The 52,282-nt window shown below is 37.1% G+C and overlaps 1 protein-coding gene across 1 annotated transcript; it reads left to right on the top strand.

Moving 5' to 3' along the window:
- The first annotated feature begins 3,218 nt into the window (after nt 1-3,218).
- Nucleotides 3,219-52,007, top strand: LOC111514199 (brefeldin A-inhibited guanine nucleotide-exchange protein 3). The gene is made up of 18 exons (XM_074174476.1): nt 3,219-3,490; nt 3,541-3,674; nt 9,048-9,348; nt 16,607-16,763; nt 23,062-23,268; nt 26,992-27,216; nt 29,485-29,715; nt 29,976-30,195; nt 31,962-32,081; nt 32,133-32,306; nt 32,463-32,646; nt 32,739-33,031; nt 33,087-33,228; nt 37,284-37,506; nt 37,780-38,047; nt 40,007-40,375; nt 46,300-48,849; nt 51,757-52,007. The coding sequence occupies exons 1-18, from the start codon at nt 3,406-3,408 to the stop codon at nt 51,970-51,972; spliced, it is 6,099 nt and encodes a 2,032-aa protein (XP_074030577.1). The 5' UTR covers nt 3,219-3,405; the 3' UTR covers nt 51,973-52,007.
- The last annotated feature ends 275 nt before the right edge of the window (nt 52,008-52,282 follow it).

Genomic DNA, 52,282 nt, shown 5'->3' with positions numbered 1-52,282 from the left:
CTCACTTTAGACCTAACCTAACATAACCTCTTAGTTTTATTTATTCTTCAATAAACTATATTAAAAGCATCAAATACTATATTAATTTAAAGAAATACAACACTTATCCATCAATACTTAATGAGAAAATTTTCGAAACGAAAATTCATCCAAAAACAACAAAAAATAATAAACCAGATTTTCAGAATATCTTATTCAAAACATGTTTCTGAATGGTTGAATACGAGTCGAGCAATTAGTTATAACGTGGCTTTGAGTGACAACATACGGAAAATTACAGAAGAGCGGAATATTTTTCTCCTGGAAATTACGACTTTAAAACTTGAATTTCCAACTTCAATCTCGTAATTACGACTTCAACTTTAATTGTAGATCCGAATTTCGAAATCGAATTCGAGATTAAAATCGTAATTTCGAGTGAGAGCAATAATATTTCCCCTAACGATGATGCAATCTATTGGATCAACAAAATCCTCGAAAATCAAACATAAACGAGGCTCTCAATGCGGTTAGTTGCAAAGTCAAGCTTCGACAAGACAGCACTAGACAAGACTATACTAGACTTGACAAGACTAGACGAGACAATACTAGACTAGATAACACTAAACTGGACAATATTAGACTAGACAATACAAGACAAGAGAAGGGAATGAGAGCTGTAAAAAACGATAATTTATCAAACGAGAGGAGAGGAGATAAGAAGACAAGACAAAAATAAATAAGAGATGACCAGACTAGACAAGAATATACTTCACAATACTAGACAAGATCAGAATAGACAAGACACAAGAGGAAAATGAGGGCCGTAATGAAAATTAGACCAGACAAGACAAGACTAGACTAGACTAATCAAGTTGATCAAGATTAGTCGAGTCGAGCCGACTTGAGGCGAGCCGAGTCGAATCGCGGCGAGCCGCACTGAGGCGACTCAAGCCGAGTCGAGCCAATTAGAATGGAGCCAAGCCAAGTCGAATTAAACCCAGTTGATCCGAGCTGAGTCTAACCAAGTCGAGTCAAGCCAGGCCGAGCCGAGTGAAGCCGAGCCAAATCGAGTCAAGCTGAGCCGTGCTGAGACGAGTCGATCCGCGGCGACGCGAGTTGATTCGAACCCAGCCAAGCCGAGGAGAGCTGAGTCGAGTTGAAATATTTGACTAGCCATCAATACAATTAAGTTTACTCGATGCAAATAGAGCCGAGCCGAGCCAAGTCGAGCCGAGTTGTACCGACACGAAATACTTGATTGAATGTTTCTATTTTCCCACATTCACAATATTGATTATCTATACAATTGAGTTTATATAAAGTTTTTTCCGTGGAGCAGTGTCCTGTCGAGGCGAGTCAAGCCGAGACGAAATATTTGATTAAATGTTTCTATCTTCCCATATTCACAATATTGATTATCTATACAATTGAGTTTATTTAACTGTTCTTTAATGGAACAGCATCCTGTCGAATCCAGTCGAGCCGAGTCTAGTCGGGTTGAGCCGAGTGGACCCGAACCGAGTCGAAATGTATGATTAAATGTTTTTCTTTTCCCACATTCCCAATATTGATTTTTTACACAGCTGAGTTCATATAAATGTTCTTTGGTGGAGCAGTGGTCTTTCGAGTCGAGCCGAGCCAAGTCGGGTCGTGTCGAGCATAATTGGGTGGAAATTTCGAATTCAAAGTCGAAATTTCAAAATAATAATTGGAACTTCCAAGAAACAAATAATAAAAATAAGTGTCTCTTCTGCGTTTCTATTTTAGAAATGAAATGAAGAAATTCTTGACCAATGGAAGTAAAAAGACAACCTCCACTACATTAATGAAAATCAAATCACCACCGGTCATAAATAGAATTTTAATGTCATAAAGCGATGAGACAATTTCAAAAAGAGATTAATTCATGAAATGATTGGAATTAAAAAAATTAAAATATATTGAGCAAACACCCCATATTGAAAATCTATGAGTTTGTTTTAATTTCACTATAGAAAAAAGTATTCAACAAATACTTTATTGTGAGATTTTCACTGAACAAATTACAAAACCGAGCCTTTAACACGTATGGACGTGGCTTACAATTGATAATTTAAGCGAATTCATTAAAAACAATTAAGACAAAACTTCAGTGGCGAATATTTCATCAGGAGTATATAAATTGACTTGTGGTTCTTGCCAAAAACTTTATGTTGGTCAAACAAGAAGAACCTTTCGCCAAATAATAAAAGAACACAATAGTTGTTTCTTGAACGTGAAGACCAGTTCCATATTCGCAAACCATCTTCTGCGTTTAATCACGACTATAACATTTGGAATGCTTTCCGTTTATTAGATCGTTTTTCTCAAGTGAAAATTGGTGAACTTGGGTTATTCTCATTTATCACAAGTTTATTCAAATGTGTGTAAATTTTCTTCCCCAACATTTGAACTTGTAATCAGTTCGTACCTGAAATAAAAATTATCAGACATTGAGTAGGTAGAAGGATATGTGATTCAAATTGTTGATTTATATGAAGCACTAATCAAGTAGAATTCAGTTGATATAAACAATAATGCACTCTTTGGAACCTTTGGTGTAGTAATGAATATTACTGTAGTTCTTTTCCCAACACCAAATCGTTATTTTCAACACCTCGACACATCCTCTTTGAAGATGATCACCAAGTGATCATCTTCAAAGAGGAAGATTAATCTTCCTCTTCAAAGAGGAAGAATAATCTTCCTCCTCTTCGATCACTTGGTGATCGAAACACGTGTCGAGGTGTTAAAAATAACGATTTGGTGTTGGGAAAAGAACTCCAGTAATATTTATATGAACAAGCCTGATTGGATAATTGCTGTATTACTTAAAATCGCTTCGTAAATAAGCTATTATTTCTCGTAAAATGTAAAGGATAAAAAATGGTTATTCCTAAGGATAGACATATACCATCGCGGACTTTTATGTAGACCCTTTTAAGGTGTACAATACTGTAGTACATTATTTTGATCCAAAGTTTGCAACTGATTACATTTTTGCAACTAATCACTTACGAAAACACAGCTTATATGGCCATGGAAGTCCATATAAATGAATCCCTTTATTTCAGAAACGAAGTAATGAACGACTGAAAAAAATATTCATATAACATCATCATCAGTAGTAGTGGTCAAAGCTGTGGTTTCTTTGAATAACTCTTATCACGGAGATAAAACGCGCATTCTGCATCGGGACCGACAATTTTTCATTATCAAGACAGCCAGTTCATTCCAAACTTTGTCGTGACTGAAATTCCTTGCTCTGTTTGCAGACTTGTTGATTCAGCCCACGATAACGTATTGATTTTCCAAAAGGGAAAATGCGCATTGGGAAATCAGGCAACCGACAACTGTCAGTCTACAATATGCTTTTGTCGTAAACAGAGCAAACAAGAACCGGAAATGGAGGATTTACTACTGAATATCGTGAAGGAAGCCACAGGCTCCAAACTGACGAACTTGAAACAAAGAGCACAAGAAGCACATGGTGAGGAGTTGATTTATTACAAGTATGCACCTTCACTGAGTTTTTTACAGATTTGCTGGCAGCACAAAATAATCTGATGAGGAATTCTTCGCACGAACTGAGGTCTATTTGTTTTGTACCTCTTAAAATATCTCTGGAGAGCAAGCGGAGCAAGCTGGTTTCCTTAGCTTTGACTGGGCTGAATGTAAGTGGTTTTTATATTATTATTAGAGCTGGGGGTCGATTATGATGCATATCATGACAACTAAAAATGAACCAACCATTAGGCCCAACATGAGACATGCATTTCAGTGAACATCATCAAATTTGGAAACAGTTCATTGTACAGAGTAATCGTTGCCAGCTGGGGCGGAAATAGCGAAAGTTCGTCTAGTTTATAGTCACGTTCATTGGTGGATATCAAACTTGGAATAGACTCATAATGAATTGAGATTTTCGTCTGAACTATTTTTCTGTACTGGTGTGGTATGGGTTTATCTTTACTTCAAAGACTAATGATGGGAAATGTTCCTCCTGACGAAAATCAAACCTTTTTCTTCAAAAAAATATTTGAATAGTCAAAAAAGAGGAATGAAATAATGCATACAACATTTAAAGGGATTCGTTCCTATTTCACCATTTGGCAACATCGGTTATAGCTAATAAAGGACGATGAATCTGTTTCCTGTATGAGACAAACAAAGATGACATATTTCAGAGGCGAGCTGTTCTGTTTACTTATGTTCCGAGTTCCGAGACATTCTGTGACATATGACATTTTGTGCACCTAACCTTTCTTCCTCTATATAAATAAATAATAAAACAACTGTTGTTTTTGTATCTTGTGGAGGTGGTATTGAACTATAATTTATATTTTGCCTTAATTGTTGATTAATAAAGATCATTTTCCTTTTTTAAAGTAGAATTCGAATAGTAAATGCGAGTATAATGTTTTTTGATTTTTTGATGCTTCTGTTGAAGACACTGTACTGGGGTGCGCAAAAGTCCGGAATGAAATTAATCTTTTAAACCAGTATTTTAAGAAAAAAACTTTGAAATACTCAGTTGATTTCACGTTGTACGTATTTTTTTGGCAATAAAATGAATTTTTTTTTCAACCCCTTAGCTGCAACCCTCCCCAATTTTTTTTTCAAATGCAAACGTATGTCGTGTATGGGCTCATTGGAAAGCTCATAAAAAATGGATTCTGACCGTACCCTTTATTTTTTTGTGGTTACAATGAAATGAGAAAAAACTCTTTTGAAAAGTTACAAATACCTAACTTAGTGCTATCTACGGGTGAATTAACGTAACAGATGCTAAAATTGGCCTCCACCCTCTACTTGGTAGGCTCCTAGGCGATGGTAAAACCCGTCTACGGAATTCCGAATGGCCTCAGCCGGTATGTTATGTGATTCCACTCTAATTCTGTTTTTTAGATCTTCAATATTAGCCGGCCTATTTTGATAAACCTTGTCTTTCATATATCCCCAATAAAAATAATCTAATGGCGTTAAGTCTGGGGATCTTGGCGGTCATTCAATAGTACCACGTTGTCCAATCCAGCGTTCTGCAAATATGTCATCGAGATATTCTCTGACATTAATACCAAAATGTGGGGGAGCGCCGTCCTGTTGGAACCAAAGTGTTTCAGTGGGGATGTCTGGATCTGCTTCATTGGGAAACATAACAGCTAAAGCAGGGATTAATTCAAAGAGTAAAACGTCTCAGCACCGAGCAGCTGTAAGGTTTCCCTCAAAAAAGTATGGCCCTAATATTCTGTTGTTGATGATGCCTGCCCATACATTTACTTTCTGAGCACGCTGCGTACGAGCTTCGCATATCCAGTGTGGATTTTTCTGACTCCAGAATCGATGGTTGTGCCTGTTAACTACTCCATGTAAATAAAAAGTAGCTTCGTCCGAAAAGAGTGTGTTGAGTGGAAACCCATTATTCTCGTCACATCGCCTCATTATTTCCTCACAAAATTGCAAAATCCTGTCATAGTTATCTTGCAAGAGCTCTTGGACAAGACATACCTCAAATGGGTAGTATTTTTCTGTTTTCAAAAACCTCCCATTCGTACGTCTAGACGCAGGATTGTTTTGGGCTAATGAAGCTGTTTATAAATGTGAATCTTCCTGCAGAGATACGGCAATTTCCAATTTTTGGTCTTCGTCTGAAATATGTGGCCGGCCACTTCTGGGCAAGTCCTTCACTGTACCATGTTCTTCAAATTTGTGTAAGATCTTACTCACAATAGCCCGGGAAATGTGGTTTTCCGGATATTTTGCAATAAATAAAGTACACCCCTCACTTTGACTCCGCATTCTATCCCCACATCCCAACAATATCAAGACTTCGATACGCTGCCTCTCTGACAATACTATTTTTGTTTAGCAAATTAAAAAAGAACACTTTGAAGGTACCCAATTAATAAGCTAAACATACATACAATTTCAATTTCACCCAGAAATGCCACAATTTTAAAACCGAGTCAAGACAATAGTTCTTATCAGGGCATTCATTTTGGAACAAAAAATGCAACAACCTTTTTCTCTTTTTGAGGTACACTGGTCAACAATTGCTTGGCATGGAACTAATTTTATGTGTGAGTTTTTGGTGAAAAAATAAAATACACAGAATGTTGATGCTACATTACGTTATCAGTTTTACACATAAATCAATAAAATTTGTTGTGGTGCCTGGCCCGGTTGGTCTGTTCTTAAAATTTGTAAACTTTTAGAAAGTAGGTACTGTTGATCCTTAGCAATTGTTGAGCAATGTACATCATTACCACTTATTTGTTTTTTGCAACGTTAATTCACCCGTAGATAGCACTAAGTAGGTATTTCTAACTTTATTGGTTTTAAAAGAGTTTTTTCTCATTTTGTGGTAACCGCATGAGTAAAAACAAATAAAGGGTATGGTCAGATTCCATTTTTTACGAGATTTTCAATGAGCCCATACACGACATAGGTTTGCAATTGAAAAAAAAAGTTGGGGAGGGTTGCAGCTAAGGGGTTGAAAAAAATATTTCATTTTTTTGCCAAAAAATGCGTACAACGTGAAATCAACTGACGTGTTTCAACGTCTTTTTCCTAAAATACTGGTTAATTTTATTCCGGACTTTTGCGCACCCCTGTATATAAGTTTAATATTTATTTGACATATTATTAGGATAATTCAATTTTGAGAATTTGAAAGTCAAGTTGGACTATAATATATGAATAATAAAATCAGATCATATCAAAAAAATGTTTTCTATGTCAGCCTACGAACTTTCAAGCCCAACTGTTTATCTACAGAAATAACTACGACAATCCATTCACGAGGGCTTTTACTCGTAAAATGATCGATTCCCGGTACTTTCTTGACAGAATGTACAGTATAATTCTGTTTTTGTACAAGTGTCATTACAAGTGACTAGTGTTAAAAGTCTTCAACACAATTTTATCGACCAAACAGCAATAAACAAAACATAATTATTAAAATCTAAAGAAATGAACTTTAAACGTTCAAGCCAGTCTCGAATATACCTACACAGTAGGTTAAATGGACTGACGCCTCTCAGAAAACAACTACTCCACTGGCTAATACCACGATGGGCGTTGGATTATATTAAGACAGGCGTCAGTGCAGGAATCTTCACAGGAAATTCCCTGCATATGCAATTGGCAATACAAGTGAATGAGTAAAGTGAATGATATTCCATAATTGAAAATCGGGATTCTTTCAGAGTATTTCATTCCTCTGCCTAAGTTGAAGCGAACAACAAAATGTTACTCCATCTAGTGGACGAAGTACTAACCAACTGCATATTTGTAATTGGTCCGATTCCTCTGAATAAGGAAGACAAACTTTCTTATTAGTCAGTGGGCTATGCTTAATAACTGGCAGTCGGATATAATCCAACGCACTTCGTGGTAGTAGCCAAGGGAGTAGTTGTTTTCTGATAGGCGTCATACTGTGTAGGTATATTCGAGACTGGCTTGAACGTTTAACGTTCATTTCTTTAGTTCAGTTTTCAAGCATAGCTCACTGACTAATAACATAATTATTCAAATTTCAATGAAGTTTTATTAAGCACAATGGATATAGATACAATTTAATTCTGTTACAAATGTATCATCTACATTAATTACATTATTACTATTATTTATGAACAATAACCTGAAAAGTACAATTAGAACTGATGATATTAATATCTTGCGATGTTGAAGATCCTTGTGATATATTTAAACTAGCTGAGTTGACAATTTCATGAGCATTAACATTTAGTTCTTGAAATGAAAAGGACGATGCTGTAACGCTGGAGCTAGCTGTTGTGATTATTCTTTCAGCAATAGCCTTTTTATAAGAAATAGATTGATCGATTTAACCCTCAGCTACTGTTGTAGACTTCCATCCTCCGTGCTTCTATTTTTGCTCCTGATTCTGCTAGCAAAGAAGCAGAAGACCTTATGAAACAGTGGCCTATATATATCTTTGGTTCCGGGAGGTTTAGAAACTCAGCAATGATAGAGGGCATTTTCCCAAACGTGTTTATACCAACTGAGTGGGTACTGCATTTATAATTTTGAGTATTTCAGAAAAAAATGTTGATTATTAATAACAGAATGGCGTAATGCAACATATTTATTAAAATAGTCAATGTTTTTTCCAACAATGCAAAAAGAACGACCTATTTTCGTTCTTGTATTTGGAATTTGAACAATCAATGATTTATCTAGTAATTTATTGTCTTCTATTAATAAATGACACAGCTCTTCACGCCGGCAGGCTCCATATATTCCGAAAATAGTAGCAACTTTTATCATCAAACATTTTGATTTTTTGGGCCTATAATTTTCATTTTTCCGCTTTAAGAATGTTATTACCTTGAAATATTTGCTTGTATTAACATCATTTTTAACGAGCGCACTCGACTTTATCATTGAAAACTTGCTTCACAAAGTTGACGAGTTCCATATTTTTGATTTCTCTCCTAGATAGGCTGAAATTTCCTTCGATGTTTTTAAGTCTACACCAGCTAAGAAAATTAGAATATGCGATGTTGTACTGTTGAGCCGATTTTTTGATAATAATTCAATTGAAGCTCTTTTTACAGCCTCTTCAATATCGTCAGGAATACACAGTTCCTCACTATTATTGTTCATTATGCAAGACATTAAATACCAGCAAGAACTTTGAATGTGACTTTAAATAAAACGCGTGAGCTGTAAACAATACTGTTGATTCGGCGTCCCCTGACACGGCCACTTCACAGCAAATGCGATGACATGGAAATAGTTAACTGACAAGAGATGTCAAAATGTGTTTTTATAGAAATAATCAATGTATCTATTTATTATGAAAACAGGACAGTTGTACAAAAAACTTCGTAATATATTTCCGTTGAAAGAAAGTTTTATTTTGTTTGTGAAATTGCTTAACTCGCTACGCTCGTTTCACAAACTATTTCACTCACAAAATAAAACCTCACTTTTAACAGTCATATCATAAATAGCTATTATAACTGTCAACCAGAATTCCTCGCTCCGTTCCAAAACGCTCTTCAACCTCAATTCTTTTGTAGAAAATAATACGCGATGAAAGATTTCAATCAGGCACAGAACCGGAAGACGATTCCCTGTGGCTTCCAGCTCAGCTACTACTTGCAACTTCGTCTATGCTGTCGCAATGCGAAGACACTCAGGTCCAAATTCTGAGGGTGGTTTTGAATTTGGCCTGCTTAGCCAGCTGGGCTCTCAACGGAAGATTAGTCATGTTGATGTTGAGTAGATGCGGAGAAGCATACGAATCTGGAACGCAACCAGTCAGAGCGGCTGCTCAAGCGGCAGCGAGTCAGACGTTGACTGCATTTTGCACTTTTCTCGGTGAGTACATTATACGGATATGATGAGCATGGCGAATATTTTGATATTCTATTTCCGAAGTCAACTGGGTCAACTTCAGGGAGTTTTTTCATCTCTGAAGATGACAACCATTCACAAATGCGAAACGTAGAACAACAGGTAACAGTCTTGAAAAATGTCAAATATGTACTTGCAGTCCGGAGCATTCGGACTGTTTGTTAACGTTAGTTTGAATCAAAAATATTTATCCATTTCCATTTTTGAAGTGAACATTTGGAGGGTGGTATATGCAATGCCACCCCAATATATTTCTTCGAGCATTCCGACTGAAATATTTCAACTCTTTATTCATTATAGGAATGTAGGATTTCACGGCTGGTGTGAATTGATTTCCATTTTGGCTCCGAACAATTGGAAGGTGGCATGTATAATGCCACTCAATGCATTTCCTTGAGCATGCATAATGCCACACCAATGCATTTTTCGAGCATTCGAACTCAATTATTCCATTGTGAGTCAGTTGACGTCAATTTGAACTAAACATTTTGAGGGTGGCATGTGTAATGCCACTTCAATGTATTTGTTTGAGCATTTGGACTGAACTGTTCCTTTGTAAAATAGTCAGTTGGAATCAACATTTTTTATCCATTTCCATTTTTGATCTGAACAATTGGGAAATGGTATGTACTATTCCACCCTCCAAATCTTTATCCATTTCTATTTTTGAACTAAAAATTTGGAAGGTGGCATGTGCAATGTCACCCAATGCATTTCTTTGAGCATTCGGACTGAAATATTTAATTGTGAGTTAGTTAACGTCCAGTTTGAATCGAAAATCTTCATTCATTTACATTTCTGAACTAAACATTTGGAGGGTGACATGTGCAATGCCCTCGATGCATTTCTTCGAGCATTCGGACTGAAATATTCCATTGTGAGTTAGTTGACGTCCAGTTTGAATAAAAAATATGTATCCATTTCTATTTTTGAACTAAACATTTGGAGGGTGGCATGTACAATGCCAGTCCAATACACTTTTCGAGCATTCGGATCGAATTATTCCATTGTAAGTCAGTTGACGTCAGTTTGAATCGAAAATCTTCATCCATTTCAGTTTTTGAACTGAACATATGGAGGGTGACATGTGCAATGCCCCCGATGCATTTCTTTGAGCATTCGGACTGAAATATTACATTGTGAGTTAGTTGACGTCCAGTTTGAATAAAAAATCTGTATCCATTTCCATTTTTGAACTAAACATTTGGAGGGTGGCATGTACAATGCCAGTCCAATACACTTTTCGAGCATTCGGATTGAATTATTCCATTGAAGTCAGTTGACGTCTGTTTGAATCGAAAATCTTTATCCATTTCTATTTTTGAACTGAACATTTGGAGGGTGGCATGTGTAATGCCACCCCAATGTATTTCTCTGAGGAGTTGGGCAGAAATATTTCATTGTGAGTTAGTTGACTTTTTTTTTATTAATCCCTCCTGGTATCAAACCTGACGTTTATTTTGCTATAGAAATTTCGAAATAAATCAAACTTTAGTTGACGTTAGTTTGAATGAAATTCTTTATCCATTTCCATTTTTGATCTTGACAATTGGAGGGTGGCATGTGTAATGCCACTCCAATGTATTTGTTTGAGCATTTGAACTGAACTATTCCATTGTAAAATAGTCGACGTCAGTTTGAATCAACATGTTTTATCCATTTGCATTTTTGATCTGAACAATTGGAGAATGTCATGTACAATGCCACCCTCCAAATCTATATCATTTATCTATTTTTGAACTGAATCTTTGGAGAGTGGCATCTACAATGCCACCCATATACATTCGGACTATACTATCTCATCGTAAGTCAGTTTGAATCAGAAATCTCCATCCATTTCCATTTTTGATCTGAACAATTGGAGGGCGACATATACAATGCCATCTCATAACATTTCTTTGAGCATTTGGGCTGACTTATTTCATTGTGAGTTACTTGACGTCCAGTTTGAATCGAAAATCTTTATTCATTTCCATTTTTGAACTGAACATTTGGAGGGTGGCATGTACAATACCACCCCTATGCATTTCTTCGAGCATTTGGACTGGAATATTTCATTGTGAGTTAGTTGACGTCTAGTTTGAATTAAAAACCTTTACCCATTTGCATTTCTGAACTAAATATTTGGAGGGTGGCATGTACAATGCTTGAGTATTCGGACTATAATATTTCATTGTAAGTTAGTGTAATATCTGTCATCCATCTAAATGAAACACCTTCAAGGTTCATTCAATAACTATATTTTCCAATTTTAAAATACCAAATCACAGAGCCCTGTCCAAGGACGTCACAGATAACTTTTTATACAGTATTATAGTCCAGGCACATTCCTACTGACATTACACTCCTCCCTTTCTAATTTAGAACTCTTGTGCTTATAACTATGGTACAAACCGCTCAGGTGGTTTTCTGAAACGCTGGGGGCGATGGGATAATTCACTGGGAGATATATGAGTCTCTTGATCACTACTAGTTGAATTGATATTATCATAATTCGATATTGACATCGTTGAATCTCTCTCTTGTGATTTTCCCACCACCGCTCCTGGTGCCTCACTGCTACCAAATTGAGAGCTCGATTTTTCCACCTCTTGAGGCAAAACAATTTGTTCCTTACTGATTTCAACTTCTCCTGAATTCACATAGCTATCATGAACAGGGAGAATCTGGTTTATGTGACGTTTCCATTCCAAATTGGTATTGGGTATTCTTACTTTAACAATATTTTTTCCTAATCTACGAATTACAATTCCCGATGTCCACTCTGGTTTAACCCTTCTATAATCTTTCACTAGCACCTTTTGTCCTATTTCAAGACGATCCCGTATTTTTCCTCGATAATTTCTCTTCTGACGATTTTGTGATTTGATAATATTATCTTTAATAGTACTCATAGGTTTGGGTTTACGTACCGGTATATTTATGGGTTTAATTAAATCTAATCTAGTTCTGAGAGCTCGGCCCAGCATCAAACGGGCAGGGGATTCGCCAGTGCTACAATGCTCTGTATTTCTATACAATACCAAAAAATTATAAAGGTCTAATTCTGTAATCTGAGATTGTTTCGAAATCTCATCAAAAATATTGTAAGAACTTTTCAAAGTCTTGATAATAAATTGTTTAATAGTTTTCACACTATTTTCAGCCGCCCCGTTTGAAGCTGGGTGGTATGGTGGAGACGTCACATGAACAATGCCATTATTAAGTAAAAAATTCTGAAATTCTTTGGAGATAAACGTTGGTCCATTATCTGAAACCAATGTCCTCGGGAGACCAAACTGAGCAAATAATCCCCTTAATTTACTTATAGTAGCTGATGCTGTGATTGAAGTCATTAAAAAAACTTCCAACCACTTCGATAATGCATCCACAATTACGAAATAAGTTTTACCATTAATTGGTCCCAAAAAATCTACATGTAGCCGTTCCCATACTTCGGAAGGAATCGGCCAGGGCGTCAACTCATCCTTTGGAGGGTTTTGTCGTTCTCTCCTACACGAAATACAATTTTTACACATTTCTTCAATTTCTTCATTAAGAGACGGCCACCAAATATATGAACGTGCCAATGCTTTTGTTTTTACAATTCCCATATGGCTTTTATGCATCTCACCTAAAATAGCAGATTGCAATATTTCCGGAACTACTACTCGATAACCCCAAATTAAAACATCATCTTCAATACTTAGTTCATTTTTTCGTTTGAAAAACGGTATCAATTCACTTTTGTAATTTATTGGCCACCCATTTTTTACATATTCTAGGACTAAGCTTAACTTTTCGTCCCTTTTTAATTCCCTTTTTATAATTTCAATATTTATAGGTAATTTACTTTTTTCTACATAATTTAATGTTAAACTCGGCTCCTCTGTTATTTTTTGTTCCTTATCCATTAATGGAAGTCGTGAAAGAAAATCAGCACAATTTAGTTTTGAATTTACATACTGAATATCAAAATCATAGGAATATAAAAATATTGCATAGCGCTGTAACCTGTTTGCTGTCATAACTGGGAAACCTTTTTTTTGGTCCAAAAATTGACACTAACGGTTTGTGGTCACATTTTAGAAAAAATTTACGGCCCCACAGATACGAATGGAATTTTTGTACACCATAAACTATAGATAATGCCTCCTTGTCTATTTGACTGTATCTTTTTTCGGTATCTGATAATACTCTAGAACTAAATGCTATCGGTTTTTCTATACCCGACGGATAACTGTGGGATAAGGTTGCACCTAAACCGTACGATGAAGCATCTACCGTTAAAATTAGATCAACATCTGGGTTATAGTGTGCTAAAACTTGAGGAGAAGTAATTGCTTTTTTAATTTCCGAAAATGCCTTTTCACATTGTTCGTTCCATTCAAATGGGTGATCTTTTTTTAATAAGTCATAAAGAGGAAATAAAATGTCGGTCAGATTTGGTATAAATCTGTGATAGTACTGTACGCTGCCCAACAATGATTTTACTTGTGAAATATTTGTCGGTCGCGGAATTTTCAAAATAGCTTCAATTTTCTTCGCAGATTTATGTAACCCATTTTTGTCTATAACATGCCCTAAATACTCAACCGAATTTTTGAAAAAATGACATTTTTCTTTTTTTAATGTCAAGCCACTTTCTTTCAGTCTATCCAAAACTAATTCTAACCTTGCAATATGTTCTTTTTTATTTTTACCGGTCACTAGAATGTCATCCAAGAAACAACAAACTCCTGGTATGCCACTTAAAACCTGCTCAATTATATACTGGAAGTATCCAGGTCCAGACGAAATTCCAAAAGGTAGACGTGTATAGACGTATACACCTCTATGTGTGGAAATAGCAGTTAGTTTTTTTGATTCCTCATCTAGCAATATTTGTTGATAGGCAAATTTCAAATCAAGTTTAGAAAATTGCTCACCATTACATAATTTTGCAAACACATCCTCTATTCTTGGTAATGGATAACGACAAATTTCGATATGAGGATTCAAACTAATTTTATAGTCTCCACAGATTCGAACATTTACTTTATCGTCTTTTAATACTGGAACAATCGGTGTGCCCCATTCAGAATATTGGACTGGTTCTAAAATACCCATTTTAAGCAATTTATCTATTTCTATCTCTACTTTTTCCCTAAGAGCATGAGCTATTGGTCTAGGTTTGAAAAATTTAGGTTTAATACCTTCTTTTAATTTAAGGGATAGTTTTCCTTTATTGAATGTTCCCAATTCGTCCTTGAAAACATCTGCATATTTTGTTTGCCAAGTTTCCACAATTTTTTTATCTGAAATCTCATCTATATAATTCAACTGCCTGAATCCTAAATTGAATTTGTGAATGAAATCACGCCCCAGTAACAAGTTGTCGCCCCGTCTAATTACAAAAAAATCCAAAATATGGGAACGGTTATTAAAAATGACTTCAAGCTCAATTTTACCTAAAGCACAAATTTTGTCCCCAACATATGTTACAAAACTCAAATTGGTCTCTTTTAGAGGTAACTTTTGGAAATGTTTTCTCCACAAATTTTCTGAAATCACTGATTTTGAAGCCCCTGAATCTAATTCAACTTTGAAACTTACTCTGTTCAACTTAACATCTACTAATATTGGATTTTCATTTAAAGATTTCAAACAAAATAAAGGTTTATCTCTGACTGTTGTCGAAAACTCGTTGGTATCATCAACGCTCGACTCTAACTGTTCATTTTCGAAATAATTAAATGAATGGTTTAGACCCACCTTGCATACTCTCTTTAAATGGCCTTTTCCTCCGCATTTCTCACAAATATATTCTCGGTAAAAACATCTGTAGGATTCGTGATTTTTGCCCCCGCACACCGAACAAAAAAACATACCTTTTTTAGAGGAATACTTTCCTGAAGCGATGTGTGGTCCTGTCGTCGTAGGTTTTTGTCTATGCATCTGCCCTTGACTACCGCCTCTTTGCCCTCTTCCGCGCGGACTTATCAAATCTTCTTCCAAGCGATGTAATTCTTCCACTTTCACTTGCACTGGTAATCCATAATTATTTTGAGCTGACTCTGTCGTTAATGCGCTGCTGATGGCTTCTTCAAATGTTAACATTTCGGTTTTGGTAAATAAGGTATCCAAAATTCTTCCAGGTTCGAAACCACATATAAATTTATCCCGAAGTGCATTGTCTAAATAAGTACCAAATTTACAATGTGTAGCTAGCCTTCTAAGACGCACTGAATATTCTTGAATGCTTTCTATTTTAAGCTTTTTCGCAGAATAAAAAGCATACCTTTCTGCATAAACTGCCCGTTGCGGTTGATAATGTTTCTCCAATAACTCAACCAACACATTGAAACCTTTATTTTCTGGTTTATCGGGAACACATAAGTCCTCGAGTAAAGCAAATGCACTCTGATTAAGGCTATTCAACAACATTGCTCGCTGCTTACTTTCCTCTGCCACCTCATTAGCAGTAAAAAACGATTTTAGTCGCCGGACATGGATGCCGAAATCGTGAATGTCTGGATTGAACTCCGTTTGTAACCCAAATTGTCCCGTCGCCATGTTACTTGTTTTCAATCAAACAAATCCGTTGTTAGACTAAATTTTCAATATACGTTCATCCTCGTCGCCACTTGTAATATCTGTCATCCATCTAAATGAAACACCTTCAAGGTTCATTCAATAACTATATTTTCCAATTTTAAAATACCAAATCACAGAGCCCTGTCCAAGGACGTCACAGATAACTTTTTATACAGTATTATAGTCCAGGCACATTCCTACTGACATTACAGTTAGTTTGAATAAAAAAATCTTCATCCATTTTCATTTATGGTCTGAACGATTGGAGGGTGGCATATATAATGCCACCCCAATGCATTTCTTTGAGGATTTTGACTATACTCTTCCATTGTGAGTCAGTTGACGTCAGTTTGTATCGAAAAATCTTGATCTATTTCTATTTTTGAACTGAACATTTGGAGAGTGGCATGTGTGATGCCACACCAGTATATCTCTGAGGATTTGGGCAGAAATATTTCATTTTCAGTTAGTAGGACGTTTTTTTATTAACCGGAGTTTATTTTGCCATAGAAATTTTCGAAATGAATTGAACTTTAGTTGACGTTAGTTTGAATGAAAATCTTTATACATTTCCATTTTTGATTTGAACAATTGGAGGGTGGCATGTACAATGCCACCCTCCAAAAGGAATTTTACTTTAGTTTAGAATAATATGAATTTTTCATAGATGAGGAATGCCAGGAAATCTTGCAGCAACAACAAAAGCACAAAAATTCAGGAAGTAGTGCTGAAATGGTTTATACAAAAACCTCAGCCGTTGCTTGCTTCAATGAGGCCATTCCTGTAATGCAATACATATGCAGTAAATTGGAAGAAACTAAATCGTAAGTATTTTTCTCCCGTCGATAATTGAATGTTTCGTTGATGCGTAGTTGTTTTATAGTTGATGACTTTGACTGTCTTCAAATGCAGTACCAGGACTGTTAAAAAATAAGGTGGCTGTTTAAATTTCGGGGGCATGTACATTCGACAAGCAATTTTTTTAATGTTGGTAAACTCGTCTGTTTAGCATATTTAGTTTGTTGGTGAGAGGCATAAAAGTTAGAAGTGTTTTGCGTGTTGGGCGAAAAAAAAATGGATTTAATAATGTGCTTTAATTATTGTGTAAAAAATGGAAGTAGGTGCTTAAAAACACTTGGAATGTTGACAGTGGCATACGGTGATTGTACTCTGAGTCAGAAAAGTGGTACACACTTTTCACAGAAGCTTGAAAAGATGTGAATGACGACGCTGGCTCTGGACGCCCCAGTACATCAACAACCGAGAGAAATGTTGAGTAAGTGAAGAAAATTCGTATGAAAAATCGTCGAAGCACTATTAGAAGTTGCTGAGGATGTCATGCCATGCTATATTTTCGAAAATTTTGGGCATGAAGCGCGTGACAGCAAAGTTCGTCACAATATTGCTGCACCAAAAAACCGTCCAGATTTGCTCAAAAGGTTCATAACTAGTGACCGATCAGGGGTAAACAGGGTGTTTCAAATTCGATCCTCACCATTGGGATCTCGGAAACTATGAGAGATACGAATGTGGTTAAATTGAGGAAAAGTTGCGCATTTACCTGACTAATAATATGCCGTTGAGAAAGTTCTGAAATTCCGAGTATATCCGAAAAAAAAAACAGAAATTTCGGAAAATGGTTTTTATTTTTTCTGACTGTATTTCTCGAACGATTCGAAAATAAATTGCACTTTTTCTTTGCTACATAATGGTGTTTTCAGATTTGCTATCCGGCGTTTCGTTTCCCGGCCACCATCATCAACTTTATTTTTTCTTATGGGCGCTACATTGGATTCTTTTTGTTATGAATAGAACCAGATTTCACCTTTTCAATGATCAGTCTTTTTCGAAAAATTGGAGATATTTAAAAAAAATCAATTCTTATCATATTAGGCTTTGACTTTGATGTTTGTAAATCTGACTTTCAATTTGTTATACCCAATGACATTTTGTTATTGTACAAGTCATTGCATTTTTGGTGAAAAATGGCTTTAACGAATGAAGAAAAAAGAGATATGATACAAATTTATTACAAATACGATAGAAACAGTGTTAGGAAATCGAAAATGTATTTACACTGGTATCCCGAAAGACGACAACCACATCGAACTATGTTCAAGTTTTTGGAGCAAAATCTCATAGTTTGGTTCATTTGAAGAACCGAGGAAAAAATACGGAGACAGAATGGACCAGGAAACTAAAGAAAATTTGATAAATGAGGTAAGTTAGACAGTCCTTTATAATAAAAATTGATAATTTGCAGATAAACATAATCATGGAGAAAATTACACGTCAAATTTCCTCCGAAAAGAATATTTGTCTTACAAGTGCTTGGAGACATCTCAAAAATGCGGTATAAAATGTTAGAAAATACACATATCTCAAAAATTGCATCCAGGTGATCCCAAAAGGCGATTAGAATTTTGTAATTGGCTGATAAGAAGACCTGATTTTTCTGTTTTCCTGGAAAATGTAATTGGGACAGATGAAATCACTTTTACGAATTGTGGGATATTCAACCGAAATAACGAACACATTTGGAGCATAATAAACCCCTGGCAGTTTCGCGAAATTCGACCTAAACTGCGATTTAGTATTAACGTGTTAGCAGAAATTTACAAAATTTGAAGGAATTCTGAATGGAGAAACCCTATCACTAGTTTTTAATGTCGATTTTCGAAGAGTATTTGGATGATCTACCTTTGGTTCACTATAACAACATCTGGTTTCAACATGATGGTGCTCCACCGCATACTACCAGACTAGTTTCTAATTAAGTTAATGGAAGGTTTGGTGAAAAATGGATAAGGAATAATGAGACGGTGGCCAGCAAGGTCTCCAGACTTAAGTGTTATGGATGGATTCTCATGGGGTACACTGAAGAATTGAGTTTATGGTCAGAGGGACTATCAAAATATTGAGGACCTTCAACACAGCATTGTTAAAGAGTTCGGAAGATTGAGGAAGAGGGAAATTATTCGTGCAGTGAATAATATTCGAAGAAGGGCACAGTTGTGTTATCATGAACAAGGCCAGCATTTTGAGAATTTGCGAGTCTTATAACGTGGAAATATTTGACCCAATATTATCAGACCATTATGCCCAGTTACTTTCTGTTTGTTTTGAAATCAATCAAAACATCGAGAACACAAATATCAATAAAGTATATAAGCGTGATATACGAGAACATAATATGCAAGAATTTAATGATCGTCTAATGAAAATAAATTGGGACGTCATATTAAATTTAAATGTAAATGATGGTTTTAATGTGTTTATTGAAAACGTGACTTGGTGTTTCGATGTTGCATGTCCGTTAATATTAACTAAAAAAAAAACACAGTCTTACAAAAATGACAAAGGTTGGCTGTCAAACGCATTAATCGTAGAAGGTAAAGAGATTCGTAAAATATACAATGAAATAAAAAACTGTCCTGAAAATAAATTACTTTACATGGAAAGGAAGAAAATATATAGAAAGAACATAAAATCTGCCAAATTGAATTATTACAATAATAAAATAATAAATGCTGAAAATAAATCCAAAGAGACATGGGCTCTAGTTAATAAGAAGCTTGGAAGGTCAAAAACTGGTTTTAAAAATATTACTCTGAATATTCAAAACAATTTAACTGCTGATGGGAAAGAAGTGTCAAATTGCTTTGCTTCCTATTTTTCTAGCGTTGTGCCTGATCATATCGCCGAAAATTTCGGATATAACTTATCTTTGCCCTGTACTTTGTCTGAACATAGTATAAATTCCATATTTTTTTATCCAGTGAGTAAAAATGAATTAGCAACTGTTATAAGCAATCTTGAAAATAAAAAGTCGGCTGGTTTGAACGGTTTCACTACTCACATCATAAAAAATATTTGCAATAACATCATAGACCCACTGCTGCACCTCATAAATCAGTCATTTCTTAGCGGAGAGTTTCCTGATCTTCTCAAAATAGTTTGTATAATCCCTATTTTCAAAAAAGGCTGCATGGGTGAAGTAGAAAATTATAGACAAATATCCTTGCTAAGTGCATTTTCAAAAATTATAGAAAAAATTCTCTACTGCCGCATTTTAGCATATATTGAAGGGAACAAAATTTTTACAGACTGTCAACATGGATTTAGGCCATCAAAATCAATAGAGACAGCATCCGCACATTTTTTCAAAAATGTATATAAAGAGCTAGATGATGGCAAATATGTTTTAACTCTATTTTTTGACCTATCGAAAGCTTTTGATTCAGTGGACAGGAACATACTGTCTAAAAAATTATATAATATCGGAATAAGAGGATGTCTCCTAAGCTATATCAATTCCTACATGGAAAATAGAAAACTAATTGTAAAATGTAATGAATGCCAATCAGACATGCATGAGGTAACTCTCGGTGTTCCACAAGGCTCTATTTTAGGCCCACTACTCTTTTTAATTTATGTTAATGATTTACCAAATCATATTCAATATGGTGCCACCACTTTGTATGCTGACGATACCACTGTTACTATGTCGGGTGTTACTGAGGAGGAACTTTACCACAAAACTCAGGTAACGCTTGACAAAGTGTATGCGTGGTGTCAAAGAAATAAACTTATTTTAAACCATGGGAAAACGGTTTTTATGAACTTTAACCTTAGGAGGCCATTAACACCTGGCTGTAATTTTGCTCTATCTGAAACAACTAAGTTCCTTGGCACCTTTATAGACAGCAAGTTAACATGGGAACCACACATTGACCACGTCTGCAAGCTGCTTAATAAAGCTTATTTTGCCATTTTACAGCTTAAAGACACAATTGCCAAACAGGGTCTTTTAAGTGTGTACTATGCATTAGCTTATTCACACATTTCATTGAATATATTAACCTGGGGACGATCGAGTCATTTACAGCGCGTCTTTGTTGCTCAGAAAATATTACTGAGACTGATTTTCAATATAAATCGCTTAGATAGCTGTAAAGAAACTTTTATAAATAATAATATTTTTGCGGTACCTAGCATTTACATCTATAAATGTCTGGTGTACGCGAAAACTAATATACTTTCTTTCAATACCTCTGCGGAAAGGCACATGTACGATACACGACATAAAAAATTATTGTCGATACCTGGGCATAAAACAGCTGCATTCAAAAACTCTCTATACTATAACTGTATTATTTTGTATAACTGTGTTCCTCAGCCTATGAAAGAAATGACGTTATCTTCATTTAAAAATGAAATAAAAAAATATTTGATGCTGAATGCTTTTTATAGTATAGATGAGTTTATAAATAGAAATAAATGATCTGTCAAAGGGAAAATAGGAGGAATGAGGAATCTAAATTATTTCCTCATTGTGTAAACTTTTTGTGTAGTGTAAGTATTTTGTTTTATCCCATATACACCTGACAAATATTTTGTTTTGTCTCATATACACCTGTTTTTTTGTGAAATTGACAAGTATAAGTTATATTATACAATCATATTTGTAAATATGTTCATGTGTGAAAATGTGATGATTCAGTTTTTATTCATTTTGTTACATGACTCTATATTTATTTGTGACATTTGTGATATTATTTGTGTGTGATATTTAAGTGACGTGCCAAATATACACTATTGTATCAAATATTGGTAAATGAATATTCTATTCTATTCTATTCTATTTACTTTTGTCTTTGTATTTCAGTTAATTATTGTTATTTGTTCAAAGTTCTATTTTCATTGAAAAAGACATAATAATGAACGAAAAACCCGATTATTATTATATAATTATTTTCCACGCTGACGTATTTGAGACACCCCGTACATGGTTTTTTCTTAAAAGATGAGATACCCTGTATGACAGCCATGTTGTTTTCTATTACGTTGGCAGCCATGTTTTTTTTAACGCCAGTGTTCATGTTTTTTCCTTTAATCCGATTTTTCTTTCATTATTAATATTATACCGTTATTTTTATAATTCCACCGCGCCCTTATCTATCAAATGAATCTACTCGATGCTCATTCCATCCTTCTATGCGTCGATCACGTCGCACACCTCTCTTTTCCACTCACTACCGTAATTACGTCCCCTAGGGAATACGTTCCAGAACTCTCGTATCTGATCTACTGATACAATGTCTAATTTACCTCATACACACCTCATTTATCAAATTTTGATTGTTGATTCTGATGTCTTAACACTGTTTCTATCGTATTTGTAATGAATTTGTATCATACGTTTTTTTCTTCATTCGTCAAAGCTTTTTTTCGCCAAAAACTCAATTTCTGTTTTTTCCGGATATCTCCGGATATATTCGGAATTTCAGAACTTTCTCAACGGTATATTGTTAGTCAGATAAATGCGCAACTTTGCCTCAGTTAAACCATCTTCGTTTCTCTTTTTTTTTCCGAAATCCCAATGGTGAGGATAGAATTTGAAACACCCTGTATAGTTATGACATTGAAACTGGTATTGCCCAGGCGAGCCAATACCAAAAAAATCAAGCCAAGTTCGACCGAATGTCAAGGTTTTGCTCACCGTTTCCTTCGATTACCGTGGAGTATTATCTTGAAGTTATACGCGGCGTGCGAAAAGTAGTACGACCTTTGGTATTGTGGTGAAAGAAGCATGGCTTTTGCACCACGATAATGCACCCGCTCATCTGTCATTGCTTGTTCGTAATTTTTTGGCCAAAAACAACACCGTAATTATGCCTCAGCCACCGTAATCACCAGATTTGCATGCCTGCGACTTTTTGCTGTTCCCAAGATTAAAGAGACCTATAGAAAGACGGTGTTTCGCGACGATTGTGAAGATTAAACCGAATCGCTGAGAGTCCTCATTGTTTCGAGGATTGGAAAAACGCTGGTACAAGTGTATTATATGTGAGGAGGACTACTTCGAAGGAGACAAAATAAAAATTGATAAATAAATATTTTTTGAGAAAAATTGAAATTCACCTCATTTTCATTTATATTCCAAAAGTAAAATATGAACGACAAAGAAATGTGAGCGTACTGGTCATCCCAAACAGTATCAATTCTTTTCCAAAACATTTTATGTTTTTTATCCAAACCTTATTTTTCATGGAAATCCGTACTGCTTGTGACAGAGATTTTCCAAAAGCCTTTTTTGATTTGACAAACTTTTGTTTTCAGGATGTCGAAATCATCGGATATGATGGTATTCCTATTAGAGTGTCTTCTAACTTTCGTCAACACTTTACCTCAAACCGTTCATTCAAATATCCATTTCACGACATTTCTTTGGCAACGCTTCTGTCCTGCCTTATTGGCCCTTCTCGGAGCACCAGGAGATACATCTGGACAAGCACTTACAACAAGCCAATCGAAGATTGTGTACAGGTATGATATTATATTTTACAGGGGCAGGAAAATGGTTATTTTACAATACTAGTGCGACAAGAGAGAAAAGTTGATAGAAAAAGTAGAGAGGAATCAGCTCGCTGCGCAAACCAAGGTTCTGTGTTTAGAACCAATTTACTACCTAATGAAAGTAATGAATTCAATATGAACGTTCAATGGGTTATTGGGGAAAGTCATTATTTTTAAATTGTACAAAAGGCAATTTTGAGTACTGTAGTCCTGGTTGAACCGCGTCTGTAGCTTTCATCTGTTCGACGTTTCAACTTCTGCTTTGAATCCATTTTCAAGACCCCCTTGAAACTGAAGTTACATGACTCGAAGACGTGGTCATAATCTTCCTGACCTCAAGTAACGTCACTGGCTTTGTTCAGTTTCAGGTGAACACTGATACAGTACACATTACGGCTAATGGCGAGCGATCGCGCAGGTATAGACTCTCCCAACTAAATTTCTACGAAGAGCCCCCTGCCGGCCAGTGTCGTTCCAATAATAATTAGTTTTAATTAAGGTGGCAAATGGAACATGACTTCCTTATAATTTCTATTCATATTTTATTTAGTATTATAAGTAGTGGTACAATTCAATAAAATGTTATATAATGATACACTAATCTGAAAATAAACTTTAATCAGTCACTATCTGAATACAAATTTCCTTCATCTCCACTGCTGCTTGTGCTGCTATCTCATTTAAATTTATAATCACTGGATTTACCTCTCTTTCAACGTCTGTGAATATTTCATTTTCTCAATATTTTCGCTCTATATCTACTACATGTCGGCAACGCTCTTGACATTCCTCGGAAGTGATTTGATCAAACTCGTGCTCGGCCAGTTTTTCTCAAATTTTCCAACTTAAAAGTTACATTCTTTTGGGACACATTGTTTTTGACAGTAGCCCAAATGAGTTCAATGGGATTCAAATCCGGATGGTAACGCAAAACGTTATGTCCGCGTTCAACTAGAACCTCATCAAAAAATATCTAACATGATGATTTTTATTTACGTTGATAAACTCGTATAATTCGGGTTTGAACATGTTCGGGGTGGACATGATGCATTTTTTGTGCAGCCACTTCACCATGTTAGCCTTCCTAAAATTTTTGTCGAGGGTTATTAGTTTGAATATTATTGTATGGAGCATTATCGGTCACGACTACCGAATCCCCAGGTAAATTTGAGATTAGCTTTTCTTGTAACTATTTATAGTATTTCCAATACCAATTGGAACAGCACAGAGAAGGAATTCCCGCCTCGACATAGGCGTCGGCATATTATTTTTTAGTGATAGTTTTTCGGTTACTTATTCTTACAATCATAGCAATTGATAACCCCATGAAAGAGTTATCTCAACTGAATTTTTCCACCATGAAAAACTTCGAAACACTCGAACACTCTAAAATACAATGAAAACACAAATAATCACACCGAATTTTCGTCAAACATATATTTACAAAATAATAGAGGCCAACAAAATTGCTACAAAAATCAAAATTCTTCTTCGCTATATTCGGATGAGGTGGAATCATCATCGGGTTGAATAACGATCGGATTTTTGGAACTTTGCACATAATATGTGTTCTCTTCTTTTATAACGTGGGCCACACAGTTCTTCCACACATCACTATTACCTACTTCATTCACCACTCACCTTATATTGTCAAGTACCACAGCATTCAAAGTCGGTGACTGATTACATTTCCGCAAGCTTTCTTTCATTGTGGCCCAAACCATTTCAATTGGATGGAACACACAATAGTATGGATGCAAACGTAAGAGGATATGACCACGTGTTTCACACATCGAATCAATAAGATAATCTTTTTTGAAATCATCTTGCTTTGTCAACGATATATTAAAAAGCGGACAAATTAATTTGCAGGTAGTGGTTCCACTAGTTAATTACCGAAAAATCAGTTAGGATAATCATCATTTAACAAACAAAGTCCACATCGGACCAAAAAACTTGAGGTATATAAACAGCTAACCCTTGTCTTTAGATTCATTATCAATTTGCTTCTCCTGAAGATACTAACCTTGTTAGCGAAACTCGCGTCGACTGCAAAAATATCAGTTTGGTGTTAGGGTAATTGATCTCTAGAAAAAGTTTTCAAAAATTGGTTTGCAAAACCACTCACTACCTCACCTAACCCCACGAACACACGGCACTGATGAAGACATATTGTGAAACGGACAAATTATTAGTATTCAGCCAGTCCAGCTAGCCGACGTTTATTCCTCAACTACATTTGATAGCACGTTTACTAACTATCTGGGCGACTAGGGGTCACAGGCCAGAAATGTTTATGACTGTACCAGGGACGCTTTGAACATAAAAGCACTGGTAGTATATATATTTCCCATTTACCGGGCAGTGATTATGAACACCCTTCGTAGTGCTCTTATTTTTATTGCCGTTCCAATTGGGAATGGACAGACTATACCATACTTTCCGGAATTAATTTCCCTGATGTTGTGCCTGCTTTAAATATAACTCGACAATTTGGTATAAAGCCTATGTCACCTTCTGCATGGACAATAATGAGTCTTGGTCTCATAGCCTTTTGGATGATTTATTCGTCCAGTTCTTGTAAGATGTATGTCTACTATGGAGGTATTTTTCATCAAGAAACACAATTGGTCGCTGTTGGGTACGAAAATAATTTATTTTCTGTGAATACTTGATCCTCAATGCTCTAATGTCCATTTTCTCTATCACAGTTTTTCTATAACTTTCAGTCTTCTTCATTTGAAACATATTTTCTTCAAAACTCCTCCAAGAGATGTTTCGGAAGCCACAATTTCCAAAACGTCAATAATTTTGTGTTGGAACTTCTTTATCGTAATACGGCACCCTCCAGTCTTATGAAAGTCGTAAATAATCCATCTAATATTGGAAAACCTATACCCGGAAATATCAGTTACTGGTGCTCTTCAAGGCCACTTCTTTCCTGTGGTGGAAAATTTTACTCCTCTGTTATTGGCAGAAATTAATTGCTCTCCACTCTTTCAATGGTCAATTATTTAACGTGCCTGACTCTTGATGACTAGTTTGGTAAAGGGCGGCTATGAGTTTGTATAGTTCCTTGGGTATGTTGTTGTTGTCAGTGAGTGCTATAGATCGGTGTATAACATAATTCAAAACGGAATTCAGCTGAGCTGAGCTATATCAACTTGGATGTCCACAAACAAATTCACACTACAATCAACAAACAAGATTCGTCACTAATTCATCCATAAATCTATGTAGTATTTTATATCGTGGTCCAAAATGATTCAATCTTCTACTAGTTAGCATGTTTCCAATTTCAATAAATTCAAAAAATCGATCAGGACAATCATTATGTTCAATACTGAACATCACGATGTTCAGCAAATTCTTCATCATTTCCAATATTCATTCAAATCCATAGGCATCTCTCTAAGAGCACCTTAAGAATTTTCCTTTAGTGCATTAATCTTCATAGTAAGGGTAATGAAACTGTAGGTAAACTGTAAATGATATTTGAAATAAATATGCCTACTACTACTACTACTATTACATCTGACACGACACATAATCTAAATAGCGACGTTAAGAAACCATTATTTCACTTGAGTGGCAATACACCTTATTAAAATTTTCCACTTGTATAGTATCACACCAAATCTGAACTATCCGTTTCATGCCCAGTTTGAATACTTTTCGATTGATTTTTTGCAGCATTGGTATCCAGGTGGTGCGTCTTGTTGGAAGAGAAAGACCTCTGAGACCAGTATTAGAGGCTTTGTTCCATAGAATGTTGCTATTACCCAACCCTCAAAAAAGACTAGAACCCTTGAGGGCTGCAAGAGAGCTTCTGAGATCTCCAGGACGACTGGCAGATCTTCTATTACTGAGTGGACCAATTCAAAGACACGCAGGTGACGATATGGCAATTATAAGACTGTGAGTACATATGTCCAACCGTTCTATGTATGTGCATGTTGTTCCATAAAAAAGCGTACCAGACAAGAGGCCGATACTGTGAAAAAGACAATCGTGGAAGATTAATTAGGATCTTTGAAGAAAAGCCTCATGTCTCCTAACTTTTGAACAGATATCAATGTTGATGAAAAAGAAGGTGTGACGAAACGTACTGTCGAAAGTATGCTATCCAATTTTTTACACAAAAAAAAAGTTCTTGTGTCATCTCGTTTTTTTGGAAATCCATCAAGAAGTCCCAGCACCTCTGAGCCGTGGAAATATCTGGTGGTAATTTTTGAGTTCAGCATTCATTGGGGTGATTGTTTCATGGTTAGTTTCTGCAGTTGAGCCATATTGCAGTTGCCTATCATAATTATAAGGTGGATTTGATAGAACGATATACTCTAATGGAAATTAAAAATATACACAAAGAGTAATAAGAGCCCCAATATTGATCCCTGCAGTACCGTTAGAGTAACAGGCAAAGGGTTTGATACTCTGTCGCCCAATTTGATCCTCTGGGTTCCATTAGTTGGGTAGTTTTTGAGAAGTGTCACTATTTTTATTCGGGTTTGAAGGCCGTCGATTTTTGTTATTTCTTGCTGACGTTTCGCTGGCGCAAGTGGCTAGCCTCTTCAGAGATTCATACATCTCGAGTTCATCGCCGAGGACTGGATATTACGGCTGCGTAAAGCGTTTTATGTTGACTCAGATAGTTCGATGTGATAATACTTGTACCTGAATCGTCAATAACATTCGTTGACCTTTTTCTACCCGTCGTCATGATGTTTGTTCTGTATCTGAATCTGTAGAGTAGGGAGGGTGAGTGTAGACCACAACACTTACGCCACATGTGACCCATTTTACATCCTCCCGAGGGGTTGTCCTCCTAGGTCATCGTCCATCCTGTCCTTTTCAACAAGAAGGTGGACAGGTCACTAGGAGACATCTACTTTATATTGGCAGGTGTAGGCCAAGACTCGTCGAACACACAATCTCTTTGTCAACCTTGAGGTGTCTCACGGTGGCGAAGGTTTTGGAAGGTGCAGCGACATAACTATCATTGCGCGGCTTCTTCAACCTTCCTGGGGTTCTCCTAGTGGAGGTGTTGAAGTGAGGGCGCTTTCCTGCAGGGGTAGACTGTTCTTTGCTTATATTCAAGGCGGAGATCTTGGCGCACGCCGCAGGAAGTGCCCTTGCTGTTGGAGGTGGAGTAGGGGAGGAAGAGGGTGCATTTATAGTTGCTGCCACTCCTGACTCATTTGCACTCTTTCACCTTTTAGTCTCGGCGCCGCAAATGCGCTTGCGCCTTGGCCTTTGTATTACATCACGGGGTGATCTGCTATGTCCAGCCTCATTTCAAGTGGTAGATCACTGAGTGCATGTTCCGCCACAGCCTACTTGTCCGGTAGGCATAGCATTCTTTTTTTTTCATGCTCCTTCAGCCGTGTTTCCACGGATCTTTTGGTGGTTCCGATGTATACCTTCCTACAATTGCACGGTATGCAATATACCCCTGCTGCTGATAGTTTTGTTGTATCTTTTTGGTGGGTTTGAAAACCGTTTTAATGTTCTATTTCTCCATTTCTGTCTGTGACACTGAGCCTCCTCCCCGTTTCGAAGCGTGGAACTCTCCAGTTTCACTGCAGTCGACTGTGGCGGAATACGCACTCAGTGAAGAAAACCACATGCTTTCGTTAACCAGTTCTTTGAAAACAGAGATATCACAGACGACTGGTACGGGATGCAACAGAGATCCACAAATATACAGATAACTTCAACAGGAAAGAAGAAGTTGTGATCCTCAACCGAATATGGAATCCCATTGAAAGAAGTTCAAGAATAACAAACAACATGACATAAAATCACGCCTTACGCAGTCGTAATACCCCGTCATCGGAGTAAACTCAAGATGTACGAACTTCTGGAGAAGCCAGCCAATCGCTCCAGCGAAGTCAGAAAGAAATTCAAAAAATCGAGGGGCTTCAATCTCGAATGAAAATAGTGACACTGAAAACCTTCGCCTTGAAAGCCCCAACCATTTTGTGAGTTTTTGAGCAGATTCGCTGAAATCGAAGGCCGTGTTCTTGTCTGATATTGCCAATGATGGTTTCTATTTCTTCATGCTGGTTACACAGTTAATATTCCAAACGAAGACCTACAATTTGAACGCTAACCTGTGACCTTTCCTTTTCACTATTTCCTAAAACTGAATTTTCTGGAAAGTGCTACATTTTCTTTATTTTCCAGGATAATGGACTCAATAGAAGAATGTTCGCAATGTAATGATACCGGTGTCTTACTAGCTAGTGTAGAATGCGTAGCCGCCCTTTTGGGCTCCCTAGAATCCCTTTGTAGAGGGGAAGGTCTGAACCAAGAAGCAGCAGATTTGACCAATACGCGATATACGTCTTTGGAGCAGGTGGATTATTCTGGACCACTTACATATCAGTCGCTAGCTAGATTACCAAAACCTTACAGGTGATAGAAACTTCGTGATTGAGCTTCAATTTTGATTTCATTCACAAAAATTTACTGACATTTACTACTACTACTACATTTACTACATTTTTCTTGACATATACTACATTGAAATAAATTCCTTCAAGTGGATTCAAATTTATTGAAATAATTATTAATGAATGTAGTGTACTATTATTGTTATAAATACTGAAAACGTAAGAAACCTATTTATAAAAACCTTATTCATCAACCTGTATTATATTTATGTATTTTTACAGAGATGTTGTGGCGAACCTGAAATACCAAAGTGATTCAGATAGCAGCGGCATAGAAGGAAATATTCCCGAAGTAGAAGGAGGAACGGAATCTGATTGCTCCGGGGCTACTGAAGGCCCTGAAGATGGTACATTATCGGACGACAGTATTGTTGATGATGATACCTTCTTAACGAATCAACAGTTACAGAAATTGTATAAATTACCAAAATCCTTGAATTTGGTAAGTTCAATGAAATCTTTGAAATAATAAAGTGGTCAGTTCGCTGTTATTATTGATTTCTATTACCGTCATTAATGTCTTCCTTATTCAAATAACCACCACTGTGAATTTGTTCTGGTCCGAAAACCTAAGATTTCTTGGACAGATATTCTACAACTAAAAGCAGAGCCCAAATACAACACATTTACGATTCAATACCAGACCCGTCATAGGTTTCATCAGTTTCTGCTAGGTTGAACCACAAATGCATTCCATCGTTCTCCACCCCCTGAGGTTGAGTGCCCTGAGATAGAATCTTCCCCACAATGTTTCTGTCTGCAGTAAAATCTCCAGCTCGTCCACCCCAGCTCACTTCCGAGTGATCCTCAACCTGTTGCTTGGCACTTCAGCAAGATTGAAATATGACCTCTTATGGTCCGAAGTCAGCCTCTACTCTAGTGCTTTCACTCCCTTATCTGACTATTTGTAAATCCTGACATTACAGTGTGTAGTGTACCTTGTACCTAAATGGAGACGGGTGTTGTGTATGTATTTACCGCAGTAAAGGAGCATAGGATGATGGGGAGTAGAATAGGAGCAGATTTACTTACAGATCCACTTTATCCCTGCGTCAGATGATTGGGTGTGCGCATGGTGGTCCCTTGTACCTAACTGGAGACGGGTGTTGTGTATTAACCGAAGCTGCCGGACGGCAATGCTTTAAGGTGATCTTGCTTTGTAGGTCTCATGTGCTTGTTCCTCTTACGGAAGCTGGGGTTGTCCCTGTTCTATGTGTCGTGAAGATCACGAAACGCTGGGTTTGGTTGTGCCCGGCCACGAATCGAAGATGTTTTCGGCGTGGTTTCGGATTGGTGCATTCACGTACTGGGTGCTAAGAGCCAGGTCTCGATAGATTGATAGGTTGGGTATGTACGGCCACCTGAAAGCAGGTGTTCGTAAACGTTTGAATTTGGTGTCTGTATGTTTTTGTGCTTTGGCCCCAGGCAGTGAAGACATACAGGAAGATAGGGAGTAGGATGGGAGCAGTTTCACTTGGAGATCCATGTTACCCCTGCGTCAGATGATGGGGTAGAGGTTGTGTATTGCGGCTTTCGGCAGTTCTAACATCCGTTGGATATGTCAAGGGTGACATGATTATCCCTCCTGTCCGTTGAAGACGGCGCGACGTGTCATTCCGGCTGTAACTTTCTCCAGGTGAATAGTATCTTCTGACTCATGTCAGGGTGTATGCCCTCTCCTCTAATCTGTCCGCTTGTTGGTGTAGCTATCCTCTAACTAACGTGTGGTTAGTAGATCTCACAAATAGAACTGTGTCGTCCTCGTAGAATGCCAACTTGTTGAAGTTGTTCTCTGGCTTAGGCACGTCTGCTGTGTACACCGAGAAGAGGTGTGTGGATAGAATTGCGCCTGTTTCCAGAAGTCGCCTACTGGAGAGTTCTTGTGCTATTCTGACGTAACAGTTTCAGTTAATATGCCAAGAAGAGTACTTTGACCAGGCCACTGAAGAAGACTGCCGCAGTTTCAGTTGGAACGTTTGGAAATTGTAACCAAAGAAGCTCACGGCAAAACCAGGAAACCATCCGAAGCTAGCTATGAAAGCGTACATTCCTATAATGTTTATATGTCCCAATGGGCACTTATTTGCTCGTCTGATCTATGTGATCCGTGGACCAATTGAAAAAAGTTCTTTGAGCGTACATCTGAAGTGGCATATTTGATGATTTGTTCTGAATATAAGAATTAATGAAACTCTATAATCTTTTTAGGGCCGTACAGGAGTTGACGAATGCAATACCGATGTAGAGAGACACAACGCTAGACATTTCGTGAAGACCCTCCAACATGTGTTGCTGCCGAATTTAATGTCACTCAGATCTTCTATACAGGTAATGTAAGAGTGATTTTCATTCCGTAGGTATTTCATGCAAAAATTATAGGTAGATGAGATGCTGCAAGAATTTGCTTCAAAGTGTTGCCAACATAACTCCGCACAAAACTACGAAATCTCCACCATAATGAACGCTGATGGGGTATACTTAGCGACTTATTCTGCGTTACTGTTGGATCTGAGGCTTATTCAGGCTGGGCAGTATGAAGAAAGCGATGTCCAGGTAAACATAAATCATTTTATGAGGAGACAGATCCTTAAAATAATATTTCACGTCGTAAGTTTGAACAAGTAGATATGTTTTGAGTTCTCACCAACATTTTAAGTTTTTCTGGGGTTAATTTCAGAATTCACAATATTTGTTTCTGCATGCCTATAGGTACCTGTTCCCATTACTGAGAACCAGTTCGTGGAAGAAATTCATGGAAGTGGTGTTCTGGTGTACGTCTCAGCTACATGGTTATGCGAGCTTTACCAAAATGTCCTGGCTAAATCCCTGCTATTAACCGCTGGTTACGACCCGAAAGGTAGTCACCAACCGTCTTTGATAAATTTGCTCACAGGTAAGTAAACAAATGATCAACTTCTACCCATTTCCTGTTCACTATAAACTTGCTCAGACTCAGCAGTAACATCCATGTTGAATTTTTTCCAGACGTTGGTGGTCTCTGCCCTACACAGCTCTTATCGGATTGGCAGAAGCTCCAAAAGGTCCATGGATCACCAGAAACCAGTCCTGAAGCTGAAGCAGGAATAAAACTGTCCAGGAGAGTCCTGACTTGCTGTTGGAACTCCGTGGTTTCGGTACTTGGGATGCCTCTTGGTGAAAAACCATATTCAAATGGAACGTCAGCATTGAGCAGGCTAGTAGCGAGAAGGGCCAGACAGAAGTATCGTCAGAAATTGAGAGACGATATCATCACAGCTAGTCTCGAAGGCCTGCATAAAGTAAACGAATCATATTACGTTTGAAACCGCCAGGTTGTGACTGAGTTTTTTTCAGGCAGCTAGTTTGAGCAACACTCTCAAATTACAGTCACGGAGTAGTAGTATTCTGGCGCTATTGTCTGCATCCTCTTGTAAAAGCCAAGGATCGAAACTTCTGGCATCTCATGCATTGTCTCTGGATGTACTCTTATCAAAAGGTAGGTTTCTTATGTAGTTGCGTAAATTTGCGTTTCAGTTCATAATTATATTAAATTGTTTCAAACGTTTTGTCCGTTTCAATGTCATGCGTTTTCGGTATATACTGATCGGTAGAAAATTTTGTATTTTGTACATTGATGCGAATTCAACCTGAGCCAAAGCGCTGCCAACAGAGCCCAGAAAAATCAACCAGGCAATTGGCAATAATAGTGTTAATAAACGCACTGTTCGACGTTGGTCGATCCGGAGATTTTAGCCTCGCAGATGAGATCCGAAGTAGTTGACCTACAGTAATTCAGGACGTGAATTTGAGGACTGGTGGATACGGACCCATCAAGAACGATGCGTGAGATGACGGAAGAACTAAGCGTCAGCTTCCCTGCGGTTTTTGATGGTTTGGCCAACCAAAACTTTTCTATTCTGGATGAGATCGTCACATGTGATGGATCCTCTACAACAGAAGACGTTCAGGACAGTGGTTGGACAGAGATAAGCCACCCAGGCACTTCTCAAAGGCGGGTCAGCGGTTGGTGTAATTCACTATAACTTTCTGCAACCGGACCAAACCATCACAGCGTCAGTAGTGCCTGCAATGGTCAACAGAAGAGGTCCAATCCTACTCCACGAGAACGCCCGTCCCCATGTTTCACAAATCACCGTCCGAAACTTATACGAATTGAAGGTCGAAGTTCTGCCTCAATCACCATACTCTCCAGACGTCTGGCCAGCCGACTACAATGTTTTCTTGCACTTCGATAACTGTCTGGCCGGTTCACTAATTAGGATCAGGCAAAAACCGCCTTCGTCTACTTTATCGAATCCCGAGCAACCAATTTTCATGCTGACGGAATCAAACGACTGGTGTTGAGTTGGCAAAAGTGCATTGATTCAAAAGGTGTTCATTTGGATTGAATTGAATGAGTATTCACTGAGATATTACAGTAGACCATTGAAACTGACATATTTTTCAAAATAACCTCGTATCACATAATGATACTCAAATTTGAATGAGTGGACTGGTATTCTCCTTTAAAGTTTGCAGTTTCACTCGATATGTATGATTCAATAGAGTGGACTGTATTATAGTGAAGCTGGTGATTTATTGAATTTGTGTTGGTTTTTTGAATGGAACACAGAGACAAATTAATTAGCTTTTTTTCAATTCTATACAATCATTTGCTGTCGTCCAAGTTTTCATTCATATGATCGAGTTGGTGGGGCGGGGAAATTACAAACTGTAATCAGAAACAAGATTTTTTTTAAATCCTACACATTTTTGTTCTCCATTCAAAAAAAATTGGTACCTATGCCTGGGATTGCATTAACTAACCGTTTGAATGTTTACAAACGCTGTCATCGTGATTACTGCAGAGTTGCCTCTTCCGATGACATACAGTCGTTTTTTATGGAAAGAAGAAGTGCTTGTCTTGTAATGTTATCTAAAACGGTGTTGATGAGGTGATAAGACTAGTGTCCTGTTCCGAAACTTCGAAGTACACTATGGAGGATGATAGTGTTCCACATAAGTGAAATTTTACCTCTTTCATATACTATATTTTGTAACAATCCTGTGAATGATATCTGATCCAATTCCATAATGAATGTTTGGACTTTAAACTGACTAAGAGAATAATTTTATAAAAGTAGCTGTCTCTTTCATTCCTGTGAGAGTAATGTTCATGTGAGAGACATTGTTTCGTTATTTTTTTTCAACTTCTATCTGAGAAACTTCTGTGTAAGATCTGAATATATTTAGAAAGAGTTTTTAATGCAGTTTTGGAAGTTCTTCGCATTTTTTTATATCGGAAGAGTAGAAAGCCACAAAGTTGTTTTTCTAAAATTCAGTAAACTAGATGAGAATCATCTTAAATTTATGATCTTGGTCTATAAAGTGAGTTATTTTTCCTAAATACTTCGCTAACCTGACCAAAGAAATTTTCCGACACCGAAAACACGTAAGTTTCGGAAACCAAGTTGGGATCATCAGGAGATGATAAAGTCTGAGATTATAATTCTTTACTAACATTACGTTCATATGTCAAGTTGGCGGGAATTCGGTCGAAATGTTAAAGAAAACCAATTGGAAAATTGTCGACGTTTCGAAACTTTATTGTTTCTTCTTCAGGACTCTGAAGTATAAGAGCAAGATATATATATTAAAATGGGATTCTACAATGTAGTTTACTTGAAAACAAAATATATTATGTGAAATAATAAAACGCTTCGCGAACACTTTACAGAAAACAACGTTGATGAGTACTTACATTTAGGGCGGTTTTTCGAGTTCAAAAAAGGGTGAAGTAAATAAATTTGCTTTGACTGGAAATACATACACAGGTTCACGAAAAGTGTTGACACAGACACGAAGAAATTAATAAACTGAACTTTCGGTGAATCGTTTATAATGCAGAAAGGCCCATTAAAGAAATGAGAATTGTAATTGGAAAATGTCGTCTGTTAATATTCAGAATTATTGTTTGATTTTTTCTATTAGATTGAAATATGATGTGTGTAAATTTTCAATATCTGATCTTTTGTTAACACATTTTGTTCCATGCCTTGTTATTTCCATCATTTCATTCAAGAGTATTTTTTTCAAAATCATCTGTTTTCCTATAATACTGACTGAATTGAAATGAAAAGTATCAAAGGGTGACTCACAATGTTCTGTGAGGCTACTGGAATTTTTTATTGTTTTCAGTGGGTTGTATGTAGTTTCACAATCCCTGATATGTTCATCCATTCTTTGTTTTGAATACCTACCTGTTTGCCCTATATATACTTTCTCACACTCAGCACACGATATTTTGTAGATTGGATTCCAGGTCCTTTGGTGGTTTTGTTTTTAATCTCGTAAAAACTGATTTTCAATTGTGTTTTTACATTTCATACTGATTTTGAAATTTTCATTTTCTAGAACCTTGCATAGTTGCGGTTTCAGACCTGCTACATGCGGTAATTTGAAATACTTAATGTTCCACGGTGCTTTTTCTTTTTTTATGTATTTGCTCTGTCGGATTATACTGATTTTTGAGTCCGAGATCTAGGATAGTAGTTCTCAAGTAACATAGTTTATATTAGTTTTAGGTTTTGGTTTTTAAAATTTTCATGTGCTAAATGTGTAGCTCTGTTTTTAAAATTGTTGACGATGTTTACTTTTGTGTCATTAGGTGAATAGAGTGGTAGTTTATAAATCTATCAGGGTATGTTGGTTTATGGTCAACGAATAGAATTTATTTACTTCACCTTTTTGAACTCGGCAAGCCGCCCTAATGTAAATACTCATTAACGTTATTTTCTGTAAAGTATTCAAAGCGTTTAATTATTTTTCAGCGAATGTTATTTTACATACTTTATTTTGTTTTTGACAAAACAACATTCTAGAATCCCAAATTGATATGTGACTCTTTTTATTATAATTCAGAGCCCTGAATATGAAACGATAAAGTTTCGAAACGTCGACACGCAATTGGTGTTTTTCAACATTTCAACCGAATTTCCGGCAACTTGTCAATCAAGATCATATTCAACGGTCGCCATCCTATTCAACTAACGGGTGATTGATTTTCAAAACACCAGCTGTATCTGATAAGATTTTACACCCAAATCCTTTCGCAAAATTTTCCACATAGTGAAGTAACAGAGGCCCAATTGCTGAGAGCGGCGGCGAATCGACATTTCACGGTCATCACGAACACTGACGGATACAGCCGCAATATTTTCTTCGGTACTCAGTCTACGTATACGTGTTGGTGGTTTAATGTCCAATAATGTAAACAGGATTCGAAATTTAGTCACAAGCTTCCGAATAGCTCCCTCAGTAGGCCGAAGGAACTGCCCATAAATTGGAAGAAGTGCACGATGCACTTTCTTCGCCGAGCATGAAATTTGATGATAAAATTCAATAATTTGCAAGAGTTATTCATTCGTATGTCGATTCATGGTTTGACAATGACACAAGACACGATTCACGCGTGATCTGTCAAAAACAGTGTTGTCAAAAAGATACCAGCAAAAAAATCATTATTATTACGATCATTCTGAATTTTTTCAGGTCTTGAACTGGGATGTCACAGTTCTGCATGTTGGCCACACGTTTTCAATGCCTGCGTTGCAGTTTCCACTCTGGAGCATTCATTGTTCAGCAAAACTGGGTCTACCCAGTTACTTATGGTCGCGCAGAATACCCAAAACAATATCGTTACATCCACCACCCGATCGGATTCTCAAGAGAGACTGCATATGAGTTTCAATATTGGCAACGACGAAGAAACTTGGTAATTTTTCTTGTCATCAGGATAATGAGTACACTTACCCGTAACTTGATGAAACACTTGATCATAATTATAGTTTACACAATAAATTTCATTTGAGACTCGTTTCGCTACACGGTAATTTCATCAGTTGTACTGGTAGATTTTGCAATTGCAATACATACATGCTAATTTGTAGACCTCTGATTTGTTATCTTTCAAATTATCATTTATTTCCTTCTGTATGTTTCTTTGGATCATTGAATTTATTATTACTCTCTGAATCAACAATTCTAGTGTGGACGTCTACAGCTTTCTGCAAAGCTCTTCCCACTTTTCTGCCGATCAGTCCTCCTTCAATGACACCAGCATAGCGGATATAGTGGAGAAAAGCGGGGCAAATAACGCCCAGGGACAAGGGATCCTGAAGGGGGTCTATGCAGCAAAAGTATGCTGTGTATTATCTCAGAAATCGGACGAACTCTTTCATGGAGCTGCCTTGCGCTTATCCTTGCCAGGACTGTGTAGTTTCCTGACGGAATTGTGTAAAGCGTCACATATACAGGTAATAGTTATGTTGAATTTATGTTGATTTCAATTTTGAAAGCAGAACAAGGCATATTGAAAATGGGTTGATTGTGGTGGTTTTTCACTCCGCAAAAAGAGCATACAATAACTATTGGACAAGTCACAAATAATACATTTTAAATACAATACAAACAAGAGTGTTCATCAGAAGAATTGACGTACAAACAATTTATTTATATTTTTTTGACTGGTAATTTTATTAATTTAATTATAAAACAACAACAATAAAAATTAATTAGCGCTCCGGGGCGACTTAATTGATTTCAGTGGCTCATATGCTTTATCAGCCGCAGGAAAACCAGGAAAAACCTGCAGCACCACATCATCTGAAGATCTTGATCTGCCAATATCCTCTCTCTCATAATACAAAATGTAGGGTGTCTCCAGTGCGGTCAATGGACTTAGGTCATTCTTGACCCCCAAATATGAGTTGCAGTCTTCGTGGTTCTGGTTCTCTTTCAGCAAGAGCCGAATCGATCCCTCTATGAAACCCTTCTTCACTTGGAAGGATCAATCGCAGCTTGAGAAATGGTTCTCATGCAGATTATGTGAAACATGTTCTTCCTTACGAATCAGTAGTGTTGTCCTGAAAATTTTGAGAAGAAAATTGGGTTAGATAATTTAGGAAACACTTGCTACATGAATACCATTTTACAAGTGTTGTTCATGAGGAAAAATTTCCAGAACAAGGTTTTAATGATGAACGAGAATGAGAATGATTCCTACTTATTCACCAAACTCAAACACATGTTCATGCAGCTGCAGTTTCGTAAGAATGTATCATCTTTCCCTCCAACTGATTTCCTGGAGTCTTTGAAGTCCACTAGATACTTGTTAGAATTGTTCTGAATTCTTGGGGTTCTTGTTGAATACTCTCCGTGGGCAAAACAATAGCAGAATCAATATTCCTGACCGCTCTGGATTGAATGATTCAATACAGTCTACATCCTCTTGTTTTTGTAAATCTTTTGCTGGAAAAATCCTCACTTGTTTACTTTATAGTAAATGAGAATTTCTGGAACTTTATCTAGCGTTTCCTAATATGACTAATAACCAGTCCGTGCAAAGCTCATTGTTAAATCATCTGAAAATGGAATTTTTAACAGGTGACGATCTACTGTATTGCCAAACATGCGCCAAACTAACTGACTCTTATGAGGAAACAAGTATATCTGAGGCACCAGTCAATCTGTTAATAACACTGATGATCTTCAAACAAGACTCAACCTCTGACGGAAGCACCAAACTCTTTGGAAGGTTCGAAATAGATGAACACAATCTAGGAGACCAATATTATAATCTTCATGCAGTCATTGTTCACTGTGGTTCTGGCGTTTAATCTGGTCATTATTACGCCTTGGTCAAAGACGAAACGAACTGGCTTAAGTTTGACGATAGTTGTGTCACGAAGTGTTCTGGCGATGTATTGAATTTATTGGAGCCTCTGGAGACACCCTACATTTCATTTTATGAGAGGACATTGGCAGATCAAGATCTTCAGATGATGTGTTGCTGCAGGTTTTTCCGGGTTTTCGTGCAGCTGAAAAAGCAAATTCATTTATATTGACGAAATGAAAGAAGTTCCTCAATCGAGACTCGGGAAACATTTCCTTCACTATCTTTTTGAACAAATCACAAGCCAAATATTCGACATTATCGGTTATATCATTATATAATCTCGGACCTTATTTGTTATTTTTCATTCCTTTTTCAGCTGTATACACCTTATTTATTGAAGAGACCTCGTACTTTTATGACTAGTCACAATAATCCCTCACGGGTTGCAATAGCCCTCTCACTTCGTACCTACGTTTTATGGCTTACAGACCCATACTTGATGAATGTATTTTACAAATTGGTCACAATTATTTGTAAAAAAAAACTTTAAATCTATCGAACAACTTGCAGAATCTAGCATCTTTTTCAACTTTTCCAGCTTTTCACACGCTACGAAGAATCTCCCAGGCAGCAAAAGAAATGGTGGAAGAGAGAACTCGAGATCCAGCAAAAGCCTCCAGCTACGCTACTCCTCCACCGAATAGGAGAAGTCACGCTGAAATGCATAAAATCTGGACGACCCCTCATACACATCATGAAATGTTGGTCGATTGTGGGGCCGCATTTCATGCAAGCGGCCTGCCACAAAGACAGAACCATCTCGAAGAAAGCCGTTACTTGTATCCACGACGCTGTGACTGCTCTGTTGAACGAACAAGCAGAACTGCCACATTTTCATTTCAATGAGGCCCTCATCAAACCGTTTGAGAATCTTCTCTGCTTAGAACTGTGTGACACAGACGTTCAGGTATGGCACTATAATTTAATGAAAAGTAAAACTGGAAAAAACTTCAAAACAAGCACTTTTCTCAAACGCCAGCACTGCACTATCATTCTTGACGGACGTTTCTTCAACCATGTTGGCGTCTTCAGGAGATGAGGACAACTATTTCCTTGCTCTAAAATTGGTCTCTAACAGGGTACACTTTCACTTTCCCACACACATCGATGATTTCGAGTAGAAATTTGCCGGAAAGTATCAAGAGAAACTTGCCGCAACTTTTAACAAAATGATTCATGAAAAGTTAAGCTGTTTGTAATGGAACCTTTGTTCGAAGTTTTGATGCCACACTTTGTTATTTACTTGCTTTCAAAAGCATCCAAAAGTCTAGTGTCATGTACCGATCTCAGCAATTTCAGTCAGTTTTCATTTATTCTATGACCGTTCTCCAAATCGCATTAAACTACACTAGATTTTTCTGGTCTTCGAATTTGGATATGTACTACGTGTTCTTTGAAACGAGTTTCAATGGCATGTTTAGTCTGCCCAATATATTTTCATCAGCCTTCACTGCTTATTTCACATATCCCCGACTTTAACTACTATCTTTTGTTGAAAGGTTTTCTTGTTTTACGCGTCATGACAGTCAGTCAGTCAGTCACATGATTATTGACTCGGTAATTGTTCTTCAGCAATCACTTCCAAATGACTAACAACTGAATAATTATCATTCGCGATTTTGGATATTTTTTTTTTGCATTTTCAAATTAGTTGAGCTTCTCGAAACTACAGTCTCGTCTACACTTCTTCACATAACAAAAATGAAATAAATACCCACTTGAGATTAGAGATTTCCACTTGCAGTGAGCTTAAAGGATTCTGAAAACTGTATCCAGGAGTAATACACACATCGGAAAAGTCTAGGGATATTTTTAAAAATGGCAATAATTTTTTTTAGATCGCTTTAGGGAAAAAAAGTTGACGGGTGATCATTAAACGAATGTAACTCACAACAAAATTTATTAAATGGTCAAAAATACTGAGTGCGCATATAATCAAAACTAAAAAAAAATATGGCTCTTTTTTGGCACCCCGAAAAAAAATCATAATACAAAAAAAATTAGAATCAGTACAAAGTATGGCCTCCACGCTGGTTTATTACGGCCCTACATCTATCATGCATCGACAAAATGAGATTGTCAATGTCTTGTTGAGGTACATTTGCCCATTCAGCGATTAAAAGCTCTCTCAATTGAAACGTTGTGTGAATGTTCCCCATATGCAGAGTAATTCTTCGTTGAAGCATGTCCTACACATGCTCGATGGGATTCAGGTCCGGTGATTGTGCTGGCCATGGCAATACATCAACTCCTTCGTTGGTGAGCCAGTCAGTCACTAGACGCGCGACATGTGGACGAGCATTATCGTGCATTAGGTGGAAGTTTTCACCAACAGCACCAGCAAACGGACGGACGATAGGTAGAAGAATTGTGTTGAGGTACTGTCGAGCAGTTAGGGAGCGATTTGGAAAAACGAGATCGGTTCTGCCGCCGATCATGATTCCGCCTCTGTATGTGTGGACTTCCTGGACGTGTCTCAAACGTTCATTATTTCCAGGTCGTCTTCACAGTCTTACTCGACGAGAATCTGGATGAAATCCAAATCTGGATTCGTCTGTAAACAAAACTGTGGCCCAATCATTTGCATCCCAGTTTTGATGTTCTTGACACCACTATAATCTTCTACCGCGACTGCCTCTCGACAAAGGTGGACATCTAAGTGGCCTTCTGTTGTGGAGATCTGCGTCATGCAGTCGATTTCTGACAGTATCACGACCAATGGTTACCTGGTGCGTCTGCTGCAACACGTTAACCAACTCAGGTGCTGTGATTGTCGGTTGTCTTCTTGCGGTTAAGACCAAAAATCGGTCTTGAACTGCAGTTGTAGCGCGTCCTCGCCCTGGATGTTGTTCGGCTGGACTGCCAGTTTCACGAAGCCCTACAGCTCTATTCATCTCAGCCAATGGTAAGTGATGGCCAATGGCCAATGGTTCCATGTTGAAGCACAATATTTTCAGTTTAATTGCTGAGCAAGAACTACATAGAATGTACAAACTCGACACTTTCAGATTATTCATTTTAGCCGAAAACCTACAATTTGTAAAAAACTTAATAAAAGATTAGTTACCGTTTTTGCAGGCTTTGTTCAACCCATAGAAATCTACAGGGTGGTCGAGTGTACCAATTTAATCGAAATTAAACGACCTTCATGCATTTATTTTTATGATATTTAGTATGTTATAAAAATATCCCTAGACTTTTCCGATGTGTGTATATAAGTATTAGAAAATACTGTGCATTCCATTTAAACGAGCCACCCTGAATAACTTTTGCTGCAATGATTTTCAGGAAAAATAAAAAAAGTCAACAATAGTATATAGGGGGACACATTTTGACATTTTGACATATTCACATCTGATGTTACTTCCCCAATCGCATCCCCAGAGCTAGTCACCAATTTTTTTAAATGGATCACCCTATATGGATGTGGACATGCAACTATGAAACATTTGGCCTGAAGCTTATGGTTCGGGAGCTACAAATTATTTGAGTTGAAAACGAGCCACCATGAATAATTTTTGAAACAATCATTTGCAGGAAAAATGAAAAAACAGGTCAACAATTACAAGTGAGGCCACATTTTGAAATAATCGTTCTAGAGATAAATATGGAAGCAATAATTCAGAAAAAGAGATTTTTTATTAATTTTCGAATCAAAATCTGATGATTATACAATGAGAAGAAAACATTTTTCTAAAGTAAATGTTCAAAAACGTTTCCATCAGCTTCTATGGTACAAACGAGACTCCATTGATGCCCTCACATGGTTGAGAATCTCGAGAATTATTTCTTTGCAATGCCTCGTAATATTCTCTCTCAAATCTTCTAGTGTTGTTGATTCTATCTCATACACTTTAGATTTCAAATGATCCCATAGAAAGAAATCGACAGGAATGAGATCCGGAGACCTTGGTGGCATTTCTGTAGGACCTCTTCTGCCAATCCAGCGACCAGAAAAATTGTCGCACTGGAGCCGCATAATGAGGAGGTGCAGCATCCTGCTGAAAAACTATTTCGTTTTCGAATAAATTTATATCCTCCTCAATTGCCCTATTGATGCACGGTATTATTCGATTCACCAACATATCCAAATATTTATAACTAGGCAAATTATCAACGATAAAAAAAAGGTCCTATGATGTGGTCACCTGAGATTCCTTCCCAAACATTCAGTTCTTGAGGTCGTTGAGTATGGACTTGACGGTATAAATGAGGATTCGTATCACTCCGTATCGGCAATTTTGCCGACTTACCTCTCCATTCATACTAAACATACATTCATTCGAAAAACAAATATTATACAAGAAAATGTGATGCAAGTTGATCCTGAACGGTTATGCTTTTTATTGTTAACAGATCCAGTTTCCATAAATTTGTTCAATAATTCCGAAACGTATTCCTGGATGACTATCATTGAACAGCAGCTCTAGCACTATTTCCATTCTGGTAGTACAAACTTACTATTTCAATTCGTTCTCGAAGGGTGTAAACCATTGCTTGTCAAGAATTCACAAAAACAGAAACGCCAATTGTAACTCCACCTGGTAGGTAGTCGTTATTGTGGAATGAGACAAATACAGAATGAAGAGAATATCGAATTCAACCTTAACTAGGCAAAATAATACATTTTTGAAGTATACTTCACAAAAACACCTATGAAACTAAGGTAACAGATTGCACAGAAGTTCATTCAGGGTGGCTCGTTTTCATTCAAAATAATTTATAGCTTCCAAACTATGAGCTTCAGACCATAATATATTCTACTTTGTTGAAATCTGTTTATCGTGTTAGGGAGTTTTTTATTTTTCTGCTCATCATGGAGCATCTGATGAAGCGAAACAATATAGGGTGATCTATTTAAAAAATTGGTTCTCTGGGGGTGCGATAGGGGAAGTAACATCAAATGTGAATATGTCAAAATGTGTCCCCCTGTATATTATGGTTGACGTGTTTTTTATTTTTCCTGCAAATCATTGAACCAAAAGTTATTTAGGGTTTGAAAAAAATTCAGTTTTTCCATTAACCAGCTATCGCACCCCTACGAACGACAACTTTCAGAAGTCGAAACTTGTGTGAGATAAGGATTAACGAGGTCTTACCTTTTAACGTGTGATACCTAACACGGTAAAAAATGGAATGCACTGTATATATTTCGAAATGAAATGAATTACCAGAACATACACAGTATGTTCTATTGATAACCTCATAGAGGTTAGTCTCGCAGATGTTTCTTGTCCATTCCGCAGTAGTTGTTTTCCGGCAGACATTTTCCAGAACCTACTGTGTAGGTACGTTTAGAGAGACGAATGTTTCGAAATTCCATTTCGAAATATTAATTTTTATATTTGGAGTGGACTTTTACTTCGATTTCCTCGTATCTGGTTTAAAAATTGATTTTCATGTTTTCGTTTCAATATGATAAGTATAGACCAGTCGCTTTTCTATCAGTGTTATCAAAAATCATGGAGAAAGTCGTAAACCACCATATCCTCTGATATTTGGAAGGCTTCAACATCTTGAGCGATCATCAATATGGCTTTCGGAAACAAAGATCAACAGGCGACCAGTTGGGGTGAAAGTAAACAGGTTCAAAACCCAGGCATCGGTTTTCTTCAAGAAGATAAATGTCTCCAAACCGAATATAATAATGTGAGGTCAGACAATTCCGCTTTTTGCCTTTGCAATTCCAGCGACAATCATGTCGCTGGAATTGCAAAGGCTGCTTCTCAAAAGCTTAAAACACTGTTCTGAACCAGAAAACTGTACACACCTCAGCAACTGTTGATGTTTTATAAAGCTCAGATTAGACCTTCTTTGGAGTATTGTTCTCATGTATGGAGATCTGCCACCAAACATATCCTGAAGTTGCTGGATTCCATCCAGAAAAGAGTCATCCACCTGATTGGAGACGCGAACATCACGTTCAATCTTGATAGCCTGGAACATCGAAGAATGATTGAAGACTTGTATCTCTTCTATAGATACTTTCACGGTAGGTGTTCAAGTGATTTGGCACATTCGATTCCACCAAGAGCGGTCCATATCAGTATTTCATCTGGAGAATTGCGTTCCTTCCAAATGGATTTAATTTCCAGCGATTCAAATCCAATGTGAATCGCTACTTTCGCACAGACACCGCTCTAAGAGCGCCTTAAAGATGCTTGCTTTGTCCTCAAAAAAAAAAATGAAATATCACCTTGAACTATTGAGCTCAACAGTCTGTGATTTCGTGTCTAGAGCACAAATGGGTCATTTATTCTATGTATTTTTCGTCGGCCGCCTCTTTTGAAGTTCTTTGTCGACTTTGTGGATGAATTGCAGTGCCACTTGTTTGAGGCGACTAGGTTGCTTTCTTGGATGTACCGGCATGTTTCCATTCTTGAAATGTTTTCACTCTCAGACAATACCGAATGTATTATACTCTATTTTTGCAATACGTCAAGCTTCCGTCTCAATAATAAGATTTCTTTGTGTTGATGTACCGTCTAAACATGCCGGAACATCAAATTCTGAATAACAAAAATTAAATATCGAAAACTCAACTTCAGTTGCTAAATATATGAATCCAAAAATAATATCGCGCAAATAAAGTCTATGAAATAAGGTTAAGGCATTACAGGATATTTTTCGACCCTGTTAAGCTAGTAGAACCACTTTGAATTTTTATATTTATTTCTGGGCCTTAATTTTAAGCTATTCCAGAATTTTTTGCTTCTCACTTAACGGAGATTCGCGAGCTCAACGTCAAGCTAGCAGAACTCAACCACAGAAAAAAACATTTTCTTGAATCTCACTTCGTGGTATGGTATTCAGAAACATATGCATTTTCAGGATCAAATCGTAGCGTGCCTATGCGAGTTCGTGGAGGCAAACAGAACCGAGATCTGCTCTGGTTGGCGCCCTCTCTTTGGCACTCTCCGAGTAGCTAATGCCAGAAACAACGCTGCTGCTATCCTGGACGTGTTCAAGATCTTCCTTTCAACCGATAACACTCTGGTCTTCGCAAACGCCGCGCTGGACTACATTTTATGTCTATTGTCCCACATCAAAAATGCTAATACGGACGACTCTTTGATCGATACCATTCAATCTGCGAGTTCCACCAGCGAGAAGAAGTCCCACATTTTCCTGGAGAAAGACTCCGAGTTCCCCTCAAAGTTAGCTCTGGGCCCTGTGGACGTATGCATTGTGTCCCTGAAGCTGCTTCAAAACTGCGCAGCAATTCTAGCAATGATATATAACATGCCGAAGTGTCCAACTTTCAATCTAACTCACAGGATGAACATCGACACCAATCCACAACTTGTGGATACAGTTCTCCAGAACTCTGAGATAAACAACTTCAGTCAAACGAACCTGAACCAGATCAGTTACGAGATCCTGTCTACCCAAAACGACTTTGAGTATTGCGAGAAGGAGAAAAAAACTCTCAGTCACATGGACAAGCAATGTAACATTTTGAAAATCTACTACATTCTCTTGGAAGGTTTAGCTTCTGCTTCGATACTGTCGGCCCCGAAAAACCAGCCTTTCATAGTCGATACCTTGTTCAAGCTGTTGAGAGATTTGATATCGAACCCTGGTATCGATTTCGGATTCTACTGCATCAATCATATACTGCTGCCAATGGTTCAGAACTGGTTGCGGCAGAACGTGAAAGTCCAGAAGCCTGGAGAGGTGTGGCAGAACTTCAAGCATTGCTGCGGACTGGCTAGCGAGCTTGTTGTTGATTTTTTGTACTATTTACAAGAAACAGCATCAAGCTCGGATCGTGATCACCCTGGAGCAACTCTTGCCTTGAAGCAGATTCTCCTGATTCTGATAGAGTGCACAGCTCAGCCATTTGAGAACATTGCGAGGCTTGGCACCTCATGCATACGTCACCTTATACTCACTGCTGGAAAAGTTCTGACTGTGTACCAATGGGAAATTTTAGTAGTGGGAATTCACAGAGCATCGACGATAAGCCTCAATCCACTGTATCAGCTCTCATTGGCGTTCAAAGAGAACTCTGATAGCTTCTATGGGGATATGGCAACGGTGAAGGTAGCCGCCAGAAAAGACACCACGGTTGCTGAAAACGAGAGATTGTACGACTTGGCACAGCAGGTGTTTCTCATGCAGACCCAACGACACTGCAGCAAGTGTCAGGGTAAAACATGCGAGTGCGAGGTTAGCAAAACAATCACTATTGACGACAGAAGCTACGTTTTTCTGCTGTACCCCTACAACTCTGGCACAATACTGAATCCAGACCTGTACACTATCAGAGTTCCCTTCAAAAGCCTCATAGTGGGCATCTTGGCGCACCAGATGTTGATCCAAACGATTTCCAGTGCGCTGCTTCAAAATCTGAACCACATAACCCCAATTCTGAACATCCTCCAAATAAGTTCTTGCAGCTTGCGTGGAATTCTAACCAAAGTCAACGCGAAACACGTCGATATTCTGCTGAAATGTCTAGAAATATCAAACATCAGATCCAGAGAGTTTGATGTCAGACCTGGCTTGAAATTCCTGACACAAAAAGTGGGGAACTTGAAGAAGGCTGCCAATCTTTACACTCAAGCCAATACCTCAGAAGTTGTGCAAATAATAGTGCTGATAGAGCTCTGCTTAGACGGGATTGAGAAGTACTCTATCGATCCAAGGAACCTCAAAGAAATCTTGGCGAGAGAGGAAAAGAGCAAGTGCTCCACTGATTTGGATTATATCGAGAACTTTCTGAAGAAGCTGCACAATAAGTGGAATAGACTCTGCGAGTCTTACATGAATTTAACTCTGGTTATTCCAGAAACCAGCGATGAAAGTGACGACGAGGCAGTTTCTGAACCGTACCAGAAGCCTTTCAAACTGGCAGACTTCAAACAAGAAGAAGACAACGATAATCTGAGCATCAGTACCGACACTGATAGTTATTTGGAGAAAGACGTCCTGCCCAATCTGAAGAACGACAACAATTTGGTAGAAATTGAGTCTCGGCAGTCGAGCAAGCTTCAACAGAGCTACAGTTTGGATGAAAGCCTTTTGAACAAGCAGATGAAACCTAACGATAATAACTCTACTGACGATGAAACTAACGAGCTGGCAGGGAAGTATAACGGCAAGTTGGTCCACGAGAAATACAAATGCGAACTTGGTGCAATTAAATACGATCAGAATACTTTGCTGCAGATGAGGAAGTCTACGATTTCCAGTGACAACATTCACACTTGTGACAAGAAGAGTGAGTTTTCCAAGCCGAGGAATCCCACAGATGATAGTGTGACGAAGAAGGTGACAACGAATACGAGAAGTAACCCTTTCATGGTTCATAATATTCCTCCCCCTCAACCTGTGCCGACTGAAATTCAACAACAGAGGGCCATGAGTATATTCAAGGTGAGTTATCATATTAAGACCAAAAAAATTGCGTTCCAGCCGTCTGGAAAAATACAAGAGAGGTAAGGTTGTGGAAATTATTTTTGGATTTCAGTTATTTTTATTGGTTCATACTGCATTACGGAATGTTATCGTTGGTCACATTTTGTTGAAGACTGGTTTAATTTCGATTTAAAAAAAATGGGTCTACTCGCGTATTTTGACGTATGGATTACGGATTCGAAATAAAAAACGGTTCTCACGTTTATTTCCAGATCAAAAGCCCTACAAAAGTTCTGATCAATGCAATTTTTCAGTCTTATTTTGCACAATATGAACTATATAAAATACAAACACAAATATTCATTCACCTTCACATTTTATTTCACTTTCTTTGACATTTTTCAGTTTTCTTATTAGTCAAGGGGCTATGGTTGAAGACTGGCAGTAAACAAATCTAAAGAAATGAACTTCAAACGTTCAAGCCAGTCTCGAATATACCTATACGGTAGATTGAATGGACTGACGCCTATCAGAAAACAACTACTCCCCTGGCTAATACCACGAAGAGCGTTGGATTATATCCGAATTGTGCCCGTTCCAAAATTGAAGGTCGACTCTTTCAGTTGTATTGCCAAATTTTCTGTGAAGATTCCTGCACTAACGCCTGTCGGATAGAATCCAACCCCGTTCGTAGTATTAACCAGGGTAGTAGTTGTTTTCTGATAGGCGTCAGTCCATTCAACCTACCGTGTAGGTATATTCGAGACTGGCTTGAACGTTTAAAGTTCATTTCTTTAAACTTTTCAGTTTATTAATTAATATTTCTCTTGTAATAACCTTATTAAATATGCAGAGCGGTTATTTGCATATTTGCTCCAATCAACCATATATTCTGCCCAACTTGTTATTAAATTTTATCTTGCTTTGACTGATTTTAAAATTCATTATAAGTCATGATCAAGATTTTCATAATTCGCTCACGTCAAAATAGAACATTCAAATCATTTGAATTTCGAACAGTAATCGGTGACAGTTACCAAGTTACCAACCGCTTTTTTCCGAAATGTCACCAATATAACCTTATAATGTAGATATGTCACCAGAATCCATTGTTGAATCAAGATTTTTTACATAAAAAATGTTAAGTATTAAACTGAAAATTGTCAAAGGAAGTTAAATAAAATTTGGAGATGCGAAAAGAAGGCCAAGAAGATGCAATTTTCGGAACTTTGGAGGGATTTAATCCTGGAAATAAGAGCACCAACTTTTCTTTCGGATACATAATCTACACGTCAAAATATCCAAAATTTCACCATAGGTATTATTTACATCTGCTATTAATGAATCGGAGATTATGGAAATTTTAAAATGTTTAATAATCACGATACATTTTCATTTGTTTGAAATTTCTTCAATTTTGACAATTCTTATAACTATTTTTTTGACTATTTTATTTTTGATGATTGATATTCCACAACTTGGACTGAATTTCAAAAAAGGGTGATAATACCAACGGCAGTCAATATAGGAATTGAAAGAGCAATGTTCATTTTTTATCGACCTTTTTTGGGTAGTTGTTACCTTCCACAATCTGAAAAATATAAAAATTATAATGGAGAACTTTATACAAGTGTAGAAGGGCAAACTTTTCAGTTTACCCCGATAAGTTACTGCGTAAAAATCAAAGTATTTTTCACAAAGAAAAATCTTCTGTTTATCAGTAACTTGTCGTATTTAACAATTTTGCCTATCAAAGAAAGTATTAAGAAATAATACTTATCTTTACGTTTCGGAGGCCAAAATCTGCCTCCGTCTTCAGAAATGGATAAAAAATTCTTATTTCAGTACTTCTTCGACAGATGTCAAAGAAGTTTTGAAATATGAAATTATATCAATATTGTTGATTGACAACTGAAACATTCGATGTAATACAAGGTACTCCCCGATATCACTTTGTTGCCATTTCGCCACTATCCAAAGTTTTCTTCAAGATGGGTAACCAAGTACGGTCTATTTTTAAGGAGCTATTCAAGATACAATTCTCTCCAGACATGAGAATATACGCTGATTCTTTTAGCTTACGTCTCTTAGAATGAGGCTCATTGGTAATCTTTCTTGTCCTATTCCATTCCACCCGATGTTCACCGTCTGATTTTAAAATGTGCTCTGATAATTTCGATCCTGTCAATTGTCTATTTTTTATATAATCTCGATGTTCATTTTCACGCACTTTCAATGGTCTTGAGGTTTCACCAATGTAACTTTTACCACAAGAACAAGGTATTTTATAAATACAATTTTTTGTTTTTTCTTCAGTGTTATTGGGTTTTGTATGTGTGAGTATACATCTCAGTGTATTTTTTGTTTTGAAAGTAGTTCTAATATCATACCTATTTTCAATTCGTCTTATTTTTTCAGATAGTCTTGGAATGTAAGGTATAACGTTAGTTGTGAAAGGTGTCGGTGGATGTTGAGTCGGTAATTGTTTAGTTGGATGTTGTTGAATTTGTGAAGCTGCTTGTATGTTCGATTGGTTTTTAATTGACTCTTTATTTTCTATTGCATTTATCGTTGAATTCATGAACGAATCTGGATAAGCGTTATCTTTCAAAACTGATTTAATTAATTATATTTTTTTATTCCTCCACAAAAAATGACTTTCGTTGAATAGCAATGTTCATGTTTATTTTTATTTTGTGGATTGATTTGATTTTACTAAAATCTAGATCTTTCCTTTATGAATACACTGTTGTTTTCAAACTCTTGACTTCATATTTGTTGTAAAGCTAAAAACATTTGTTTTTCACCTCTCTTTGAGGTAACACTTCTTTTAGGAGTGGAAATTCTGTTTCTTGAATAATCAACTAGTTCTAATGTTAATTTTGAGAAAAATCGTTATTTATAACTGCTCATTTTGATTCACAGGATTCTGAGGCGTATAAAACTACCAGAATTGAAACTATGGAAGCTTGTTTGGAACTTTTGAGCAGTTTGTCTTCAGAGAAACTGTCTCCCTTAGCAGCTATATTGAAGCAAGGAGCTGTTTTGTTGATAGGGGCGCAAGACGACAAAATAAAAAAATCGGCAGAAGGTCTTCTTCAGAGAATGAATATATCTTTCATCGACCCAGACAACTTCTAAGCTTTCATTCAAGAAGAAATAAATTCTTTGAAATATATATTTTTTTTTTACTTCAGACCACATCTAGTTTATGACGTTTGAAGGAAAATAAGCTATGCTTAATTTCTTCAGTTCGGACTTCCATTATCTAGCGTGATATTAAATGATTTGAAATACCTGAAAGAATCGGGTGAAGACGATTGTCGATACTAATAATCAAAATGTCATGAAGTAACTTGGTTCGAAATTTTTTAATTTTTATTTTTTTTAATTGTTAACTTTTCAATTGTTGCTTGTATTTCATTTCATTTTAATTTCATTTCAGGGTTTT

This window comes from Leptinotarsa decemlineata, unplaced genomic scaffold (genome assembly GCF_025532065.1).
Source record: "Leptinotarsa decemlineata unplaced genomic scaffold, Ldec_3_MD MMD2_tig00000591_RagTag_RagTag, whole genome shotgun sequence".
NCBI lineage: Eukaryota > Metazoa > Arthropoda > Insecta > Coleoptera > Chrysomelidae > Leptinotarsa > Leptinotarsa decemlineata.
Note: the sequence above shows the minus strand (reverse complement) of the source record. Positions and strands in the feature narration are given on the sequence as shown.

Coding starts and splice junctions, on each gene's coding strand:
- LOC111514199 (XM_074174476.1), top strand. CDS start 3,406: ATGGAGGATTTACTACTGAATATCGTGAAGGAAGCCACAGGCTCCAAA. Junction 32,307..32,462: donor ATGAAGAAAGCGATGTCCAG/GTAAACATAAAT, acceptor GCATGCCTATAG/GTACCTGTTCCCATTACTGA. Junction 48,850..51,756: donor GGGCCATGAGTATATTCAAG/GTGAGTTATCAT, acceptor TTTGATTCACAG/GATTCTGAGGCGTATAAAAC.